This window comes from Pelmatolapia mariae, linkage group LG4 (assembly GCF_036321145.2).
Source record: "Pelmatolapia mariae isolate MD_Pm_ZW linkage group LG4, Pm_UMD_F_2, whole genome shotgun sequence".
NCBI lineage: Eukaryota > Metazoa > Chordata > Actinopteri > Cichliformes > Cichlidae > Pelmatolapia > Pelmatolapia mariae.
The window spans coordinates 31,160,428-31,232,516 of record NC_086230.1 but is presented as its reverse complement, the minus strand read 5'-3'; the positions used below and the strand labels follow the sequence as shown (position 1 = coordinate 31,232,516).

General features: G+C 40.5%; 2 protein-coding genes and 2 pseudogenes across 2 annotated transcripts in view; all 4 read right to left on the bottom strand.

Annotated features, from left to right (window-relative positions):
* The window catches only part of LOC134625606 (amine sulfotransferase-like), a 5,213-nt gene extending 1,872 nt beyond the window's left edge, over positions 1 to 3,341 (bottom strand). Inside the window, exons 1-2 of the mRNA XM_063470854.1 lie at positions 3,200 to 3,341; positions 2,907 to 3,106 (exon numbers count right to left, since the gene is read on the bottom strand). Of these exons, the coding sequence (XP_063326924.1) occupies positions 2,907 to 3,106; positions 3,200 to 3,341 (342 nt within the window). The remainder of the gene's footprint in view (positions 1 to 2,906; positions 3,107 to 3,199) is intronic.
* Positions 3,342 to 40,953: 37,612 nt separating this feature from the next.
* LOC134626792 (uncharacterized) lies at positions 40,954 to 55,107 on the bottom strand (annotated as a pseudogene).
* A 1,405-nt stretch (positions 55,108 to 56,512) lies between these two features.
* On the bottom strand, positions 56,513 to 70,061 carry LOC134625605 (amine sulfotransferase-like; annotated as a pseudogene).
* Positions 70,062 to 71,298: 1,237 nt separating this feature from the next.
* The window catches only part of LOC134625604 (amine sulfotransferase-like), an 8,977-nt gene continuing 8,186 nt past the window's right edge, over positions 71,299 to 72,089 (bottom strand). The window contains exons 4-6 of the mRNA XM_063470853.1: positions 71,764 to 71,858; positions 71,489 to 71,660; positions 71,299 to 71,408 (exon numbers count right to left, since the gene is read on the bottom strand). Coding sequence (XP_063326923.1) covers positions 71,299 to 71,408; positions 71,489 to 71,660; positions 71,764 to 71,858 — 377 coding nt within the window. The remainder of the gene's footprint in view (positions 71,409 to 71,488; positions 71,661 to 71,763; positions 71,859 to 72,089) is intronic.

Here is a 72,089-nt window from a genome sequence, read left to right as displayed (position 1 = left end):
TGGCGCCCCGGGCGAACACGCCCTCTGGCGCCCCCCCCCCCCCCCCCCCCCCCCACACACACACACACACACACACACGCACACACACATATATGACCCTATATATGAAGAGAGAGAGAGTATGCATAGTATGCAAACGGCTACTAAACAGACATCATAATTCGTCATACAATGAGAACAGGACAAATCAACAATTCACACTGACTAATTAATATTATATTATTGTATATATTGTTTGGAGTTTAGTCTCTTACTGTTACTATTTTTACCATTTCTTCTTGGAGGAACTGTAACCCACATAATTCCCTTAGGGATTAAGAAAGTATTCTGATTCTTAATGTTTTAGGATACATGACCTTCCATTATCCAATGACACATCTGCTTACCTGTATCTTTTGCTCGTTTCTCCTTGTAGGAGCCATAATTAAATATATTGAATTTTAATGATCACTGGGTTTTCATTTGTTTGGTTGCTATGGTGATGTGTAACGGGAGTCACGTGGGTGCTAGCGGTGACATTAAGAGGGCGTTGTCAGTCTGTCTTTCACTGGTTTGATTTTGACAGAGAGGAGGGCTGGGTAGCCGTAGTTTTTGTTGACCGCAGCACAACGAGTTTCCCCTTGTTGCATTAAAGCCTGTGATGTTTTAAGAGTTTGAATCGCGAGCCGATCACATTGCTCTGTAAACTTTTCAAGCACTTTAATAAACAAGCAAGCAATTCCACCTCTCGCATTATTGCGTACAGTTGACAGCGCGTCAGGCATATAGGCAGGCTCAGTCCCCGGCCTCTAGCGACTGTGGAAGTCGCTACACTCCTCCTCTTCTTTTCTCTTTTTTTTAAACTTTAAAAACGGGTTGTGTGTGAGACTTTAAATCAACAAAATATAAAATATACATTTTAAATTGTTATTGATCCCTTTACCCCTGGTCCTAAAGTGTATATTTATTTTCTTACTCTTCTTATATTTATTGTTTGTTTACTTGCACTGCTGTAACTGGAGCCTCGTCGTCTCGTCTCTCTATATACTGGACTGTATGTAGCGGAGATGACAATAAAGTTTACTTTGACTTCAGCAGCGAGCAGGCGCACCGAGGGCTCTCGCGCTCACTTTTCGCGTATAGAATTTCGAAAAAACATCGGTGCAAATTATAAGTCTGTATCACAATGTCTGCTGTTTTCGTGTTGTTGGTTTGTTTTTATTTTGTTTTATTTTGCAAGTTGGTTATTAGATGCTGCTCCAGCCACCCAGAGAATCCCCCGCCGCCCCGCCCTCTCCTCCCTGTGCCGCAAGCAGCAGGCGCACCTCGCAAACGGAGGGCGCCCTTACTCCCAGCAAATGGGCGATAGAAAACCGATCGGTGCCTATGCCATTCCCAATATGCGCTGGCATGATGTCGGGGCAGCATGAGTAAGAGCATTTTTTTTTTTGCCGATGCCCGTGATGTCGCCCCCCACCACGATGCCGCCCCGGGCAACCGCCCGTGTCGCCCGTATCTAAAACCGCTACTGTGTGTCAGTGACGTAAAAGACGGATTTAATGCGACATGACCATTCAAACAGCAGTCGCTTTCTAAAACATCAGATATGCATCGGATTCAGTACCACATATTAAAGTGACCTAGATCGGATTTGAAAATATCGGACTTGTGCTGTTCACACTGTCATACCATGATCAGATATGGGTCGCATAGGGTCAAAAAAGTCGGATTTGATGCGCTTTTGCCTGCAGTGTGAATGTAGCCTTACTCTGCAATGACCTCATCGTAAGAAAGGAAAAGGACAAAAAAATATACTGAAATAAAAACACAGAATTGCCAGTCTTGGCAGCCGAAGATCGATCTGCCGCCCGGCTCACGTAGCACCAGACCCCTACGGTGAATCCTGCGGGTGGTGGGCCTGCAGGAAGATGGGCCCATGTCCCTTTTTCGAGCTGTGCCCGGCTGGGCCCCATGGACTAAGGCCCGGCCACCAGACACTCACCCTCGGGCACCCTCCCCAGGGCTGGCTCCAGGGCGGGGCCCCGGTAACCCTATCCCGGGCAGGGTGAACTGCTCCCTCTATGGTTTTCATAGGGGTCTTCTGAATCGCTCTTTGTCTGGGCCCTCACCCAGGACCAATTTGCCATGGGAGACCCTACCAGGGGGCAAAAAACCCCCAGACAACATAGCCCCTGGGATCCCTGGGACACGCAAACCCCTCCACCACGATAAGGTAGTGATTCGCGGGCATGTCCCACCGGGAGGAGGTCCCGGGGTAGACCCAGGACACGCTGGAGAGATTATATCTCTCGGCTGACCTGGGAACACCTTGGTTTTCCCCCGGGCAAGCTGGAGGAGGTGGCTGGGGAGAGGGAGGTCTGGGCTTCTCTGCTTGGGCTGCTGCCCTCGCGACCTGGCCCCGGATAAGCGGAAGAAAACGGATGAATGGAAAAACACAGAATCATTTAAAATAAAACAAATGCTAGTGCTAGCTTTTTGGACCTGGAACCATGTGTTTGTGTAGAAGTCTATGATAAAAATGACCCTCAGATTCCTTGATTTATGATCCCATTACAAAATTTTGTTAGAGGCTCATTGTTTTAAGTCTCACTTGCTTGGGGCACCCTATACACTGGCAAATAAACAACATTTGTTTTGAAGAAAATTAAAGATCAACCACTCTATTTTCATTTGCTAGGATTTGCTGGTTTGTAAAAGCTACCAAGTGTTAAAGTGCAAGTCCCAAAAAACTGGACTTCAGTGACCAATAGGTAACATCACAAAAAATTTAATTAATCTTAGAAAGTACAAATCTAATTTAATTTGCTTTATTTTCGCAACAATAAGCAATAAAATAATTTTAACTTTCTCAAACTTTAACACTGCCTCTTTTTTCAAGAAGAATTGAGCTTCTATAAAATACTGACTTTTGCCTTCTTCTCTTTCACTCCTGGAGGCATGATGTGTTCAGGGAGATGCGAGGCGAAGAGTCGTGGAGAGGGAAGAAGAGTGTATTCAGCTGTCTTGTACTCCAGCCACGGCATCCTCTCCATGTTGTTTGAATATTTAGTCTGATTCCCATGCAGTTCATGGATGGAAATGATGATCTGCTGAGCCCATACAGTGCCTGATGTGGGGAAAGACATTAGAGTTGATCAGTGGATCAGTCTGGCCAGCACAAAACAGCAAATATAAATAATCCAAGAAATTTTTCACCAACCTGACTTTGGATAAGTGACAAGGAAGACATCGCTGTCTTTTATTTCAAAATTCTCAAGAGAGTCTATGTACTCTGGAGTTGTAAGACCGACCACAAAGTTGTAGTTTTTATGCTTGAAAACACGGTCACGGATCTGCTCCATACTGGTTCTACATAAGACAGATAAAAAAGATAAATATGAACGAAAAATCTGAGAGTCACATAGTGGAGAGGTTTGTTTGTCCCAGGGATTCCTGGGGCTACATTGTTGGGGTTTTTTTTGACCCCTGATAGGCTTTCCCATGGCAAATTGATGCTGGGTGAGCAGTGTTGGGGAGTAAGGGAATACATGGGTGTTAAAAGATTTTATGTTTTTACATCTTTTATTCTTGTTTTCTTATCTTTAGTCTACAAGTATATCATAAAGTGTTCATATGTTTTCACTTCACTCACCGTGTTTCTCCATATTATGAGAAGAAACACTTGCACCCCCACATTTCCCGTTTCCTGCTTCCCACAACTGTCGACCAAGTTTGAGAAGAGGCAGCTGATGTTTTGTTCACAGGAAGGCAAACCAGACACACGCAAACAAAATACCCTTACATGGAAACAAGGAATGGGATATACAGGAAATGTGATGTATTTACATACGCGATGTGTCCTATAAATAAAGAGCTATCGCCTGCACTCGGGGTGAGTCTCGTCAGAGTCCTCACCCGTGCACATTGCTGTTATTATATTTTAAACTGTCTGAGTGTCTTTATTCAGCCTGAAGAATGTCTTGTCATTACACAAACTCCTGACATTTAATTGGTCCTTCGAGCCGGATTTAGGACATCGAATTATAACTAATTTTATGCTCCAACAGAGTGACCTCGTCGTTTCCTGAGTTCGTGGAGAGCCCGCGCTGAAGTCTGTCTACAGCCTCTTTCCTATGAAGGAGAAAAGACCAACTACGTGAATTCGGGGTTGGCCAGCGTTCTTAGTAAGAGGTCCACGATCCTGGGGAACGAGGAGGAATCTCTGACCGGCACTTTATCGTCATAACCAGGTGAATATTAACACTCAAAGACACGTCGCGTATAATCGTCTTGTTAGATTGACACTTTTCGAAAGGAAAGCCTCGTCATGTAGAGACTGGAAGGCGGTAAAGAGACTCGCTTGTAAGACGAAACTGGAAGTCACAGGGTGACTCGTTTCGCAGCCGTAAGACGAAACTGGTAGTCCACAGGAGACTCGTTTCGCAATAATAAAAGCTGGTAGTCCATAGGGACTCGCTTATAAGACAGAACTAGTAGTCCAGAGGTGACTCGTTCCGCAACAATAAAAGCTGGTAGTCCATAAAATTTACTCTGGGAGTAAATGGGGAAAAAGTGTCAATTAAAATAGGATTGTATTGCCGCACATGTGAATTATTGATTGCTATTGTAATAGGAAGTGAATGCCATTTAAAGGGACGCTAGGACCCTGCACCATTTCCATTGTTTTCCTGTGTTGATTGAAGTACTGGTGACGAAGGGAAAAGGTTGCGCTTCATCGCATAAAATTAAGGCCGCCCTTGACACTAGGACAAGGGTAGAAGGCTGCCTTAATAACCACCCCTAAGTCTCATACCAGAGAAGGTCACGCAGTTCTGTGTGTAAGATTAATAACACATTGAGGTAAAAAAAATAAATAAATAAATAAATAAATACTAAAATGTAAGATTACCAACCAAAAATAAAAAATGGGGAATAAATCAACAAAACCAGAATTGACAGCAGATGAACAATGGTTAGAAAAGAAATGTCCCGGCGCTGGACAAATAAGTGTAAGCCGCTGGAGGAATCCTGATAAATTAAAATGTCTAACCTGGGAAGGGAAATGTAGTCCCATACCAGTACAACAATTAGGTAAATGTTTACAAGAAGAAATAGAAAAACGTAAGGGTAAAAAGAGAAACCAATGTATCTCTGAGTACATGAACCTTTTCGTACCATGGCAGGAGGAGAGTAAGAGACGTGAAGAAAATAGAAATAAAAAACAATCCAAACAACAGAATAAAGACCAAAAACAGGTGCCTACAACACACACAGCATATGTCCAACCTCCCCCTTACCAGTCACCTAGTCAAGCTTCCGCCCCCGCACCACCATTACTACCATCACATAACCCAAAAAAAATCCGTTTCTACAACCATCGGGCCGTATGGGCCAGCCATCCTCGCATTAAACACCCACCCCACACCAAAAGAACAGGAAGACATAGGGAAAGACCCGTCAGGCAGGGATATGGGAGGCATTGTGGACCCTCCAGGCCCTTACGATGGGGGCATTTTCCCACTGATAGCTGTACCAAACCCCAGGTACGGGCGACCCACAGGCCCGCCCGGAGACAATGGTGTGACACCCACTGACAGGGACAGAGTCATACACGCCTATCATCCCTGGAGTGCAGAGGATAGGAAGAATGTGTTAAAAGACGTTCCTCCTTTATCAGAGGGTTACCAGCCTTGGGCTGACGCTGTGACCCTAATAAGAACCAATTGGAGGCTGGATGGCAGAGAAATGCTCCAGGTTCTACAGGACCTGTTAGGCCTCCAGTTTGCCAGAGTACGAGGCACCTACACAGGTATGACTCAGGATGGCACCAGTGCAATACCAGCCCAGTCAAATACTCTCAGAGATGTAATAGACGGAGTCATGGAAAGGGTCCGCACCCAGCTTGCCCCAAAACCAAATTACGGGAAAATCGGTGAGACAAAACAAAAACCCCAGGAGTCGCCAGGCGATTATTTAGACCGCCTGCGCCCAATATTTAGACAAAATTCAGGTCTAGATCACGCAGACGACCTAAACTCCGCCTACCAACAACAACTTAAAAATGCCTTCCTAAATGGCCTACTTCCTAAAGTGAGAACTATGGTAGACAAACAGTGGATCACACAAGGTACAGGTAGCCTAGTGGAAGACTCAGACAACAGAGCATGGATAGACACAATAGGAGTGCCCAGAGGAATACCGAGTGAATACAAAGCCCAAAGCGAAGTAGCCGCAGGTTTTGCCTCCCTAATTCCAATTATTCAAGTAAACAAAAATGTAGCTTGGATAAATTATGTTTATTACAACCAACAACGTCACCTGAACCTGACCAACCAAGCTTTAAAACTTCTGGGAGAAAAACTGTCTGCCACTTCACTCATGACAGTCCAAAATAGAATGGCTTTACACATGCTCTTAGCTGAACGCGGAGGTGTCTGTGCAATGTTTGGAGACATGTGTTGTACATTTATCCCTAATAATACAGCCCCAGGAGGTTTATTTGAAGAAACTATGAAAATGTTACAAGCTTTACAAGTTGAACTGAAGGAAAATGCAGGGACGTGGTCAGGACTTGATGATTTTTTCGGGAACATGTTTGGAGGATGGTCAGAGACCATCAAAGCTGTGGTAACTGTCTTATGCAGTATTTTAATAATGTTAGCTATTATAGTTTGCTGTATAGTACCATGTTTCAAGGTTTTGATTAAGAAAGTTGCCAAAGACACTGCAACTGGAGTCTTCCTAGCTCAGGCTTACAGCCCACTGGCGACTGAAGAAGCTGAAGACAGTCTGTGACAATTTCTTGTACTTAACTATGAGGTAGCAATTGAAAATGTGCAAACAAGTGATTGCCTACTGAAGCTTATAAAGTATAAGTGAAAAATATTAACAACAGGAGGGAATGTTAAAAGATTTTATGTTTTTACATCTTTTATTCTTGTTTTCTTATCTTTAGTCTACAAGTATATCATAAAGTGTTCATATGTTTTCACTTCACTCACTGTGTTTCTCCATATTATGAGAAGAAACACTTGCACCCCCACATTTCCCGTTTCCTGCTTCCCACAACTGTCGACCAAGTTTGAGAAGAGGCAGCTGATGTTTTGTTCACAGGAAGGCAAACCAGACACACGCAAACAAAATACCCTTACATGGAAACAAGGAATGGGATATACAGGAAATGTGATGTATTTACATACGCGATGTGTCCTATAAATAAAGAGCTATCGCCTGCACTCGGGGTGAGTCTCGTCAGAGTCCTCACCCGTGCACGTTGCTGTTATTATATTCTAAACTGTCTGAGTGTCTTTATTCAGCCTGAAGAATGTCTTGTCATTACACAAACTCCTGACAATGGGGAATATTCTGATTTTGATTGCTGGAAACCCAGACAAAACATGCAATAAGAGGCTCTAATGTAAGCGTCCTGTTAATGTTGGTGGCGTCAGTTACACAATGGACCCAGAGCCAGAATAACAGGGCCAGCAGTGAACGGGCAGGAATGGTTTTCTTACTTGGAAATTAAAACACCACTTCATAAAAAGAATGGGATGGGCGAAACCTCAGTATCTTCGATGTATTATTGCTGTGTGATTTTTATTATAATTACTGAATGCTACTCACCACCAAGCTAACATTGTTAGCTGACGTTAGCTGACGTTAGTTCATAGACTGCAGACTGTTAGGCCATTTCTAAATACTCAAGTATGCCAGTCCTCGTGTTCTCGCTAGTCCAGACTTCATAAGTTTACACGGGAGTCCTCCCGAGAACGCAGTGCGATCGTTCTACAGCAGTGTACTTGATGACATCACAGCTCCGGAGTTTTTACTGCCATCCTTTCTTAATTTAACTGTGATTAATATTTGCAATGGAAATTACACGTGACATAAAAAATTACACATGATGTAGTAGATTTCTTTAAGAAAAAAAAAGATAATTTAAAAAAAGAAGGACTTTGGCAAAATTTGCTTTTACGTATCATCTGTTTCATAATGTCTAATGAGCTTCATTCAGTTGAGCACAATCCCTCCATGACAGAAACACAAGCTTAACCTCTCTGAATAAACATAGTGCACATGTACGCCTGAATGCAAATTAGAATATAACCTGATAATTTTTGATCAGATTATCTCCACATAGTAACATACTGTTTTTAGACTTGATGGATAGCATTAGCAACCTGCTAGCTGCGAATAATCATGTGCAGTTCCACATGATTATTAACAGACAAAAAGAAAACATATTACTGATACAGAAATAGTTTTCTATATGAGATCACTGCAAAAAGTGCAGCCTTGCCTAATGTGTCCACCATACTGTTACTCATTTTATATTAAGACTTTGAAAAAATCTAGTTAGTATTGGTATGGCGAGTGGCCTTCAGTAATAGTAAAAAAAAATCACACAGCAATACTACATTCATGTAGTTGTAAAAAACATAACGATATATTAAGTAATCCAAAGTATTCAGAATACGTTACTCTCATTGAGTAATGTAACGGAATACGTTACAAAATACATTTTGGGGCATGTATTCTGTAATGTGTAGTGGAATACATTTTAAAAGTAACCATCCCAACACTGTGGGTGAGGAACCAGACAAAGAGCAATAATATACCTCAATAACTGTTTTTGACTGTTTGTTGCACACTGCTGATTCATACACCCTTTTAATTTTGCATTTTCTACATTTTAATTTTATACTTAATTTTGAATTTTAGTTTATTTTTGTATTTTTAGTGATCGGGAATTGCACAGCAATAAGCATTTTACTGCATGTTGTACTGTGTATGATTGTGTATGTGACAAATAAAATTTGAATTTGAATGTGAGCTGTCATACGAGCCATTCAGTCCTTATTCGATCCTTATACAACCATTGCAAGAGCTTCACTGTGTTACATGCCATGATACGCAGCCCTGTGTTTTTTCTGTTGCTCTTATCTTTCAGGTGTCAAGCCTCCACCTATTGGCCAGTTCAAAGTAAAATGGCACGTGTCTATTGGCATGCGGTGGCAGACCTTTTTGTCAAGCAGCTAGGCAGGCCTTTTGTTTTGTTTATTTTTTTATTTAGACTTTAGGGAGGCTGTTGGCCTCTTTTCATTTTGTAAATTTTTTTGATTTGGCTCAACTGCCTGGTCCTCCTCCCCTGCCTTTTTTCTTTTTTCAAGTTTTTTATTGTCAAGGCATGGTAAATGATGAATAAATCCTGCCTGACTATTAACCTCGCTGTTGTCCCTCTCGTTCATTAATTTAGGTTGTGCGGTGTTGCCCCCACCATGGTGGTGAGGGGGGAGGTAACAACTGGCAATAAGTCAGACTTGTTCCGGTGGCTGTTTGACTCTGCCACAGCTGCGTTTTGTCACTGACTATTTTCATAATTTTTATGGGAAGAATTTCTAGGCGTATGTAGCATATGTGAGCTTCTCAGCTAATAGGTTTCCTAAGCTGTAAGTTGTAATTTGAGAATGACCGAACTGCTGTGTTTTGGTCTGTTTGATATCTGACTTGTTCAGTGTGAAAATAATTGCTGCGGTATTTTGTTAACGGCAAGCACTGTGTTCTTTTATCAGGAGAGCTGGCCTAGCAGATGCACAACACATATAGCTCATGGTTCTGTTTCTATATATTGCAGATGTTGCAGTGGTTTAGGTATATCGAGGTCTTGTTCACAAGTGAGTGGAGAAGAGGAGTGGGAGATCAACAGACAGATTGGTGCTGGGGCTGCAGGGATACAGACACTGTACTGGTCAGCTGTGGTGAAGATAAATATACCAACCGATCAACATTCCTACCCTCACCCTATAGTCACAAGCTTTGGGTAGTGACCAAAAGAATGAGAATACTGAGTCAAATGGCATAAATGAGCTTTTTCCAAAGGGTGGCTGGCCCCTCCCTTAGAGATATGGTGAGGAGTTCAACCATCCAGGAGGGGCTCAGAGTAAAGCCACTGCTCCACATCGAAAGGAGACAGTTAAGGTGGTTCGGGGAGCCTCCTGGGTGAGGTGTTCTAAGCATCTTCCACTGGGTGGAGGCCTTGGGGCAGACCCAGGACACACTGGAGAAATTATATCTCTTGGCTAGCCTGGGAATGCCACGGTGCTCCCCCAGACTAGCTGGAGGAAGTGGTGGAGGAGAGGGAGGTCGAGGATTCTGCTGCTGCTTGCCCTGGCGACCTGGCCCAGACTAGAACTGCCAGTAGATGTTGTTGGAGTAAAGATGGACAAAATGCAGACAGCAAATCCTGATCCAGCTTTAGGATTCTGTATTTAAAAACAAATCTTATCAGAATTGTTGCTTGAAAATTTGAGTACTGCATCCAGAATGAAACCTGTATTTAAGACTCAATGCTATTGAGCCAACCAGAAAGCGAGTGCCAAAAACAACCTGAGTGCACATTTGCACTGTTTGAATGTGACTTTCAAATTAAGAAATGTGTTAAAATGTGTTACACTAAACGCAAGCAGCACAGAAGAAAAGGTTGATCCAATCAAAAATATATTATTGTGAATGTATTATTGTAAATGACAGACACTGAACAACTGGTTTTATAGTTGTTCAATATGGGAATAGTTCAGAGAAGTAGAATTTCTCTCTCACGCATCCTATGAAGGACTTCATACCAAGGAAGGAAACTCTACTTGAAATAGAATAATTAGCTATGGCACAGACAGAACTGATTAGATTAAGTCAGCAAACTGTAGTATAAGGAGGAAATCATAAACCTGAAAAGAAATTTAACTGGTAAGAAAATCATTCAACAGTCCTGCCAAAGCATTCTCATATTGCTGACCTGATCTCAAAGTATATTCACCAAAAAGTCTTGATGCATGCTCAGCCCTTCAGGTAAGGAAATCCCTAAAAAGTTGATTCTCTTCATCTGGACGCAGCATTTTCAAATTTGCATAATGATTGAAACTTCAGTCACTATGCAAATGTGCTGTTCAACAAGTGGAAACCTGCAGTCAGCTTAGACTGAGAAATCACTTGGATGTAGTGACAAAACATTTCCCCCACCAGGAAAAGTTACGTATAGATAAAAAGTCAACTTTTTTGAGATATTTACCAAGAAGTTGGACACTGGCAAAGGCAGTGCACTCACATTTTCAAGCAATACACCCGCTCCAAAATCTTCTCCTATAAATGCTATTAAATAAACACTCATAATTGCAATTATCATAGTCACATTAGGAGCAATGTTAGACTGTTTTTTAGAGCTAAGTGTAATTTACATTAAATTGTAATTAATATGAATAACTGAAATAATTTACTCCAAGTCCTCCTTGGCCATGCCTCTACAGTTTATCTGAAATGGTAAAACACTTACTCCCATTCTCTGAACCAAATTCTCAGTGTCCTAAGCTTCTTTAATAAATCCCTCTGTTTGCAAAACATTGAACAGTTTTAACCATGTTAAACACAATTTAGTAACTCAGAGTAAATCATTAAAACCACTATGACTCACTAAAGCACATGTGTGCAGTGACAGCCAGGTTGAGTCAAAGGTTGAAACCAATAGAGTATAGAAACAGTCTGATAATATATGTAAACAAATTCTCAAGACAGAATACTACAAAAAGAGAAATTCACAAAACACATTTTTACTGAACCTGCAATACTTTTAGAACCAGTTTAACAGTAGAAAGGTAAGTATTGTATTACCTGGGTGTTTACAGCAAGACCAATAGAGTGAATGTCCCGTACACCTCTTATTACTGACATGCGCATGCTCTGAGCCTCCACAGTCTTCCACAACATTGCCACAACATCATTTGCTGAAAAGATAACATGGAGAGTCCAAAGTGCTGTTTTCTCTCTGATATTGTTAGACCTTCATTCAGAGAGTCACAGATCTCCATCTCTGGCCCTGATGAACTGGGAGACTTTACACTCAGCCTACTTCTACAGCCACCTCTAGATTACTTGATTCTACTTCATAATTACTTCATTAATTATTTGGAATTAAATATGGTACACTGATTGCAGAGGGAGGGGGCAAGATTTGAACTAGCTCAAGAAACTGTGTCAAATCTGCTCAATTAAAAACAGTTCGTTGATGGAAAGACAATGCATTGGCATCTCTGCCCAGTCTGAAAGGCAGCCATGCTGACATTGAATAAATGTCACAACCTGGCTTATGACAAAAATGGGAAAGAACACCAAACAATCCTTTACAAGTGTTTATTTTAAAGAAAACAACAACAACAAAAACATCTAACAACAGTCTGGTGTATGAAGTCAGTAAAATCATTAATGTCAATGTGAATGAGTGACAAAGTTGAGTGTTAAATTAAACAAAGCAAAGCAAACACAAATAAATCTGACCCTGGAGGACAAGCATGCCAAAGCTGTAAGGTGAGGTAAACCCATTCCCCCTTGCTGTGCAACACTCAGGCCTTTATATAGGGGTAAAGGTGCAGCTCAGGTGTTCTGAGTAAAGTAAAGACAGCAGACAGAAACCTATGCTTTCTTGCAGCCAAAATCAGCCATGGCAGACCCTCTTCCCAGTCTCTACTAAACTCTATGCAATAGGTACACAAAAGAGACTTTAGCATTTGGTGAAACCTTTCCAGAGCACCCTGGCTTTGTGCATGGTATCTTGATGACCGATTATGGTTTATGTGCAGGGTTTTCAAAACTTCGGCGAACATGTGAGATCAAAAATTTGAACTCTGATCACTCACACCGACATAAACTGAGTTAGAGCTGTCACCACTGCCTTGCTCGTCATTGACCTCAGTGGATATCCAGCAGGAATTTTGGTACTTTGACACATCACTGTAAGAAGATACTTATTTCCAGATTTTGAGGGCAGCAAAGGGCCCACACAGTATAGAACAAGATGTTCAAAAGGTTCCGTTATCACAAGAATAGGTTGTAATGGTGCTAGCTTAATGGTTTGATGAGCTTATGCAAAGGAACAGGGAGGGTGGTCAAACCCCTCCCACTACTGAGGAGGCAGTCACCTGTGTCAGACTCCTGCGAGAAGGGCAGCACACTATATAGGTTCACTATAAAGGAGTCACAGGCTGTGTCCCAATTCAGGGTCTGCACGCTTGAAGTACGCACACTACGCGTACTACAGACGGTGCGTACTATAAGTACGGGAAGTGCGGAAGTGAGAGGCTTGTGAAATGGGACGGTCTAGCCTTCGTCGTGCTGTTCAGGTTGCCTAGCAACCATGATACTAACCGCGAGAAACGTGTCATACAGCAGTGTGTGACAGAAATGAAGGAGAAAAAATGTTCTGTTGTTCCTTCATTTTTGTCATGACATCACTTTGATTAGTTGAGTATCTGACGCTGAGACCACGGGACTGTAAAACATGATAGTTTGGCTTCATTTCTGTACTGAACAGTCATTTCAATATTAGTTAGTAAATAACAATCAGCTAATGTTGTTCATGAGACTAAAATCATCTCACTGTGGTAATGTAAATATAATATGGCCAATATTATATGTATTGTCAGATTATTATGGTATATATATATATATACACACATTACAGGATATATTACAGCAGTGAGCTTGAACTCTGGGTCAAAGATTAAAGTTGCAGTTATTTATATTTTCGATCACCTTAAATCTTCACTCAAAGACAAGTATCTTTGACAGTGTATATATAGATGTATTATACATAAGAGACAAATATTGTTCGTCTAATATGTTGGCATTATTACATTTGGCTCAATGCTTACATATATGTGTAAAGAGAAAATGTACGAGCTGTGAAAACTGTTGCTGATAGAATGAAGAGTAGACTGATATATTAAATATTCCTTTATTGGGTGAGAAAATCAGACCATGTCATAACTGCTTTAAGTCATACAGAATAGATATCAGAGCCTTAAACAGGCTGACTTCTGCTAAATGGGTCAAACTGGGCAGAAAGTAAACAAACACATAACATCCTTATAGAATATGATGTAACACTATAGATCAACTTACCTCAGACTATATCATAACAATATGATGCAACAAACACAGCAGTACTACTAATCCAAAACACTCACAGCTTCATAGAACTGAAACAAACATTTATTTTTAGGTCCATTCTGCTGCTGATACATACTTTAGGTTTGTGAATATTAAACTTGTTTCTGCCTTTCATAGTGTGTAACTTGAAGGCCCTGAGTACTTTCTCCCACACTGAAAACACTGGAATGATAACATTATTTGAACATTACCTAATAAGACTGATTCAGGACAGACAATTAGTTATTTTAAACTTTCCTAGCAGTCCTTCACAAACAGAGAACAATCTGTCTATTCTCTCCATCTGTCAGCTGCTGCTGGCTCTTCCTCCTCCTCTTCCTCACACACTGCTGAGTTTGTCCTGGTGGATCATCAGGGGTGCAAAGCCTCACAGATGATGTGCAGCAGTGGGTCCCTCAGTCTGTCCTCACTCTGGACACTTGCAGTTGTCACACATGGAAATCAAATGTGTGATAAGCTGCAGGATTCAAACAAAAGTGTAACTTATAAATACATGTTCATACTTTTATTCCACAATCAGAGAGAAAGAAACAGAGAGAGAGTGCAGGACAGACAGACAGGTGACAGTCTCAGGTGTATACACTGCTACAAAACAGCACAAGAGAAGGAGGATTTAGTGTTTGTGTTATTACGAGTGCTAAACAAGAAGAGTTCCCAGATGGTACAGTGGACACATGTGTGACTCCTGTGATTAAAGCATCTTTCTTTCAGCTTAACGAGTGAACCGTCAGCTCGTTCAAACACACGTTAAAGTCCGTTTGGCTCGACACCACCGAACAGAGGCAGCAATATAACATAGCTAAGATTAACAGTGCAGTGAATCCTGCTTGTGCCGTGATATTCAGGACTGCAAACCGAGCAGCATTCACTGACTTTCAGCTTGTTGTGCTTGTGGATATATGATTGACTTTAATTATCCATAAATCATCACATTCTCTGTAAGATTACGGTCGACCATATATATATATAGAAGTAAAGGCTTTAAAACCAAGTTTACGCTGAAAGTGCAAACATCACTACTGTCACATAACTTTGCCGACATGTGGCCAACAGTAATGTTTTAATGTTCTTCATTATTAAACATTCGCACATAAATAAGTGACATCATATTCAGTACTTACTCTTGACAGTTCACTCTTCGGCCGCTCTGCTTCTGCCGTATTTTGCGGCAAAATTATCCACACCCACCGCTGCGCTATGAATTGTGGGATATATGGGACCACGAAGCGTGCACCGGACCAAGCTTGATATTTGGGGAAATCGACGGCGCATTTGCAGTATGCATTTGAAGTACACTTTGAATTGGGACAGCCGTCGTCGCGTGGCGGTGACGTATTCGCACTTGAAATGCGTACTTCAAGCGTGCATACCCTGAATTGGGACACAGCCACAGTCTCCTGAATCACTCAGAATTTTAACTGGGACTTTATCCCCACTTCCCACCAAGAAAACAAAAACATCACTAATAAGAGGACTATAGCATCCCAAGCAGCAGGAATTAACAAAACATCATCAGGCATTTTGCACGTGTAGCTCATGTAACAAGTGCAGAGGCTGCAGCCGGTTTAATATAAGATGTAATTATTGTGGTTTTGGCCTGCAACCTTGGAAATTCTGTCTTCCAGTGACCTTTCATGACAGTAATTGCAGGCATTGGTTTTATCAGACTTTTATCAAGCTTAGAATCAAATTTAAATGAACGAACCTTACCTGACCTTGAGTGATTACCCAAAACAACCGAACCAGAACCTCTCCTCACACTGTCTACTGTCTTTACTTTGCACGCTGGGATATTACTCTTATGGAAGAATGCAAACTCATCTGCCAGTGTTCCAGATTAACTGGTGCCACAGATTAACTGGTGACGGTCAAACAGATGTGTAGTAGACTTTCTTTTCAGGAGCCGCTACCAACAAACCAGGAAATAAACAGTTAATATTGCATCTGTGACATTTGTCAGGTTAATTTAAACACACTCCGTCAGTCCTATTGCTCCTGACCAAGTTGTGTCAACTAGCGCCAGCTGTGGCCAAGTGCCATAGCCTACAGCCAAATTAACTTCTGACTTGCATCTGCACCTGGCTCTATCACCATGTTTTAATTCCCGTTTCATGCGAAATAAATTTGTAACTTTTAATGTTTTAGGTTCTTGCATCTTGCAAATAAGCCTTTAATCTAAATTAAATGGTATGAGTATTTATTTTTGGCCTACATCAGTAAGAAATGCCAAATTATATACATAAAGTTCTAGAAATCACTGCTCCTAATGTTCATGATTATTTAAAAAATATTTTTTCCATAACAAAGAATTATGTCAAAAACAGATATTGTGCATTAATATTTGACTAGTGTTGTAACATTACATCCTATTAGCATAGTCTGCTGTTTCTTTTCTTTGGAAATAAACAATTGGGGTCAAAAAAGATTATACAGATCGACACAGCTGGAGAGAGCTGGTAGTTATATACAGTATCTGTAACTTATACCCACATAGCAAGCAGGTCTGGCCCGGATCTGGCATCAAGCTGGCGCTTCTGACTGACTGGTGTCATGGTAGAGTTTATGTCAACCAGATGTGGGCCAGGTCTGGCAATGATGGCACTATTTATGTTCCTATTTTCCTATTTTAGTTAAAAGACCCAAATGCCATGTTGCAATACTATACTGCTATAGTAGCCAACGTTTCAAATGCAGATTTGACAGGTTTGTGAGTGCACGCTTTATCCAAAACCTAGTGTCGATTTACTCATGCTTACCACCGGGTGGCTGTAGCTCAGTAGGTAGAGCATTCAGCGACTGCACGCTTAGTAGTGCCCGTTTGTAGATCGGTTACGCGATGAAGGGTGTCCCAATTCGGAATGTACTACAAATGCGGTTGACAAGTACGCAGTTCGCTTCCCCAGATTTGAAGGGTGGGTCCAGTGTAGGCTTTGTGTATGGGGTCAAATTGTGGTCATAAATATTTTGTACTTGTAAATCAGGATTTGTATGTGTAAAAAGAATTTGTGTGTGTGTAAAAAAGATTTGTATGTGTAAAAAAGATTTGTGTGTGCGTAAAAAAGATTTGTATGTGTAAAAAAGATTTGTGTGTGCGTAAAAAAGATTTGTGTGTGGACTTAGCCAAAAACCCCCTGCAAGTTACACGTACGAATTTTGACCCTATTTTTCTTCCTTTCATCTGATTGGTCAATGTCATGTCAATCACAAATGTAACAATCCAATCAGAGAACAGATGGGTTTGGCTGTCGGAGGGACGCTTTTTTTGAACTGCAGGTCTTTGAAGGGAATAAATGCCCTTTTACATGCCAACCCAGCGTTTTCCTTCATCACCACGAAGGAAAACAGTCTGTGGTCTGAGTTTGGTGATTTTTGTGTCACAGGTCTATGTGCTTAATACAGGGACTTCCACAGCCTTTTCAACAGCGCTGTGGACCGCGGGGGGCGGGCAGTGTTTTGGAAATGACAGTCTTCATTACAAAGCTTTCTTCCTTATGAATTAGCATACATGTTTTTATTGAACATTTGAAGAACTAGCAAAAAAAAAAAAAAAAAAAAAACTCTTGTAGAGGACATAAAGTCAGAGATAGAAACGACAAGGAGCAGGTGCATCTAGTACAGGTAGAGCTGCTGCAAAAACCCACAGAGCCCAGCAGCCAGCGCAACAAATTCTGGATCCTTTGCTTTTAGTTAGCAGTTAGCATTAGCAGCACATCCTGTGTCCGATGTGAAAGGACTTTTATGCTGCGCACTGTGACTCACAGCAATGGTCCCGGGTCAGCCCTGACTTTGTGTTAAACTAATCCTAAAGTAATGATGGTATTTCTAACCACTGAGGCTAAGTCCACACACAAATCTTTTTTACACATACAAATCTTTTTTACGCACACACAAATCTTTTTTACACATACAAATCTTTTTTACACATACAAATCTTTTTTACGCACACAAATCTTTTTTACGCACACACAAATCTTTTTTACGCACACACAAATCTTTTTTACACATACAAATCTTTTTTACACATACAAATCTTTTTTACGCACACAAATCTTTTTTACGCACACACAAATCTTTTTTACGCACACACAAATCTTTTTTACGCACACACAAATCTTTTTTACACATACAAATCTTTTTTACGCACACACAAATCCTGATTTACAAGTACAAAACTGATTTACAAGTACAAAATATTTATGACCACATTTTGAGCCCATATGGGTCCAGTGTAGGCTTTGTGTATGGGGTCAAATTGTGGTCATAAATATTTTGTACTTGTAAATCAGGATTCGTATGTGTAAAAAGAATTTGTGTGTGTGTAAAAAAGATTTGTGTGTGGAGTTAGCCAAAAAATATGTGTGAAACTCTGCACTCAAGTTTCAAGTTACAAGTAGGAATTTTGACCCTATTTTTCTTCCTTTCATCTGATTGGCCAATGTCATGTCAATCACAAATTTAACAATCCAATCAGAGAACAGATGTGTTTGGCTGTCGGAGGGACGCTTTTTTGAACTGCGAACATTTTTCTTGTAAAACAAAGGGGGGCCTAGCAAAAAAAGTTTGGGAACCACTGGGTTAAAGGATGTGTTTGTGCATGTGCACGTGTGCACGCGGGGGGGGGGGGGGGGGGGGCAACATTTTTCTTGTACAACAAAGGGGGCCTAGCAAAAGAAGTTTGGGAACCACTGGTATATTTATATATTTCCGAAATCACATTGTAGTGACGTATATAGAACACAGTAAATTATATAATGTAAACAACTACCTGAGAAACAGCAGATACAACAGATAAATTAATTATAGGCCATTACTTTTGTATCGGTTATTGCATTTATGGAGGGAGTGGTGTATGCTGGGTAATGGCACAGCTAGCGACTGGGTGACTTTATTCACCTGCTTCGGCTGTTATCAGTCCATACAAGGGGCGTTATTAGCAGAAATCAGTCCCATAGATATGGGCCATCTCCACCTGCTAGATTGTTCAGAAGGTTGTTATCATCCATCCAGATGGAGGATCAGTAACAGGACCGTGGGAAGACTCCAGAATCCACTCTGGCTGGAATCCGGTGGATGCAGCAGTGTTTACAGGTAAGGCCATTTAAACGGACAGCATTTATAGAATGACTATTAAAAGTCAGCAAGTGTCAATAATGTTAATGTGGTTATGTTAGTAATACAACAAGTGCTAATATAACAGCTTTAAGATGCATTTGTAGATATTTGTAGATATTATTATTAAGCCTGGCTCCTTTAATCCTGCATGACAAACCTCAGGTTGCAGGTTATTATTACTCTTTCCTGCTGGCACACCTGTCACACCTGAGAGTCAGCTAGAAACTTACAGTGACGTGGACATCATGCAAAGACTGCCAGACTCTGACTCAGGTTAACACTAAACTTTAAACAGTACCTCTGTGTCTCTGTGTGTGCTGAACATTTAGGATTTCATTCAGGCTGCATTGAGTGTGGGACTTTTCTCTGTTAAAAGCAGGTTGAAGATGGCTCAGAAACATTTGAAGATTAAAATTCTCTACTCAGATGTATTTTTGTTTCTAATTTATGTTTGTTGTTGTTTAACACAGATTTCCGAAGAGCAAAGATGAGCACTGTTGCTTAATCCTTAATAGTTTAAACCAGGACTGGACTGGAAATCCAAAATCCAGATTCTTCTTCCACAGAAGTTTCATTTGTCAGTGTGGATCTGCTGAGTCACCTGAAGAACTCATTTCATTCATTCTCCACATGATGTTGATTTACAGAAATGTTTCACAGGAACTGATTCCTCCCAAAGGGTGAACTAGTGTCTTTCCATAGATTATCACTGTATGAATGTACTTCTTAAATGAAGGCAAGTGTTTGTCCTGTTTTTTTCCTCAGGTACAGTACGTGATATTAAGGGCAGGCGGTCATCACTGGGGGAAGACAAGAAGCAGACGTACTTCCAAGAGGGAGCTGCAGTGAGGACACAGCCTGGTCACTGAGGTCAGAGCTCAGAATCTGAAACAGTGCAGGTTTATATTCTAGGGGTTATAAAAAAAATCTAAATATATTTTTAAAGAAACCTTTAAATAATATTTTAAATCATAATCATAATTATGATTATGATTATAAATATCAGACATTTAAGTGGATTTTCTGTTACACGTATTGTTTTTCCCCTGCGATAAACTCGCAGCCTGTCCTGCCTTTGTCCTGTATCAGCTGGGATAGGCTTCATCCTCCTGCAACCCCAAATTGGATACATTCCAATTATGTAATCTGATCATTTACAAACTCAAGGTATCTAATCAATATTTTTTTTAATAATTATAAAATGGGAAAGCAGAAATAAGTGACATAAATGTAAATGTGTTAGCTGACATAGAGGACAGCTACATGTAGTCTGAAAAACCTTTGTTGTGAAGTTTGCAGGTATATCAGCACGAGACATTCTTACATAGAAGAGACTGTTAAAGTCTCTAACTCAGTGAAGCATTATTGGTCCAGTCTGTTTGGATAAATATAGTAAGCTGATGTATGTCCATTTATTGACACATTTTCTTAAGTGCTTATCCAGTTCAGGATCACAGTGGAGCTGCAGCTGGATATGTTCAGTAAATAAACCTTACAAAAGTTAACAATAAACCTGCATCTCTGTACGTTGTTGTCCACAGGATGAGAAACTCAAACTGGAAGACTGTGGAACATGTTAATAAATGTTTGTGTTTATGCCTGTGTCTTTCACAGGAGGCACTGAAAGGTTTCCCTAATAGTTCCCGGTGAATCAAAGCAGAACCATAAAGGTTGCTGGACTGCATCATGGCCTTACCCCTGAGCAGTCATCCTGTTAAAGGAGGAACCAGTTGCAACCAAGCTGTTTTCAAAGTAGCTGAGCAGATCTCATCTGAAGTAAGCGATTAACTGTTTGTTCATCTCTTCTGCCACTTAAAGGACATTTAAGGATGTCTTTTGAGTGTCCAGTTGAATTAATTCTACTGGCTCTCATGGTCATTTGTGATTATTGACATATTTTTCATGTTCATCAACCATTTAGTAAATTCTATCTATTTAGTAATATCTGTCAGCTATAAAATATAATATAAATATAAAAAATATCTAAATATCTCCTGCCCTTTATATTTTAATGATGTATGACCAGATGTCTGTTATCCTATTAGATAAGCATTCCTGACATATCAATGAGATGCTGTACAGTACAATCCTACTGACACAGCAGAGGGATAACGACGGCTATTCAACATCGTTACACGACACATTCGAGCTGCATGATGCAGACAAAGTGACTAAATCATCTTTTTTGTGGTTTATTGTCTTCAAACCAGCAGACAAAGCCGATGGCAGAAGATGTTTGGAGAAGAACTTCAGGCCGTGTACTGAAAAGGTATTTTTTTCTTGTTATCAAAAGACATTTGGAGTGACGGCTTCTACAACTGGTTGTGCTGAAATAAAGCTTACAGTCTAAGAAGTCACAGTGTTGATATTCAGCACAAAGAGAAAAGCTCACTTGTTTGAATTTATTTACAATCATAGTTTTATAAATTCTGACTGTAAACAGCTTTTACAGCTTTGATATTGTTTGACACTCGATATCAGGTGATGGTATTTAATTTAAAGGTTTCTATGTCCCAATGAGCCATTTACACTGACCAGTGTTTCACTTTAACTGTAACACATGCATTATTTAGTTCCAACATTTCTAAGAGAAATAACTGAATGTAAAAATGGCAGCACTCAGGCCAGGTTTAATTGATAGAGATATATGCATGCATTATGAAATTTATGTATCCCAGATCATTTTTATTCATCTAGTCCTGGCAGACCCACCCCTTCCTCCCAAGTTAACTGCAACCCAAAAGAACTAGTGGGGGTATTTACACACTCACAACCAGTGTGGGGTAAAAAGAGCCATCAAAAACCTATCAGCCTGCACAGCTACAGATGTGCTAAAAGCTATAAGAGTTAGAAGCTCTGCTTATGGAGAAACTTTCTAAGCCTAACAGGGGACAGGTACTCCTGCCCAAATAGCATGATATAACCCCACATACAGCACAGCCATAAAGTGAACCAAGTCATTTAGTTAAAGACAGCATGGGACCAAATGCATGTAACCAGCCTGCACCAACCCGACATTTCTTCCTCCTGAATTAAATGAATGAATGGATGAAAGTTAAATGACTACAAACCTAAAGCCACTAGTTCCCACACTGGAGTTCCCTGACACTGTGTGTTAACTGTAGCTTGTATCAACAGTTGTAACAGGCTAAGCTACCTGTGACACTGCATTGAATTATTGTTTCTGTCTTAATGATTTCAGCTGACTGGTTTCAGCTCAGATGTTCTGCTTTTTCCTTTCAGTAGATTAAAGCAGCTCGTGCTATTTCTGCTTCCATTTTGATGGCAAGAAGAAGAAGAATGCTTGAGCAAAGTGGCGTTCATGGTCTCAGTGAACAGTCATGGTCACACACTGCATGTGGTTTTAAAAGCAACATGTCTGTTCACCACAACAATCGAGATGTGTAATATTAGTACATGCTACGGTTTGTTCTTGAACATCAATTCTGTTTTCTACTTTGACCACTTAGACCAAAAAAGTGTTGTTTTCAGATTCTTTCTTTTTAAATCTATAAAGCACCTGTTCATTTTTTATTAAAATTAGTTTCACATAAATGTTAGTGTTTCCTTTATGGTCTTTTAATGCTTACACTACACTGTACACATCTACATTAGAGACATTTTTGTTACCTATTTATGAGACTGGGCTGCTTGACTACAATTTGGAAGTGGGTGCAAAATCACACGGATCATGCTTATTGTTTGTTTTCAATATCATAAACTGAACACAAGAGGTATCTGACTAAGCAAAGATTAATCTGATCCCATTTCTGTTTCAACATTTCACTGAAGTTTGCTCAACTGTAACTGTCAGGATATATATTTATTCCAGCTCTCATAGGGCAAAGGAATGACTCAGACTTGTCAAATGTTCTTTGATTAGATACATAATATGAAATTCACAATTTTCTTACAAATAAAACTATAATGACAAACCTGAACAGCTGTGCTTATTTCTGAGACATGATTTTGTGTTCACATTTAGACAGTGTGCATTTGTATGCTGAAACTGTAATGGTGAACCTGAGGTGATGGTCAACAGAAAGTGAATATATATCAATATAAAACAATATTGAAGTAATGTCTTTATCCTCTGCATCGTGTGGACGCTGTGCACACAATCACCTTATTTACTGTAGTAAACATGCACCGCTAGCTCACGTGACTGACTGTCTCCATGCTTACATCGTATATATTATTAGCTTCCAAAGATACCGCCATAGCTTTCTGCAGCTGTAACACTTTCACGCTTTGCAAATCATTTCACGTTTTTGATAGTCATGAAGACAGAATATGTTTTTAAAGACATGCTAGGCTCTTGCTATGGTGGTTGCCGTGGACTAGGGTGGACCGCGCGTCCAATTCCTGTTATTAGCTGTCCGCCGTAGGAAGGCTGCGTTCCATTTAGAAGTAGCGACAGTCTGCCGTAACTCGAACTCAAACCCCGCTTTGTTCTGTAATTAAAGGCATTTTATAGCCGTTCATGACACGCACGCACACACACACATAAAGCACTTTGCCTCACCATGAGAATGCAACTTTACTAAAACCTTTAAAGTATCTGATATAGGATACACTGTTCCAAAAAATAGTAATGTCAAAGTATCTTACTGTATATTTTACAGTTTTGTACTGTCTTTCTAGAATATCATTAAATTTACATAAGTAGACTGTGATTTTACATGTCAAAGGTAAAATAACATAACATCACTGTAAATGTAGTAAAACACAATTTACTTGTGTTTTAAATATATTTTTTTGTACATATGCATATTTAGATTGTAAAAATACATTCAGAAATGTATCATAATTTCACAAATATTTGTCTGTTATGTGAGAGAATGATCTGTTAAATTCAAATGTAACACTATGGAAAAATATATAAAATGATCGAAAATTAATGAGAATAATCAATAATTAAAGGAGTATTTGAATTATAATTTTGCTGAAAATTTCATGTCATCTAGGTCTGATTCAATAATTCAGAGGTAACAAGTGAAAATATAATTAATAGGAATAAAAACTAAAAAAAAACATATAAAACATTGCACGGCCATGCTGTGCTAATTATATATTTTAAAAAATAAATGTAGAGGTAGGAATTGCAATTAATATAAATCTCAAAGTATTCACAACATTCCTGAACAGAAATAGGCCTCTGCACCTGGGGTGAGGGTGTGGCCATGAAAAGAATGTGACATGCCATTGGATGTTGGGACACATAATAACATGACGCTAAGCATCGGCCAATGAATGTGAACTAACAACGACAAGGTCGCGGGTATGGCTGCACTGTAGGAAAAAATTCTAATATAAAAGTATTTTACTGTGCATTTTACAGTTTTGTTCTGTTCTTCTAGCATATCATTAAAGTTACGTAAATAGACTGTGACTTCACATTTCAAATGTCAATTAACATTAAATCACTGTAATGTAATAAAACATAATTTTCATGATTATTAAATGTATCTGTCTGTACATATGCATATTTAGATTGTTAAAATACATTCACAAATGTATCATGATTTCACAAATATCTGTCCGTTATTTGAAAGATTGAACTGTTGAATTCAAATGTAATGCTATGGAAAAGTATATAACATGATTCCTATGAGCTTGTGTTACATCACATAAGTATTATTATCATTGCTAGTTAGGGCGATCATGGCTCAAGAGTTGGCAGTTCGCCTTGTGATCAGAAGGTTGCCGGTTCGAGTCCCGGCTTGGACACTCTCGGTCGTTGTGTCCCTGGTCAAGACTCTTCACCTACTGGTGATGGCCAGAGGGGCTGATAGTGCGATATGGCAGCCTCGCCTCTGTCGGTCTTTCCCAGGACATGCAATCCATTGTTATTTAAACCAACTGTTAACTGTATATTTCTGTACATATTGCCACATTCATTGACCTTGTTTATAGGTAATTTCATTGTTTGATCACGTTAAAATGTTCCTAATTTAATGTCTAAAAGCACTTGGAAAAGGCAGAATCCCATGTAAAATTAGCGCAACAAACTCTATTTTCATTACTGAAAATAACTGTATTTTTATGAGAAAGTTATTTTCTGTTATTTTACGGTAGTATATTGGCGCCCCAGCTGCCGGAATATTACCATTTTTTTAGGATTTGTTTTTTTTAACAGTGCATAGTCCATCGCAAGAATCGTTGCATCTCCGCCATTATGACATTTTCTGTTCCCAAATCAGATCGAATCCTAGCAGGTGTTCCCATCCTCTTTTCAACTTCTGCTATGAAATAGCCAGAAATGACTTTTGGATCATTGTTTGTTGAATAGGCATGAAGCAAAATAACTCTCAAAAAGCCATCAATAGCTCCATTTATACAGATTCCAAAAGGCTTCTGTTTGTCATAGGAGTTAACATGCCACATGAAATTTGGTCCAGGATTTACATACGTGCGTCGCATTAGGCGATTTCTGCGTCGTTGCTCAACACCGTAAAGGTCAAGATATTTCAGTAAATGTCTCACAGTACTCTGCGTGACAACATAACCTGCCTGAATGCAGTTCAGGTGGTGTAGTTTATATCCATGGAGCCTGGAGTGTCCCTCCAGTTGATCAATAAGAAATCCTGCCACCTCAATTGGGTCGGACTCATTCTTTCTCCTGTACAGTCCCATGCGTTTTAGATTTCTTCGAAGTGTTCGCATGCTTATCACAATACTGTCCAAACTGCTCAATAACAGCAAAATCTCCCCATGCCTCAATCCAAGCATGAAATAGAACTTAATTAATTCCAATAAACGAGCCATTTTCTCGCACTCTGATCTGCACTGTCACCCACTTCACTATGTTTTACGGCAATATATCATGCTTGAACAATAAAAGATATGTTATAACGTGAAAACTTTATTGTTCAAACAATATAATTATCACATTCGTACAATATAATATTTATATTGTACGAACGTGATAATTATATTGTACGAACGTGATAATTATGTATATTGTAATAACGTGATATTATGTTGTTCAAACGTGAAAAGTATATTGTACAAAAATGAAAAGTATCTTGTTAGAACAATAAACTTTTCACGTTATAATGTGATATACTTCTATTTTTCTTTTGCCTGGGTGGCAGCTCTATGCTTCCGTACATACAAAACTGATTTACAAGTACAAAATATTTATGACCACAATTTGAACCCATATTCGTGGTCCCATATATCCCAGGATTCCAAACGCGGGGGTGGGTGTGGATGTTCTTTGGGGGGAAAAATATACGCCGTTCAATAGTTGACCTTAATCTTACAGAGAATGTGATGATTTTATGGATAATTAAAGTCAGTCATATATCCACAAACACAACAAGCTGAAAGTCAGTGATGCTGCTCGGTGTGCAGTCCTGAATATCACGGCACAAGCAGGATTCACTGCACTGTTAATGTTAGCTATGTTATATTGCTGCCTCTGTTCGGTGGTGTCGAGCCAAACGGACTTTAACGTGTGTTTGAACGAGCTGACGGTTCACTCGTTAAGCTGAAAGAAAGATGCTTTAATCACAGGAGTCACACATGTGTCCACTGTACCATCTGGGACTCTTCTTGTTTAGCACTCGTAATAACACAAACACTAAATCCTCCTTCTCTTGTGCTGTTTTGTAGCAGTGTATACACCTGAGACTGTCACCTGTCTGTCTGTCCTGCACTCTCTCTCTGTTTCTTTCTCTCTGATTGTGGAATAAAAGTATGAACATGTATTTATAAGTTACACTTGTGTTTGAATCCTGCAGCTTATCACACATTTGATTTCCATGTGTGACAACTGCAAGTGTCCAGAGTGAGGACAGACTGAGGGACCCACTGCTGCACATCATCTGTGAGGCTTTGCAACCCTGATGATCCACAAAGACAAACTCAGCAGTGTGTGAGGAAGAGGAGGAGGAAGAGCCAGCAGCAGCTGACAGATGGAGAGAATAGACAGACTGTTCCCTGTTTGTGAAGGACTGCTAGGAAAGTTTAAAATAACTAATTGTCTGTCCTGAATCAGTCTTATTAGGTGATGTTAAAATAATTTGATCATCCCAGTGTTTTCAGTGTGGGAGAAAGTACTCAGGGCCTTCAAGTTACACACTATGAAAAGAAGTAACAAGTTTAATATTCAGAAACCTAAAGTATGTATCAGCAGCAGAATGGAGCTAAAATAAATGTTTGTTTCAGTTCTATGAAGCTGTGAGTATTTTGGATTAGTAGTACTGCTGTGTTTGTTGCATCATATTGCTGTAATTGTTTATATGCTTTATATATTTTGAGGTAAGTTCATCTATAGTGTTACATGATATTCTATAAGGATGTTATGTGTTTGTAGACTTTCTGCCCAGTTTGATCCATTTAGCAGAAGTCAGCCTGTTTAAGGCTCTGATATCTATTCTGTATGACTTAAAACAATTATGACATGACAATAAAGGAATGTTTAATATATCAGTCTACTCTTCATTCTATCAGAAACAGTTATCACAGCTCGTACATTTTCTTTTTACATATATATGTAAGCACTGAGCCAAATTTAGTAATGCCAACATATTAAAAGAACAATATTTGTCTCTTATATATAATACATCTGTATATACACTGTCAAAGATATTTGTCTTTGAGTGAAGATTTAAGGTGATAGGAAATTTAAATAACTGCAACTTGAATCTTTACTGAAGCTCAGTATTTGACAGAGTGTTTAAGCTCATTGCTGTAATATATCATAATAATCTAATAATAAATATAATATTGCCCATATTATATTTACGTTACCAAAGTGGGATGACTTTAGTCTCATGAACAACATAAGCCAATTGTTATTTACTAACTAATCTTAAAACGACTGTTCAGTACAGAAATGAAGCCTAACAACCATGTTTTTACAGTCCCTCAACAAATCAAAGTGATCTCATAAAAAAAATAAACGAACAAAAAAACATTTTTTTCTCCTTCATTTCTGTCAAACAAAGCTGTATGAAACATTTCTTGCGGTTAGTATCATGGTTGCTAGGCAACCTGAGCAGCGCAATGAAAGCCAAACCGTCCCATTTCACAAGCCTCTCACTTCTCGCACTTCGTAGTACCCGCCCCACGTAGTCCGCGGAGTGCGCGTACTACGAAGCGTGCGGTCGCTGGATTGGGACACAGCTTATAAATGTAGTTAGTAAGCACTCAGTCTAGAGAAAGTGTGTGATTGGGTGAATGTGGCATGTTGTATAGAGTACTTTGCGTAATCCAAGAGAGTAGAAAAGCGCTATATAAGAATCAGTCCATTCACTGCGAACAGAGTTTCGTCATGTTACTTTTGCATTATTATGTTCTGGCACATGTTGTTATTACATGGCTTGATGAAGGTATACATTAGACTGACATCTGGGCCAGCACAGGGCCAGCAGTGTGTCTGCAACTGGCCCGTGGCTGCACACAACTTAAAATGGTAAATGGCCTGCATTTGTATAGCGCTTTAACCCATTCACACACTGGTGATGGCAAGCTACATTGTAGCCACAGCTGCCCTGGGGTGCACTGACAGAGGCGAGGCTGCTGGACACTGGCACCACCGGGCCCTCTGACCACCACCAGTAGGCAAACTGTAGCCAAGGATATTTGGCATGCAGCCTGGAGGAGCCTGGGATCAAACCACTGACCTTCTGGTTAGTGGCTGACCTGCTCTGCCACCTGAGCTACAGCCACCCCAACTTACACATGACGGCCCTTTGGCGTCCCAGATCAGGTTTGCCAGAGGTAATCCACACATGGGCCAGCACAGGACCACCAGTGTGTCTGCAACTGGCCTTTTGCTGGCCCATGTGAGCCACCTCTGTCAAACCTGATCTGGGCCACCAAAGGTCGTCATTCTTTGCGGTATGTGGGCCATGTGTAAGCACATTGTGTGGGCCAGATCGGGTCCATACCAATTTTGCTTTGTGGGTATATTAACGTGGTTAATTTAACAAACATTTGTGGGTGATGTAGCAGCTGGAGCAGTCTGCGACAAACATCTTAAACAACAGGACGTTACATCCTGTGGTGTCTTTGTATGCAAGGCAGCTATAATGGTCATGGTGTATTGTACTTGAATAAACACAGATTCTAATAATAGAAAATGGCAGGTTGCAGAACAAATTCTGTAGGGGACAAGAGTACAGTCTTAGAATGAAGTAATCTAGAGGTGGCTGTAGAAGTAGGCTGAGTGTAAAGTCTCCCAGTTCATCAGGGCCAGAGATGGAGATCTGTGACTCTCTGAATGAAGGTCTAACAATATCAGAGAGAAAGCAGCACTCTGAACTCTCCATGTTATCTTTTCAGCAAATGATGCTGTGGCAATGTTGTGGAAGATTGTGGAGGCTCAGAGCATGCACATGTCAATAATCAGTAAAAATGTGTTTTGTGAATTTCCCTTTTTGTAGTATTCTGTCTTTAGAATTTGTTTACATGTATTTTCAGACTGTTTCTATGCTTTGTTGGTTTCAATCTTTGACTCAACCTGGCTGTCACTGTGCACATGTGCTTTAATGAGTCATAGTGATTTTAATGATTTACTCTGAGTTACTAAATTGTGTCAAATTTGGCAAAAACAAAGTAGAATAAAATAGAATAAAATATACAATAAGATAAAAATAGAATACAAATGCTATATACAACTGAGTAAAAATACAACGATGCCGGAAGAGATTATTGCACTTAGTGTTATTGCACATTTGTGGATGTGTGTTTATGATCAGTTAAAGTCTTTGTTGTGGAGTCTGACAGCAGTGGGGAGGAAAGACCTGCGAAATCTCTCCGTCCCACACCGTGGGTGCCGCAGTCTCCCACTGAAGGAGCTGCTCAGTGCTGTCACAGTCTCATGCATGGGGTGGGAGATGCTGTCCAACAGGGATGACAGCTTAGCCACCATTCTCCTGTCACTCACCACCTCCACTGGGTCCAGGGGCATCCTAGAACAGAGCTGGCCCTGCGGATCAGCCTGTTCAGTCTCTTCCTGTCCCCAGAAGAGATGCTGCCGCCCCAGCAGACCACACCATAAAAGATGGCTGAGGCCACCACAGAGTCATAGAAGGTCTTCAGGAGTGGGCCCTCCACTCCAAACGACCTGAGTCTCCGCAGCAGGTACAGTCTGCTCTGCCCTTTCCTGTAGAGGGCGTCTGAGTTATGAGTCCAGTCCAGTTTATTGTTCAGATGAACACCAAGGTACCTGTAGCTGTCCACAGTCTCAATGTCCATACCTTGGATGTTCAGTGGTTGCAGTGGAGGATGTTTGTGCCTGCGGAAGTCTACCACCAGCTCCTTGGTTTTACTGGCATTGATCTGGAGGTAGTTCAGCTGGCACCAGTCCACAAAGTCCTGAGTCAGTCCTCTGTACTCCTTGTCGTCCCCATCAGTGATGAGGCCGACTATTGCAGAGTCATCAGAGAACTTCTGCAGGAAGCACTGGGTGGAGTTGTGGGAGAAGTCTGCAGTGTAGATGGTGAAGAGGAACGGAGCCAGAACCGTTCCCTGTGGGGCCCCCGTACTGCAGACGACCCTGTCCGACACACAGCCCTGAGTCCTCACATACTGTGGTCGGTCGGTGAGGTAGTCCAAAATCCAGGTAGTGAGGTGATGGTCCACTCCAGAGTTCTCCAGCTTGTCCTTCAGAACCGAGGGAAGAATAGTGTTGAAGGCACTGGAGAAATCAAAGAACATGATTCTCACAGTGCTTCCAGCGGTCTCCAGGTGAGCGAGGGAGCGATGTAGGAGGTGAATGACGGCATCATCCGCTCCAATGCCAGGCTGGTAGGCAAACTGAAGTGGGTCCAGTGATGAGCTCACAAGGCGCCGAAGCTGAGCCAGGACCAGCCGCTCCAGGGTCTTCATCAGGTGGGATGTCAGAGCCACCGGCCTGTAGCTGTTGAGGTCCTTGGGGCGTGAAGTCTTTGGCACTGGTACAACACAGGAGGTTTTCCAGAGCTGTGGGACTCTTCCCAGCCTCAGGCTCAGGTTGAAGAGGTGCTCCATCACACCACACAGTTGGTCCGCGCAGGACCTGACGACCCTCGAGCTGATGCCATCTGGACCCGCTGCCTTCTTGGCTTTAATCCTCCTCAGTTCCCTCCTAACCTGGGTGGTTGAGAGAGACAGGCTGGAGCCTTGTGTTGAGTGTGTATTGGATGCTGTTGTTGGGGGTGGGGAGGAGTGAGCAGGGTGAATAGAGGAGGTGTGAAGTGTCTGAGGTATCAGAGGTGGAACAGCAGCAGTGGGGGTGGGTGAGTCTGCAGCCGATGTTGGAGACTACCTCATGGCTGAATCAAATCTGTTGAAGAAATGATTCAGTTCATTTGCCCACCTCACATCCCTCCCAGGCAGAGAGTTCTGATGTTTGTGGCCTGAGATGGTTCTGAGGCCTCTCCAGACTTCACCAACGTTATTTTGCTGAAGCTGGTTCTCCATCTTCTGCCTGTAGCTATCCTTCCCATTCCTTATCAGTCCCCTCAACTCTCTCTGCACCCTTTTCAACTCCTCTTTGTCTTTGGATTTGAAGGCCCTCCTCTTCTGCTTGAGGACAGCTTTAATTTCTGGGGTAATCCAAGGTTTGTTGTTGGAGAAACACCGTACAGTCCTGGTAGGTACGGTGTTATCCACACAGAAATTAATATAGTCAGTAATGCATGTGGTAAGGCTGTCGATGTCCTCTCCGTGGTCGTCACAGATCACCTCCCACACAGTCGACTCAAAACAATCCTTAAGAGCCTCCTCGCTCTCCTCCGACCATCTCTGCACTGTGCGGGTGGCTGGTGGCTCCCTGCGCACTAAGGGCTCATACACAGGGACAAGGTGCACCAGGTTGTGATCAGATCTGCCCAGGGGAGGGAGAGGTGATGAACTGTATGCCTCTTCAGCACTGGCATACAGTAAGTCCAGTGTTTTATTGTCTCTGGTTGGGCATGTCACATACTGGGTGAAGGTGGGCAGTGTGGAGTCCAGTGAGGCATGATTGAAGTCCCCTGATATTATGAGGAGGGCTCTCGGAGATTGTGTTTGCAGTCTGCTGACCACTGAGTGGAGAGTGTCACAGGCTGCATCCGCATTGGCCGAGGGGGGGACATACGCTGTTATCGCGATAACATGCGAGAATTCCCGGGGCAGGTAGTACGGACGCATGCTAACGGCTAACAGCTCAATGTCTCTGCTGCAGAGTTGTTCTTTCACAGTGATGTGCCCAGGGTTACACCATCTGTCATTCACAAACACCGCCAGTCCCCCTCCTTTCCTCTTACCGCTGTCTCTTGTCCTGTCCGCTCGCAGCAGCTGGAATCCCGGTAGTGTCACGCTCGTGTCCGGAGTTAGCGGTGTTAGCCACGACTCCGTTAGCATCATGATGCTACATTGCCGGTACTCCCTCTGTGACCAGGTTAGCGACGTGAGCTCATCCATCTTATTGGGCAAAGATCTTACATTTCCAATAATTACAGAAGGAAGAGATGGTCGATAACGTCTCCTTCTCGGGCGACGGCGCTCCTTCCCAGCACGACACCCCCGTCTTTTCCTCCTCAGCTCGCTGGGAATGTCGGGTCTGTCCGCCGGCAGTACCGCTGCGGGATGCAGCGCTAACAGCTGATCCTTACTGTAAACAAAGGATCCCTGCTCTGGGTCCCCAGACACGGGTGAAAAAAGTAGAAAAAAACTAAGAAAAACGACCAGAACTAGCACAAAACGGTAGAACATGGTTGCAGAGTCTAATTACTAATACGTTAGTTATAAAAAATTACGAGAAGAAAAAGATAAGAAAGAAAGAAACTCAGAATGAACAGAGCTGCTGTAACAGGCTGCCGCACACGGGGGGGGGGGCGCCGGAAGTAAACCAGTAGTAAATTTGGTTCAGAGAATAGGAATAAGTGTTTTACCATTTCAGATAAATTTTAAGCAGAGGCATGGCCAAGGAGGATTTGGAGTAAATTATTTCACTCAATCATATAAACATATACATGTTTGCAGGATGGCATTTACTGTAGATTGTACTTAACACTCGAAAAAAAACTAAGAGTCTAATATTGCTCCTGGCGTGGCTGTAATAATTAGTATTATTAGTGTTTATTTATTAGTATTTTTAGGAGAAGAATGTTCAGTGCCTTTTTGGAGTGCGTGGATGGGTTGAAAATGTGAGTGTGGCACTAAAGCTTTGGCTCTATCCACCGAGTCTTCACAGAGTTCTAGAAATTAATACTAAAACTATTAATTACTGCTATTAATACTAAATTACTACCATTGTGCAAAATATGTAGGAGAAACATTTTGACAATAGTTATAACAGCTTACTTGGCTTCTTGTAACAGGCATGGCTTGTTTATGTCCCTGTCTGCTTGTTTTGTTTGCACACTAATGCTCTTCACTGCACCTTTGGAGTCCTGGGGTGTTCTTATGACTCATCACATAAGCCAGGAATTTCGGGGAGAAGAAATTCTTGTCATCCATGTACTGCACCTACTCCACTGTCGTGCATACCGGTCAACCTTATTAAAGCTTCCTACAGGAATGGGGGGCCATGGGTGGGTAACCACAGATGGTTGGGTGTTAATGTCTCAAAATAATTGTGTATCATATCTTTCTGTATCTTTATCTGGTTTTGATGCACAAATCTGTATCCAGACTGTTATTTCAATATGCAGAACTCTGTAATAAGACAACTAAAGAGTACACAATACTGTTGGACTAATCCTTGTCCATGTATGTATTTTGTTTATTTGCTACAAAAAAATATCCTACAAATGTGTCACTTCACAGCATTAAAATTTATAAGTGGTTAAACTTACCTGATCTCATCAACTATATGTTATTGAATATACATTATATGTCATCTTAAGACAAATCCACATCTAGGTCTGGAGCCACTTTGCTCTGGAGATATTTTTAAGCATCTTACATTTTTCATGTGAATTTTGAGCATGACTGATGTTCAGGTCAAGTGAGTTAACTCGGTCTTTGATCTCTGTCATACTGATCATTTCTTCCTTTCTCACAGGCTTCCATTTAGAGAACCTCTCAGAGAGTCCTCTCACTGTGTGGATATAGATGATGGTGTCTGTAGTGTAAGAGCTTAAGGCATTGAGTAGCTCCTTTCTGTAAGAGAACACACCATGAGTCTGTAGGTGAAGGTCTGTTAGCCTCTGTTAGGGACACAAACAAGAGCATATGCAAGCAAATGGAAATAATGTACTCCGCTCCTATCATTCTTTGTTTTGTTTTGGGTTTTTCGTTTTTGTTTTTTTACATATGATAAAAGTTTCCAAAAGTGGATTCTGTTCATCTGGACGTAGCGTTTTGTGGGAGAAACGTTTCGTAACTCATCCAAGTGACTTCTTCATCTCAGCTGACTGCAGGTTTCCCCAATCTTATAAACAGTACATTTGCATAATGACTGAAACCAGCCCACTGAAGGAACAATGGGCTGGGGGGGGGTCAGTTCCTTAATCTTAATTATGCAAATTCTCATGACCATTGATCAACAACCACTGACCAAAACCCACTGATCAAAGACCATTGTCCAAATGAACAGAATCAACTTTTGGAGATTTACTTACCTGGATGATTGAGCATGCATCGAGATATGATAAAAGTTATTTAAAATTTGATCTGATTTTTGTTTTTGTTCGCTCTGATACTGGGTTTTTCGGGATTTCCTCTAAACTATGGTTTCTCTTAAAATACCATATGCCAATGTATGACTGCATATTTAGGACCAATGATGGATTGTTGAAGTTTCTTTTTAACTTAACCCTGTCATGTATGAATTATGACAACCTCTATCAGGATTTTTTTCTTAAGTATTTTTATTCATCTTTAGGCATGAAAAGAAATAAAAAATGTGGAGTGGCACATCAGTGTCCAATGTACTGGTTTATGTGCAAGTATACCATCAACACTGACACAAATACAGGAAAATAGCCTTTGAATAGCTGTCCACTGTAGTGACCACTATGCGTGAAAGGGTTAACATGTCTGTGTACTTTTACAAATTTAAATGTAAGTATATCTGTGTATTTAAGCATTTTGCTATTTCTACTCCACAATATTTGGATGTAAATATTGTTCTTTGTGTTCTATAATCTTGTTTTTAAATAGAGTAACTTTTAAAGTCCGTTTAAATTTAAATTATGGTGATTATTATATACACATTGATGAATAGATATTGCAATGTATATGATTCTGAAAAAGATAATTTTGTATAGTTCTCTCATTTATTATTATACATTTGTAATAGGCTGGGCATTTGTGTGACAGTAAAACAAAAAACCTATTGCTGCCTATGACTAAAATATGTAAAACAAAAAAACAGGAAAAGCCTAAACACATCTATTATAATGCCTATACTTCAGTCTTTGCTGTATTCAGACTGGACAATCGCAAATGGAATAAATACTCTTTACCTTTTTCCCAACATCCTGTTTGTTGTCCTTCCCTGAAACACAGTCTGCGTCTGTTTTTAGCAATAGAAATGGTCATTACATTCTAATTTATTATGATGTTGTAATGACTGAGGACCTTTGATTTGTAAAACCCCTCAGATAAGTTTAGGAAGATTTCTTTCTTTTTTTTTCACCTAACACACCAAACCAAATCTTAACATAAACCATGCCCACTCCTGTCACGTTTTCAAAGTGTGGCTGCTCTGCAAGGTACTCTTAGCAGCACATGTCAAATATTTTGTGCAGGTTACAGAAACAACAAGTCAATAATGATATTGATAAACATTTTCTACCTGCTGGCTTTGATTTTACCTTTACCTTTTGGATTTTCACAATATGATAGTCACATAAGATGTGTTGGTGGCTCTGCAGCTGCCCCACAAGATGAGGAAGATGTGCATGGATTGTTTATTGTTCTCTCATTCAAGTACATGCAACTGCTCTTTGAACGGCCAGTCTTTACACATGAAAGTACCCGGCAACTGTCTTTTCTGAGATCCTGTCACTGGTTTTCAAAATAACAAGATAATGCTGCTGACTCTTGCTGTTGTATGCATTAAAACCAGGTTTACAGGTTACGCCTGTGTCTTTACAACATTTTGCTACTGGAAATTCTCCATAATATTATTACTTAATTGGATGTGCCCTTTGTGGCATCTCTTGTCCCCTGTCACCATAGTCTGCAAAATAAACCAAATATTTTTTTTGTTATTTTATTTATGTATTATTACAAAGGTTAGAGACCAATAGAGGTTTGTGTCAACTTTGCTCATCTTGTCTTTACAATGTTGTGGAATATTTAACAATAACCTGCAACACACCCAGTGAGCTTGATTTAACGTGGGTTTAATAAACACATTGCAATGTGGAGAGAGCATCCAGTGAAACACTAGGACCATCTCTGAATTGTGGCCCTTGCATCTTATATACAGAGACACAGACGAAGAACATTCCACAACTCTCACATCTTGGCCCCTCTCATGGGGGGGCTATACCTTCTCCCTCACAGAGAGAATTATGACCTTGTTGGAGCTTGGCCGTCACCTAAGGATTTACATCCCTGATAAGGAGTCCCACTATCTGTTCAATGTCTCCCATTACAATGGCCTCACTGTGTTAACATTCCACATGCATGCAAACTGGTGACAGGAGTGCTCTTACAGTGAGAAAGTGATATTACTATAATGTGATATGATTAAATATGTGATTAATACACGAGAAAAGAAATCTGCCTCCACAACCACAAAGTCAGTTCTTCAGTTGTGAAGCTGCCATAGGTCACTGCATTGTATAGCTGTTAGTGTGAGTTTAACATTTACAGAAAAAGATCAGTAAGCCAGTGATGAGGTGTATGCTTGGTTGAGTGAGCGGAAAGGCTTGAGTCCATCAACCAAGGAGCTTACTTACCATGCAGCGTGAAAAGGTGACGTCGGTGCCTTATCTAAACTGGGCCACAATCAGCCCTGTTGACAAACAGCTGTCAAGAATTCCTCTGCTTCCTCTGAGTCACATGACCCAACAAAAACAGATGTTTTTACACCCTGAACTCCTCAAGGCTCTTGATATTATAAGGTAAACAACAGCAATACAGATAAAACCACAACAATTAATCATTTCTCAATCAATAATCATTTTTAAAAATGTGTTTTAAAAGAGACTTGAAGGAAGTCATAGATTTGGCGAGCCTGATCTCCTCAGGCAGGTCAATCCAAAGTTGAGGGGTCCTGGCAATAGACGGCCACTTTTAAATGTAAAAGTGAACTTTAAATGGGCCCAACTGAGCATGAAAACTAGCTCATATGAGGTCAACATGTCTGCTGAGTGTGCCAGTTGCTGACAGCTTCCTGGCACATTTTAGTTGGCGATAAATATACTTTATTAAATGTACTCATTTATTGTGAAATATAAAGTAGAAAAATAAAAAAAATCAATCGGCCATAATTCCACTTAGAAAAAGAGAATGGAAAAACCACCCAGACTTCCCCACACACACTTTGGTTGATTTCATATGAATGACCAAAGCGTTCTTCTACATTAGCATTTGTTGTGTTTTGTGTTGATGTTGACTTTCCTCTTTCTTCGCTCTGCTTAGTTCCTTAACTGTGCACTACAAGGTGACCAGATGTTGCAGACCTTAGAAACCTATTGGGTTTGTATGCAGTAAACATCTCAGGCCATTTTATGGTTCATAAGCAAGTAGTTATAATTTAAATTCAATTCTGCATCTTTTACATATATTCTGGGAAAATTACACTGTACAATATGTAGGACCAGTTGTTGATCTCAATAAAAATATTGTTGCATGTCTGTAAAACTTTTGTGTTTTTTGTAGAAGTGATATGATGCAGGAGGTAACTTAACAATAGAAGGAAATGATGCAAATACCAAAGTTAGTGCGTAAAACTATTACTACTGAACCTCCAATGGCTCTGATGCATCCATGGGAGTGTGTGTGATATGAAGGCAGAGAAAGTAAAATATCTCACACAGCTGGAGTTTCACACCAGTGGTATCTGTAATATGGAACCACATGATTTCCTAAATCTGTTGTCTCCATGTTTAGCCAAAATTCTAAAGATAATATTCAGTGATTGGTCTCCCAAGTTCCCCCATTGTATGTCTTTTTATTACAATTATCAGGTATTGTCAGGTTAAAAATGGATACAAATTAGGATTCAAATTTAAATTAGGAGTAAAAATCATTCAAACTGATGCACTGGTTAAAGTTATGAAATACCAGAGTTGATTTTAAAAATTTATGACTCCAGAGGGACAAACACAAAAATGTTACACCTTTTACTGGTCACACACCAGTATTCTCTGTCTAATGTTAAATGGATATAAAAAGTCTCTATGGTTGAATTGTGACTTTGTGACTTAAAAAACAAAGCCGTGAAAATGTTTTCAGTCACATCAGTCTGTACTGCCCTCTGCTGCTCACGGGAGGAAACACAGCCTACAGTTTCAGCCTCTCAGAGCTGCAGCCCTGTGAGTCTTCACTGCCCTGAAGATGAAACACTGCCGGTCTCACACTGGAATCAGGGGACTGGTGCAGGAAGCAAGTTCAACAAAATGCTAGTCTAAATGTAAATTCTGAGTTTTCAGCTCTTCACCAACAATAAAAAAATATATCCCAACTGCCGTAGGGCGAGAGGCACCCTGTTCAGGTGGCCTTTTGTCCTAGGACTAACACAGACAGCCACTGGCACACCTATGGGGACAAGATGTAATCTCCACTCAGGACAGATGGCGGATTAGGACCCAGAATCGTAGTGCTGTGAGGAAACAGTGTTAGACACCACAACACTGTGCTCCCCAGTTTGGACAACGTTTTTTCTTTTTTAAAAATGTGTATTGCTTTTTGCCTTTAATACAGTTGGTTGTCTCGGTTTGTTGCCCAATGTCATTTTTGGAAACATGTTTGTGTTGTCAGCTTGTGTCATTTTTCACTTATGAATTGATTCGTCAGCCAGATTTCATTAGATGTCATCCAGATGTTATCCTGGTTTAATGTTTAATGAGGTTCTTTTAAAGTGCAGAACTACTCCCTTCAACCACAAACTACATTTTTGTTTCACAAAGACTTCACTGACGTGCTTAAACTCATTTAATTCTTCCCACTGATAATCACTGTTAGTTATTTTCAGCATGGATGTAATTCCACCTCTGACCACAATGTGAAGCTGTTGCACGTAAACGCTCACATACATAAGCATGTATTTGAATCTGTAAATATCCAAACGCTGAATCAGTGACATTATCCCATATTGTTCTGTGGATAAGATGGCACCAGCCAAGAGCAGCAACAATGTTGTTAAACCAGCTGTGATCAGAGCGGTGCTAAGAGCTCGAGGTTTAAGACAGTTACACAACAAATAAGGTTCCTGATCTAAAATGCTTAAGGTGTCTGTAAAGAATGAGAAGCAGGAGCAGGAAACTCACCAGTGTGTTCTCTAGATGCAGGGCAGTGAAGTAAAGGATTATTATATTTACCGTTTCCTTATTTTCTCAGATAAGTCACTGAAGATTAAAAACACAGACAAGAGATTCAGATTCAGTTGTCAAAACAACTTTGTCCACTTTTTTTGTTACAAACAAAATGTGTCTTAATTTGAGAAAAATGTAATTCAATTGATAAAGATGATCCATGTTTATATCCATATTAACATGTATGTTTTATATATATGTTGTCTTTTTACTATGCACTTGTACAAGAATAAACTACAACAAATTAAGAACACAACACACCTCTTTAAATAAAACAAATTTATATGTTAAAATTAAAATTAATCACAGAATAAATGAGGGAGACTGATAGCTTCAAAGTTAGAGAGAGAAGGGGCGACTATCCACAGGCAGGGGTGGCAAAAGTACAGATATTCTTTACTTAAACAGAAGTACAGATATTTGTGCTAAAATACTTTACTACTCCAAAAAATGCATCTGTACTTTGAGTAAAATTGAAAAAGTAAAGGGTATATTAATGTAATAATAAAATAATATTAGTACAATCAAAAGCTTTTTCTCTCTTTTTTTTTCCTTCACAACTACATCTAAACTAAATCTTCTACATCTTCACCAAAAACACCAAGTAACAAGTCTTTTTTTCTTTTTTTTTCTTTTTTTTTTCTTTTTTGAAAAAGTAAGGATTAGAAAGAACAGATATTTTTGTTAAAATGTAGTAAGTATATTGTAAGGTAAGTAATGGAGAGAAAACCTCAAGAATCAGACAACCTCCTATATGTGAGCACTTGACATCAGAGGGAAGAAAAAACTCACTTTTAACAGGAAGAAACCTCCAGCAGAGCTAGGCTCAGAGAGAGTCACTAACAGCATGGCTTCTTCACCTTTTCCTCCTACATATTCCTGCTCAGTATGTCAGATGTTTAGCTAATCCTCAGCCTCTTTAAGAAATAACAATTTTGTAATACATGTAGGCTGTTTATAGCTTTGAAGCCAGGCTAAAAGCTAGGCTAAACTAGCAAATCCCTAAAGATGCAGGTGATTCGACAGTTTTGGATAAAGTATTTGAAGATTAGACTATGAAATAAGTCATTATTTAAAGGTTTGTAGTTAAAAGGGCTACACTGAGCAAGCTACACAAACCATCAGAGAGCTTTAAAAAAAAAACACTGGTTCCAGCTTTTGAAAAAAAAAAAACCTCACCACAACTCTAAGCACTGTGATTCAATTAATATGATTCAGTCTCTTATTATCAGATGAATTAAGAACATAATGCTAAAAAAAAGAAGAAGAATTGAGCCAATAACTGTTTATATGGTAAAACATAATGAATTATGAAATTTGATTTTTTTTTCCACTTTGATCTCACTTCCCTCGTTCATTAATTGTAGCAAACAATAAGGAATTTCATTAGTACATACAATGCAGTATAATCTCTGTACGCAGAGATTATACTTTCTGTTTCTATGGAGATTTATCTTCTTGTCTCAGGATAAAATGGACTTTCCAGGATGCCTTTGTTTTTCTCTGATTTTCGAAGACCTTCCTTCAGAGAGTCACAAATCTTCTGCCATGAGTTGATCTCTGAGCTCCAAAGTGCAACTCTGGCTCTGATGACCTGGGAAACTTTTGCCTCACAGCCTTTTGCCAGACTGGTGCCGTCTCTGTAGATGAAGAAAATATCCATGCCAAAGAAGAGAGCATTGAGAGCGATGAACCCAGCCCTTGATGTCTTTGAGAGAGCAAGAGATCCTTTGAGAGCTGCCTCACCAATATCTGGGATATCTGAGGCTAACCTGCTTGCATTACGTAATGCTTTTCCTTCCTGAGCCAAAACTTTACCAGCACTCGGAAACATTTTAGCAGCAGAGGTAGCATCAGTAACTAAATCAAAAGTACCCTTTCCAACAGTCCAAACTTTAGATGCAATCCTGCTTACTCCCACAGCCATCTCTAGCTTACTTGTTTCTATTCCACACACTGTGTGATTGGTCACGTTTTGCAGACAATCTTGAAGACTCTGTACATCTTCCATGAAGTTCTTGAAAACTTCACCAGCTTTTGTTTGATGCTTATGATTAACTTTCATCTCTGCTCCAGTGGTCACAATGCTGTTAAGACCACTGGTGATTCCCAGCCCAACACCAGTCATTGTCAAAGCTAGAGATGTTCCTGCTGTTACAGGAATTAACGCCAAACCAACAATGGACAGCACACCACCAATCGCCCCTGCTGAACTGCCTGCCACACTGGAGATCTTTGAACCCTTACTCATCTTGTCTAGCTGAACAGCACACTGCTCCAGCTCATCTAGGAACTCCTACATCCTGGGCTGTTGTTCTTCGAACATACTGATGAAATCCTCAGGCTCAGAACAAGTTGTTAAAATCTCCCAATTCTTTGATCCTTGGGCTGAAGGAAGAACAACACTCGGTGTATAACTGTTCAATCAAAAATGATTTTAATCCATACAATTCTTATTATTTCACACAAACACAATGCGCAATACATCCAGGATGGGAGATGTGTATGAAGAGGGTCACAGCACACTGTAAAATATAACTTGTTGTTTCAACTTAAAAATATGAGGTAAAGGGCTGCCTTAAAATTTTAAGTTAAGTCAAGAAATAGAGTTTGTTCTTATAACACAACCAATTGTTATCTTAATGAAAAATCACATGTTGTCTAAACTTTCATCTTAGTTTAGTTGACTGAGATTTATTAGTCAGTTCAACTCCTTTAATTGTCATTTTTACTTGGGAAAACCCTTTCAGCTAAATTAAAATAATCTATTGTTTAAACTCTTGTCCTAGTTCAGTTGACTTGGGTTTTTTAGTTAATTCAAATACTTTAGTAGTTCTTTTAACTTAGGAATCTATTTTAGCTTAACTAACATAATCTGTTAGCTAAGTTGATTTAAGTTTATTAATTAACTGAGCTCCTTAAGGTAGCTGAGTGAACTTGTAAATCAGTTTCATTTTAATTATCAGAGTTGATTGACTGGATGTAAAGAAAAATGTGTATTAAACATCTTAAGTTTTGTTTTTTGTTTTTTTTTTGGCTTTCTAACATCCATTTCAGCAAAACTACCTGTTAGGTTTATCTTAGATCTCAGGTTTAAATATCTACATTCCTTTAAATTAATTTTCTGTTGTTTACAGAAAAAAAATAAAACCCCACAGATTCCATTAAAGTCTATCTGATCATTTCATACAGAAAGTTTGTTTTAAGAACATGACAAGACAATTACTCATGAGCACCCAACATTCACCATTTATTGTGCCATCTTAGTCATCTGAGAAACAGAAAAATCAGTGACGTAGCTCATCAGGCTCACAATCCATCAAAACTCAAAGGCTGCTCCCTGTGAAACAATAAATTTGAACTTGGTCTTGAGCCCAGTTTGGGTGAAGATGAAATTCTGACCAATACTCTAGGAGCAGTAGTGATTCTTGTGAAGTAACAACATAAAGTCTGCATTAATGTAATGTATCAACGGGACACTTGCTATTTTAGAAAAGTTATTCTTTACATTTACAAAATTTTTAAACTTCATTGTGCTCAGTCACACCTGTTAGCATAAAACTTGAAATATTAAAATAGTACAAAACCTTTGATAAGTGACAGTAAAGATCAGTTTATAATAACTAAGACATCAAACTCTTGTATTTGTCTTCGTTTACAATTGCAACAAATTCCACAGAACCAATATCTCTGAAAATGACTGCTGCATGCTTCTGAAACATTTGATAATATGGATATTTCAGAAACATTAGTTTGAGTCTGCTCAATTGCAAAACAAAGGAAAAACTAGTGACTTGCATGAGACAAGCATCTGCAAAGTCCAGCATTATATTGTTGTTCACATAAGTTTCTTAAACCATGAACAAATGAGTAATTGTCTAATCTGGAATGTAAAGTGTAGTCATTTAGTGACATACAAAAGTGAGAATGAGAACTTGCAAGAATAAAAAAACAAACAGTAAAATAAAAACTGTCCTTAACACTAAGGATCATACAATTACAGTTCTGCATGGCTTTCTGCAAGAGTCTGTTTCTTAGACCATGCACTAGTGAGATGCACTGCCTTCCACCAATGTTCATTAGGATGTTCTGAATGACTTCAAAGATGTCCTTAAGTTCCTTTGGATAGTGTATGTTGAGGGCAAAAAGAAGGCCCATCAGCATGGAAATGGCACTTGAGACATCCCTCAGATTAGACAGGATTACTGCTGCCTCAAGGACAACCAACACATCGATGTCTTCTTCTTTCACCATCGCAATGCCAACTTTCATCCTCTTAGAAAACGTGTCTTCAATACCTGTCGGCTATAAAAGGGTTCAAAGACAAAAAAAAAAAAAAAATTACACAATTACAATTACACAATATCCCGTGTGCTTAACAATTCATGTCTTTCCAAAGAAGAGCCATACTGATGCTTTGGATGATGGTGATTGGCTTTGGGTAACACTTATTAGTTGTTAAAGTTTTTTCAGAATGAGATATGCACCCCCATGTTACAAATCCATTTCTTGCTTTAAACAAAGACCATGTTCATAAATAACTGAGCATGTCTTCAATTGCAGAATTCAAACAAAATTTTCAATTTAAATGGTAAATGGCCTGTATTTGTATAGTGCTTTACTAGTCCCCTAAGGACTCCAAAGTGCTTTACACATTCAGTCATTCACACACATGGGTGGATGACTGAATCGTGACTCAAGAGTTGACAGTTCGTCTTATAATTGGAAGGTTGCCGGTTCGAGCCCTGGCTCCGACAGTTTCAGTCGTTGTGTCCTTGGGCAAGACACTTCACCTGTTGCCTACTGGTGGTGGTCAGAGGGCCCGGTGGTGCCAGTGTCCGGCAGCCTCGCCTCTGTCAGTGCGCCCCAGGGTGGCTGTGGCTACAATGTAGCTTGCCATCACCAGTGTGTGAATTTAAATCTACTTATGCTAAATATTGGCTGTGCTCTAAACCAAATCTGGCTGAGAATACATGAAATGTGCAAACTGCAGCTACACTACAGGATCAGATTATGGCTCCATAGACAATGCTTCTTCAATCAGTTTATTGATTAAAGTTTATTTTTTCCCCCTATATTAACAGCATGAAAAAAGAGCATATAGACATGGCTGAACAGGTTGCATAATTGGCACTGAATATCAACATCCACCTTTACCCAGCTGCCCAATGACTCTCGGCCAGTAACCTTTAATTGCTTACCCAGTCTACACAGTCTCTTTTCCAGGGTCCAGGACATTTCACCAAAGTATTGCCCCCCACAGCTGTAGCAGCCACTGCAGCCCCTTAAATATCCTAATATCTCTGCCATTACAATATACAATGTGAGAAATCAAACGTAAAGCTGAAGTGAACAGCACAGCAGCGAAATGTCAAAGACCCTGGTGAAGACATGAATAAACACAAGACACTAATAATATCAATGCTAGCTTGCCAGTTAGTTTCTCTGAAACCCAGACCAAATCCAGTGTCAAAGATCTTGTAATAATACATTTGGTGAGGAAAAAGTACACATGTACTTTTTAATTTAAAATCCACTGTGGTGCTGTCATTATTAAATTTACTAAAAGAAACAATGCTAACCTTCACAGTCTTGAAAGTGTGTGAGGGATCTTCCTTTAGAAAATGAGGTCCTCTGTCCTCTTCCTTTGTGTAGGGCTCTGGTCAAAGAAGTCAAAAAGAAAACAAAAACACTTTTTAAACAGTGTTTATGAAGCATGTAGACAGCTCCAAATTCACAGCTTTTTGATGCATAATTCCATCAATATATGATTATCATTGGAGATTTTGAATCAGGCTTATCAGGACATTCAAGTAGAATATGATATCCAACCTACCACCAATATACATAGATTCTGTAAAAGTTACCACACTAAATGTCCAGTTGTGAAATATGATGACAGACTTTACTTATCAGCTTTCTTTCAATGAGTTCATCAGTTGAACTGGATAACCTAAAACTTAAACAAAGGATTAGATTTCGCAGTTGAACACTTACATCATCTCCGAAGCATCTTATGAGCCTAGTTAGCCTTTCTATGCCGCTCTTGATTTTGTACAGCTCCACGAACCTCTCCATAATGGTCAAGCACAGCAAAAAGGAACCCTTTCAGGTCAACAGATGTAAGACGGGCAAATTCTGCTTCAACCTGAGCAATAAAAGAAGAGGGGTGGAGAGTACAGGCAGAATTAAAAAAAGATTCTTTGAGACCCAAATTTAAGCAAACAGTCATCTGAGGCCCATTAGAGAAAACACAAACACACAAAAGCAAACAAACAAAAAGATGCACTTTACCTGCCGTTCAGCAAACAAGGAAGTTCAGAGAACAATAAGCTCTGTCTTGAAATCTTTTAAAGTAGAATGATTGTGAAAATGACTTATGTGATGTAAAACTTTAGTAAACGTGCGATTAAAAGAACACTGAGTAAAAGGACAAGTAACAATTTCCTTATTCCTCAGATGTTTACCTTGATGAGCAATACTGTTTTAGTCCAACTGCCTCATTAAAGTTACACAACAGGCTTTTTACATTAAAGCCAGCAAGTCCATTACATACTCCCTTTTTAGATCTGAAATACTGTGCAGATTCTGTGTATATGTAGTGGACAGCAATTTACCCCAAAGAGCGCAAAGTTTGCAAGTCCACCTCATTTAAATGACAAAGTCAAATGTGATCATCTAGACCTGTGAAAATAAATTAATGACAAACTTGCAGTTATGGATGTTATTACAACCACAAGAACCTAAACAGTCTGCTCCATTGCTTTTGTTAATGAATCATTTGTTGGTAACACGTCTGAATATTTAGTTTATGCCACCTGCATGTGATCATCAATAGTGCCATATTACTTCTTAAGAAGTACCCTGACACTACAATCTTTATATCATTTGTTCTACAGAGCTATTAAATTACAATATAATCTGAGGTGTTTCCAGTATGACAAAATGCACAAATTGTAACTTACCATTTGACTCCACTGACAAAAATAAATCCCCAGCATCAAGTTTAGCTTCACAGACCTAAAATAAGTAAAATAAAAATATATGTTATAATTATATTGTTTTCGCCATTTATTCATGTTTGCTAATTTTCTGACATATAAACAATGTTAGTTTTGTTACAATACAGAGAATGCAGTTTAATTAAAAGGTAAATTATGCAAAAAAAAAAAAACTTCTGCAGTATACCATGCCAAAAATCAGTGTCTCTGATGCCAATTATTTTATCACTACAGCTCGTTTAGTATGGAAACTCACACAATCTAGTCATACTGATCACAAGAGTTCAAAAATAAGTCAAAATAGTGAGCTGTTGTTAAGCATAAAGCATTTCAGGGTAACAAATAACTGCACAATATAATTAAAGCAAAAAATAAGCACACTGGAGGACTATCTGATAAAAACTAATATAATGCTGGTTTGTAGACCATATTTTGTCTCAGTCCTCAGTGCACTCTTGCAGCTTAGCATGCAGCAGTTAATAACACCTTAAGTGATTACATAGGGATAAACAGATGACAACAAGCATCCGAGTCCTGCCAAAAAGTTCTTTTTGAACCCAGCCAGTTATTGGAAATATTGCCAAAATGAACTTCCACCAAAATACAACAGCCTGTGAACTTGAAAGAAATTTACAAGTACAGAGACAATATGAAATAAGCTTTATTAATTAGCTGAGTTAGCTTGCTAATATCGCAACAGGGTGAGTGCACAACCTTAAAGCTAGCGGCACAATACTTGTGATTTGCTCAGCGCCACATTAAACCCATAAAAAAGGCCATATGTCAGTTTATTAGGTCAAGTTTGGTCATGACACACAAGCTGGACCTTGTCGGCTAAAGTTACATTAGCTAAAGCAAACATTTCGGTAAAAGAGAAAAACACACGTCATGCCATAAATTCAAAACATGTTCCAACTTTTGTAGCTCTCTTTCCTTATAGTTATAACCAATGTTACTCACCTTGAAAGCATATTCCAAAGAAGACGATTAGAAAACGTCCAAGTAAAGTGAGCATGTCGTTCACCGCCAATTCCCCATGATGCACCTCGGTAGCAGTCACGTGAGGCAGTTTTGAATCCTGCTGTGCTCAACTTACCCGCATTGTCAAGTTCACATAAGTTTCTGATTTAGCTGGACATGAGTTTTCAAGTTAGCTTTTTTTGGTGTAATTGGGACGTTTTTAACTTGTAATTCTATGTTATAACAACAACTTCAGTCATCTATCGTCAAACTGATATAGAATAATATGTTGAAATAACAAACATCTAGAATTACATTTTACAGTGCAGATCTCAAAATGTTGGACCGTTAATCAAACTCCTATAGCCTCTGGTGGCCCCCACCTAGTCATAAAAGCCTGAACATCCACATACTTTCTATATCTCAGTGAGCCTGAGTTATGACCTTGGCTTCCTGTGCAGTATGTTCTGTTCTTTTCTAATCAGACAAATAAGGCCATGATTCTCTGAAAACAGTATTTCTTATGAATCAGCAGTATAATGCATGGCTCCCTGTTTTTCTGCTTCCAACAAAGGTGGGGGAGAAGCTGTCGTGCATTATGCTCTGTTCTCTCTACAATCAGAAAAGCAAGGCCCTGATTCCCTGCACACAGTATCCTCTTTATAACTTAGCAGTATGGAATGTCATAAAACAGTGTAACTCATTCACAGTAAATCAGCAGTATAATGTAATACAAATCAGTCTAATAAATGTAATAGTTATCCCCTTCTTCTAAGTCAGGAGAATAATGCAAACTAAAACTACATAATAATTTCACAATCTTTAATTAGGGGTATAACGTGGCATAAGATAGTATAATAATCTCACAATTCCTCACCGGCCTTTTCCTTGAACATGAACACCATTCGGAAGTTTGGGTTCATCCTGAAAATTCCAAAATTAAAGTTAGACTAAAACCTTATTTTAGTAAATGATTGAAACAATGAGATGTGAAAAGAAGGCACTACTGGCTCAAATCCGAGCAAGTGCACTAAAAGAGGCTGGAGCAACTAAAAGGCCTGAAGAATCACGCCTTCACTGAGAGTGTGTAGTTTCTGGAACATTTTGTTTGTTGGAAAATTAACATTGACAGCTGCTTCTTATGCTTTCCAGCATGGTGAACGTTGTATATAAGAATTGTTTTATATTAACATTTTACTAATTAGAACAAAACATTAACAAGTCCATTTACTACTGAGAAAACTGACCAACACACACAAAAAAAAAGGCTGCCTCACAAACTCCTAATTTTAAAATAAGTCTATAAAAAGACCGTTCTTTGCTGACCCATTCATTCACAATAGTTCCTTTAAATCTCTCACATGACCATAAATACCATCATAAATGCCTCACTTTATAGATATGGAATTTCAGATATTAATCTGACAGATACAGATTTGTGAGTGATGCTGTATACTGATAGATTTACCTGATTTCTTCAAGCAGATAAATATGATGAAGCATACTTTGTATGCCAGCCTCAGACAAATCCACATTCAAGTCTACCACGGCTTTTGTGCTCTTCAGCCAGATATCATTTACGGCACTGTGGAAGAAACAGTTACACTTCTTATGTGTTCTTGCTTCAAAACAAAATGTGCTCTTTATTAGATGTTACCTTTCCTCCAGCTTCTCATGGATTTTCTGGGAGGTCACTATGTATCTGTCCAGCTGATATGCCAGCACATCAACATTCTCAAGTTTGGGGAGGAAGAAGACTTTTGAATCTCTTTTAAACTCCAGCAGCAGAGGGCAGATTTGTTGTGAGGCACTGATGACAGACTGAATATGTTCAAGGTTGATCCCTTCAGGCAGGTGTAACTCCTGGTTCTCTCTAAATACCTGCAGTGAGGTGACTGCCAGCTTCTCCATTGCATCCAAGAAAGGCTCGAGTTTCTCCTGGCCTCTCAAAACGTACTCCAACACTTCAGTCAGCTCCTTCTCCAGCTTTTCCCGCCTGCTATCAGCACTTACTTTGTTCTTCATGAATTTCAGGAAGGTCTTGCATTTTTCCTCTGAATTGTAAACATGTGTGATTTTCAGGTCTAGTGTGTCAATGCCATCTTTGATATCCATCAAGGTGTCTAACTCAGTCTCTGTCCACAGCAGCCATTTAGAGAACCTCTCACAGAATCCTGTCACTGTGTGGATGTAGGTCAGGGTATCTGTGATGTAGTGGCATAAGGCTGTCTGTAGCTCCTTTCTATAAGACAAAACAATATTGTCTGTATGTTGATTTATCTAGGCTGATATGGAATAAAAAAAAAAAAACGTACTTAAATCTTTTTACATATTATTCTTCATTCTTATTCTCTTTTCCATAAAAAACTGAAAAAGACAAAAATATTTTCTGACTTTCCATCAAATATAATTACCCGAGCAGCTTCTACTTATGTTTTTGCAGTATATAATATGGCCAGCTGTAGCATAGATAGTTTTCACTCTACCTTTTCTCCGCCATCCTTTGCCTTCACGTGATACACTGTCTTCTTCTGGTTTATTTTGTTTGCCAGGGGAAAAAAGGGTAGGATTTAAAAATGTTTTAATTTAAGCAGAGATATCAGTTAGTATGGTTGAGGAGCTTTGTTTTAAAACCTTCATTCAGGTAAGTTTGGTTGGTTTTGCTTTCACTCCTGATATATAAATACTACAGAGAAACCACACCCTTTTCTTCTTATATGAATCAGCTTGTGAAATCTACATCACATGTGAAAGAGGAACACTGAACCTGATACGCTGTTTGTATTGGATAACTGGTTCTACAGCCTGAGCTATGGCAGGCTGCAACAAAATAAGCTCCTTTTATAATGTGTTTGGTTCTCTAACAGCTCAAAACATACTTTGGAGATGTGCACTTTGAATTTTCATGCACAGTAACTCTTTTTTTGAATATAACATGTTGAATTAGGTCACGCGATCTTTAAGTGTTTTATTCTGCATTTAAATAATAATATGTAGAATCAGTTCTTACAGGTCTGTTGGATTTATGAGGGCCTTCCTCATTTTCTTCAGCTCTATAAGCATGTAACAATGATATCAATTGTTTATGAAAGTGTTTAAGTGCACCTTAGTGCACTTAAACACCTTAAGTGCACCTTAAGTGTTTGGTATCAAGAGGGTGTGTTATGCACCACGTACATTTATTTAAAATCTTGGACAAACAACTTGGATGTAGCCTGAAAATGTATCAGTCAATATTTTTCTTTTGTTGAGAAAAAACGAGTTAGGAGCAAAGACTTTCTTCTGAGAAAATATGTAGGGCACATACCATATTTAGCTCACAGGAAGTTTATCTCGTTTGATCACATAACTATGAAAAAACAATGCATGACTAGAGCAGTAGTGCTTTGCACAGAAAATTGTGTTACTGACAATGACTACTTAGAATATATAGGGCACATATCATTAAGGAATTTGTCACTCAGTCTATAGGTCGGTGCATTAGGCTTAGACTAAAATATTAAAACAAATGTCTTCTGTCATGTTGTGCTGTGTGGCAGGCAGGATGTAGGACCCAAATCCAGGACTCGGAAACTGAATGATAAACTAAAGGTGGCAGCTTTATCGCTGGAGAAAGACCTTAAAATGAAATGCAGGAAAGCAAAACTAGAAACGCAAACACGAAACTCAAACTAAAAACTGGGAAACAGAGAACCTGAACATTACCATAAACTTGGAGGAAAAAACATACAAATTAACATGATGGCACAGGGGAAGCAAAACAAGATACGTGGAACATGGAAGCATGAGACCTTCACAATAAAACAGGAAACTAAGGAACAAGACACAGGAGTGGAGAAGAGGCAGACGAGAGGGAGCAAGGGAACACAAAGGAGCATGAGGGAGAGAGAGAGGAGACGAAAGAGAGACACATGGGATAAACACAAGGAGGGGAAAACGAGACACAACACACATAAGCACAAAGACAGATACACAGAGGGAGCCACAGGGGGGCAAAGACATGAGGGGAGCCTAAGCCTGCTTTAAATTTCTCAATAACTTTATCCCTGACCTGTCTGGTGTGTTCTTTGGACTTCATGGTGTTGTTGCTCCCAATATTCTCTTAGACAACTTCTGAGGCCGTCACAGAGCAGCTGTATTTGTACTGACATTAGATTACACACAGGTGCACTCTATTTAGTCATTAGCACTCATCAGGCAATGTCTATGGGCAACTGACTGCACTCAGACCAAAGGGGGCTGAATAATTACGCACACCCCACTTTGCAGTTATTTATTTGTAAAAAATGTTTGGAATCATGTATGATTTTCGTTCCACTCCTCACGTGTACACCACTTTGTATTGGTCTTTCACGTGAAATTCCAATAAAACTGATTCATGTTTGTGGCTCTAATGTGACAAAATGTGGAAAAGTTCAAGGGGGCCGAATACTTTTGCAAGCCACTGTAGAATAAACTCAGAATACCACTAAGAACAATAAACCATAACACAACAGGTCATAAAAACACAAGAAACACAAAGTGCTGGGTCAAAAGGACCCAGAACCATGACAACTTCAGTCTTCATATGTAATGCAGTACTGTCAGTTTACTGATAGATTACTCTATAACTGAAACTTGGGTTTCACTCTGATCAGATGAAAACTTAATTTGTTATTATCGCTTTATAAATGGATAAAACGGCAAGTATAAAATTCCCTTTGTTTTTGTTTAATGCCAGCAGGTATGGTGCGCCGTTTGTAAAGTGAAGCATGCTGAAATTAACGGAAACATTTTTCCACATTTAGCTTAAAACCTTACAAAAACAGGTTTTTTCGAGTCATTTTTTTTTAACCACATTTAGTAAAATATTTAAAACGTTAAATCTAAATGTTAAATGTTAAATCTAAATGTTTAATGCTAAATCTAAATATTATATCTAAATCTAAATGTTAAATCTAAACACTATATTTAAACCAGTTCAGCCGGGGATGTGCCAAGATCCTCCTTAACTGCAGAGCGCAGCCCCAACAAAACCCACCGGAGGCGGTCAACCCAGTTGCCATCCTTTAAGCATGAAGCCGGCCTTAAGCGACCTGTGGAACCGCTCACACGTCCTGTTAGCTTGTGGGTTGTATGCAGTGGAGCGGTGGACCCTGACCCCCAGTCAAGGGGCGCCTTAGTGTGTTTATGGACCTTCGCACGCTGGCATGGAATGCACATTCCTTCACAGTTTTGCAAAGCGCTGGCTAAACAAACTTGGAGCTGACCAGTTTAACAGAGGCCCGGACCCCGGGATGAGATCGAGCATGTATTGAGGCAAAAACCCAACGACGCCATGAAAAGGGAACCACCGGGTGTGGGTGGCCGGTGGAAACGTCACGGATAAGGGGAGGACTGCCATCCTGCACGGGTCTGTCCTCCAGCATGAGGCCTGTCCGCACAGATTTAAGTGCAAGGATGTCTGGGTCACCACTGTGATCAGTAGCCATGGCGGAGTAGTCTATGCGCATAAACCAGCGCGTGGGACAAACAGTCAGCCATGTGGTTGGACTTACCAGCCACATGCTGAATGTCCGTAGTAAACTCAGAAATGGCTGCCAAATGGCGCTGCTTGTGCGCACTCCATGGGTCAGAAACTTTGGACATCGCAAACATCAAGGGTATGTGGTCCACATGTGCGGTAAAGTTACGACCCTCGAGAAAAAGACGAAAATGTATGATGAGTAGCTCCCTGTCAAAGGCGCTGTATTTGTGCTCATTGTCCTGCAGCGTGCGGCTGAAAAAGGCAAGCGTTTGCCAGGCACCTTAGATTTACTGTTCTAGCACAGGACCCACTGCTATGTTATGATGGGGATGGGTGGGCCAGTAGGGCAACATTAGCTAATGTATACTTGGCATCGGAAAATGCCCAAATGTGTTCCAGAAGCCGGTCAACAGAGTCATTGGCCTTTTGATGCTTCAACGTGCTGTACAGTGGCTGCAGCAGGCGCACCGCTCTGGGGAGAAAGTGGTTGTAAAAATTCACCATCCTCAAAAATTCCTGCAGTCCTACAGATGTCGGACGCGGAAAATCTGAAGCAGCCGGTACTTTGTCTGGCAAGAGAACCGCACCCTCAGCGGAAATACGGTGCCCCAGGAAATCGAGAACCGGCAACCCAAACTTGCATTTAGACAGGTTAATGATCAGGCCATGTGCAGCCAAGTGCTGAAATACCTGACGCAGATGGGACGTGTGCTGCCTCTCTGAGTTGCTGGCCACCAGTATATGATCGAGATATACAAAAACGAAGGGCAGCTCGCGTAAGACCGAGTCCATCAAACGCTGGAAGGTTTGTGCAGCACCTTCCAGGCCAAAAAGCATGAGCAAAAACTCGGAAAAGGCTGAACGGAGTAATTACAGCGGTTTTGGGGACATCCTCAGCACGCACAGGAACCTGGTGATACCCTCGTACGAAATCAATCTTAGAAAAAATCGAGGTCCCTGCAAGATGGCCGGAAAGATCCTGGATGTGGGGAATAGGATAAGGATTGTTCTCTTTGACATTATTTAGCCCTCTGAGTTATAGTAGTTAGTTATAGTAGTATTTTTAAATGGTTGTACTGTGGCGGAAGACCAGGTGGCTCCACTCACACCCACGGTTAGGGGAAGTGAGGGGGTGAAGGCTTTGGCGCTTCCTATGTTCAGTTGTGTAAAGCAGTGATTAAAGTTGGAGTGGAATACTGAGATCTCTCATGCCGTCCTTAGATACATCCACATTGGTGACCCCTGAGGCGAACATGCAAAGGTTCGCAGACAAAGCCAGCTCCAGAAGTCAGTCGTATGTGTACCTTAATCAAGCCATGTAATAACATAATAGTGCAAAAGTAACATGACAAAACTCTGTTCTGTCAGTGAATGGACTGATTCTTATGTAGCACTTTTCTACTCTCCCGGTTACTCAAAGTACTCTATACAACATGCCACATTAACTCAATCACACACTTTCGCTAAACTGACAGCTTCTTAACTACATTCATGCTCTTGACATGCAGACTGGAGAAGTCAGGTATCGAGCCACTAACCTTTCAATCAGTAGGAGACCTGCTCTACCTATCGAGCTACAGCCACACAGTGGCAAGCATGACTAAACCCTCGCTAGGTTTTGGATAAAGTGTACACTCACAAACCTGTCAAACCTGCATTTGAAACGTTGGCTACCATAGCAGTATAGTATTGCAACATGGCATTTGGGAAAAAAGGAACATAAATAGTGTCATCATTGCCAGACCTGGCCCACATCTGGTTGACATACACCCTGCCATGACACCAGTCAGTCAAGTGCCAGCTTGATGCCAGATCCGGGGAAGACCTGTTTTCTATGAGCCTGGACCACATAAACCAACCATAATCGGGCCAGATATGGCATGCCATCACATAAACAGTGCCATCTATGCCAGCCCTGGCCCATATCTAGACGACATACCACTTACCATGCCAGAAGTCATCCAGCAGTGCCAGCTTGACACCAGATCTCGGCCAGATCTTTCTGCTACGTGGGTATATCACTAAACCTGTTCTTTCTTCAGGCGGCTTGAGCGTCTATACAGCTCTTACCTTTCCCTTCTTGTCCTTCAGTCCTAGAGGCATGAGAACCTGGGAGAAATGTGATGCGAAGAGCCATGGAGAGCGCTGATGAGTGTATGCACCCCCTGTGAACTCCAGCCATGGCATCTTCTGCGAGTTGGTAGAATATTCATTCAGATGCCCGTTCAACTCATAGATAGAAGTGATTGATCTGCTGAGCCCGTACGGTGCCTTTTGAGGCCTTTTGAGTGTATGGGATATTATATCTAACCACTGGATTAGTCTGGACAGAATTAAACTGCAAAATAATGGGATGCTACAGAGATTTCTCACTGACCTGACTTTGTAAAAGACGCAAGTAAGACATTGCTGTTTGTTATTTTAAAACTCTGAAGGGAGTCTATGTACAGTGGCCAGAAAGTTGTAGTTCTTATACCTGCACTGATCTGCTCCATCTTAGTTCTGAATCACACAGATAGATGAGGGGAAGAGACACAGTTTATGCTGTTCTTCACCCCATGTGACAATATTCAATAGCTTCCTTAAGAGGTACTATAGTTAATGTTGAAGTGAAGTGTTAATTTGTGCTTTACTTTGTTACTAACAACTTTTTTACTTTTACTAAAAAATTTGTGTATTTGACTTATGCTGTGTCCCGATTACTACATAATAATGATGTTCCTGGAAGATTGGTGTGAAAAACGAAGGCTATTCAGATTTAAAACCACAAATGGAGTGATATTAAAAAACTCTCGAAACCTGACAAACTTGTGTTTGAAACATGCAATTTTATTCTATATGAACATGAATAATGTGGAGTTCAATCCATCTTTGGATCAGCTTACTTGTGTGAGAAGAGTTTCTCACAGATAAACTACCTAAATTCCAAATGTTACTCTTGCCTCCCAGATGAGAGCATTCACTCTTGTATGAAAATCAAAGTTACATTTTAACTTTAACCAAAAGTCAGACTGTCTTCAATGCAAAAGTACATTTATTTCAAGAAATTTATTATATTTGAAGGTCAAGGCATACTTTCTAAAGCAATGTGATTAAAAAACACAATTAACAGTTAATGACTATTCAGAAATTATGAGAATCCAAAGCACCGTGTACTGACTGATAAACATTTTATTAATGACCGCTGTTGATTTCTGGAATCATGACATGAATCCATCTTGGGCAAACAAACATTAATCTTTTGTTGTGTTTTTCTTAATTTAAATAGCAGAGAAACACATTTTTATGGTTTTCAGATTAATGAAATTGTTGTGAGATTTGTTTATGTTATCCTAGTGAGGATACCATGGGGGCGGCCACTAGAGGTCGCTGGAACACTGTATGTGTATATGTTTTTCAGAAAATTGATGTAGCCACGTACACTGCTGCTACGGTTCAATAAAAGCAGTTTGTGCTGAAGAAACCCTGTGTCTCATTACCTCATATCATGACAGAAATCAATGCTTTTAAAACTCCTGGAAGACACTGAAGAGCTGCTCTGCTTATTCCCAGATGAACCTCAAAGGCAAATCACCAAGTTTCTCCTGAAGGAGTTGATCCACTCTTTCACTCTGTGCAACAGTCAGTGTGTTCTTCCAGTCTCCAATCTGACCTGTAATGAAGACAAAAACACAAAACCTAATACCCTGATGTCACATTTTTCTGCACAGCAGCTGCAGGTCTGTTATGTTACCTTTGCGCAGGAATATTCCACTGAACTTCTCTGGCGGAAGATGCTCATAATTTGCTTTCGAGTCATTCTTCATGTTCTCAAACTTAGCTTTTTCCACAACTTGACTGATGGCGGCTTCAGTCAGGTTTATCCCTAAGAAGTTGCAGATCTTCTTCACTGATCCTTTCAGGTCCTGAAAGAAAAGCAGGAATGTAACAGAAAAAGAACCTTAAACTCTGCCAGATATTTTACTTGAGTTTCCTTAGGAACAACAAAAGTGTGAAGAAACAGCTTACCAAAATCATTTCCTCGTAGGTCAGGAAGAGGATGTTGTACTGCTCTCTGTTTGAATACCACTCCCTGACGTGATCAAACCAGGATGACGATGAAACTGTATAGTTGCATAATGCATCCAGTTATTTGGCATTGTCATTTAATTGAGTTCACATACAACCCACATGTCACAAGAAGAGCTCAAGTGTAAGCTCTGTAGTTACCTACAGCATGACTGCAGGCATGATCAGTCCACCATGCTAATCATGCAGTGGTAGTGTCCCTCCGAATGTAGTACAGATTTTGTCAATGTGCTCAATCCACACATGACACACACACACCCATACACAAAACTGGTGTTGGTGCTAAATACTAGCACAGCACCACAAAATCACTGGGTACTAAAGTGGAACCACTGTTGCTACACACTGAAACCTTCAGGTCACTGAAACATAAGTCTTTCAAGTATGTAGAGCTGCAAGAGCTGTGAGATGAATCACATGACAGAAAAGACAAAATGTTTAGCAACAGATTTTTTTTATACATTTTAAACTGTACCTTTTAAAACATGGACTGCATGGGCATAGAGTGCACATGACCTTCCTGCTGGTGCATGCCAAGAAAAGCAGGTGTTTTGACGCATTTGTCATATTAACTCAGTAAATATTAACTCAGAATAAACACCCTGTCTCATAGTCCACTGAATCTGAATTGTCCAGGATTTGGAACTTAAACTTTAAGGAATCAGTAATTTTTCTCCAAAAAATTATAGAACAAAGGTAACACTTTACATAGTACATTTTTCAAAGCACAGGAGCCATTAGCCATTTTTATATTTTGCTTGTTTTACATTATTGTATTTTGCACAACTCTGTTGCTTGTGAAGCTCGCACACAAGAATTTCACTCACATGTACTGTACCAGTGTACCTGCACATGTGATGTGACAATAAAAGTGATTTGATTTTGATTTTGAGCGGGAGGAGTGGCAGCCATTTGTTCATCTCTAGCTTATCAAGTGTTACTCTGAGCCTTGCACACTCTAATAAAAAAAAACTGTTGTTCTCCACGGAACCAGACAAGGTGTACTTTCAGTGGCAGGGGAACAATATGAGAACAGCACCACCAAGGCTGGAGACAGAACAATACTGGAAGAGTATATGGGAGAAGGACGCAACCCATAACAGCAATGCTCAGTGGCTAGTGGATCTGAGGGCAGACCATAGCGACCTCCCTGAACAGGGTCCAGTAATCATCACAGTGGCAGATATCCAAGAAAGGGTCTCCAGTATGAAGAGTTGGACAACACCAGGCCCTGATATGGTTCACGCCTACTGGCTGAAAAAGCTGACTGCACTCCACAAGCGTCTGGCAGCACAAATGAACCAGCTGCTAGTTGACGAGAGACACCCAGAATGGCTAACCGAAGGCCGGACAGTCCTGATCCTCAAGGACCCCCAGAAGGGGCCGGTCCCCTCCAACTACCGACCAATAACCTGCCTCAGCACCAGGTGGAAGCTCCTGTCAGGCATCATAGCGGCTAAGATGAACAGGCACAGAAAGGTATGGGCAAGAATACCAGAGGCGCAAAACACCAGCTACTGGTAGACCGAGCAGTCAGCCGAGACTGCAAGACCAGACTGACCAACCTGTGCACAGCCTGGATTGACTCAATGCCCCACACCTGGATCCTGGAATGCCTAGAATTGTACAAGATCAACAGGACCCTGAGAGCCTTCATCAGGAACTCAATGGAGATGTGGCGTACAACACTAGAGGCCAACTCCAAGCCCATAGCACAAGTCACCATCAAGTGCGGGATCTACCAAGGAGATGCTCTGTCCCCACTGCTATTCTGCATAGGCCTGAACCCCCTCAGTGCGATCATTAACAAGACTGGCTACGGATACAGACTACGGAATGGAGCGGTTGTCAGCCACCTCCTGTACATGGATGACATCAAGCTGTATGCCAAGAGTGAACAAGACATCGATTCACTGATCCACACCACCAGGATATACAGCAATGACATCGGAATGTCGTTCGGACTGGAGAAGTGTAGTCGGATGGTAACAAAGAGAGGGAAGGTAGTCAGAACTGAGGGGATCGCGCTACCAGAAGGCAACATTGCAGACATAGAGGACAGTTACAAGTACCTGGGGATCCCACAGGCAAATGGAAACCAGGAAGAGGCCGCCAGGAAAGCTGCAACCACCAAGTACCTGCAGAGGGTCAGGCAAGTCCTGAGGAGTCAGCTGAACGGTAAGAACAAGATCCGGGCCATCAACACCTACGCCCTGCCCGTGATCAGGTACCCTGCTGGGGTAATAGGCTGGCCAAAGGAGGAGATAGAAGCCACTGACATAAAGACAAGAAAGCTCCTTACCATGCATGGAGGGTTTCACCCCAAGTCCAGCACCCTGAGGCTGTACGCTAAGCGGAAGGAAGGAGGTCGGGGACTGGTGAGTGTCAGCACCACAGTCCAGGATGAGACAACGAACATCCACGAATACATCACGAAGATGGCCCCAACTGACAGCGTGCTCAGTGAATACCTCAGGCAGCAGAAACCCAAGAAAGAGGAGGAAGGCGAGGAACCATCATGGAAGGACAGGCCCCTGCACGGTATGTACCACCGGCAGATAGAGGAGGTGGCTGATACCCAGAAATCCTACCAGTGGCTGGACAAAGCTGGACTGAAAGACAGCACGGAGGCACTAATCATGGCAGCACAGGAACAAGCACTGAGCACAAGATCCATAGAGGCTGGGGTCTATCACACCAGGCAAGACCCCAGGTGCAGGCTGTGTAAAGATGCCCCATGTGTTTGTGTAGAAGTCTATGATAAAAATGACCCTCAGATTCCTTGATTTATGACCCCATTACAAGATTTTGATATAGGATCGTTGTTTTAAGTCTTATCGAACAAAAAACAACATTTGTTTTGAAAAGAATTGAAGATTAACCACTCTATTTTCATTTGCTAGGATTTGCTGGTTTCTAAAAGCTACTCTTATAACACATACATATGTTATGAGAGTAGCTTTTAGAAGGGCCTTGGGGGTGGGCACGTTATACAGCATCCAGAGGATGGTCTGTGTATTCAAACCCACCTCTGGCGCTGGTGCCCTACCCTCAATTTTAAATGCATATAGACACTGAGGGTTTTCGGGAGGAGCCGTGCTGCTCTCTGGCAGGAAGCACCATGCCCTCCTGTGTTTTAAATGCACTTTAGAACAGCACGCAGCAACACTACATATGAGCGGGCGGAGGGAGGTTTGGGGTCTTCACTCACCCCCGTTCTCTTAACCGTCGGGGCTGGGGGACTGGGAGGAGGTGCTGGCCGTTGGATTGGGGTCTGGGATGTGGGGCCTCCCTGCTACTGCAGATAAGGAGGCGGTCTGCTTTCCTCCACCCCAGAGAGAAGGGTTACATCTCCTGGGTCCGGGTACGGTTTGCCCCTCTGGGGGCGGGGGTACCTGGACCTAGGATATAGAGTATGTTTGGGGAGTGTGAATGTGTGTACAGTGCCTATTTGTGTCTGTCTCCACGTCAGTTGAGTGCCGAGTATTTGTTTGTGTATATGGGGGTGGGAATGCATGTTTGTGTCTGCGTGCGCTTGTTTGTCTGTGTCTATATGTCAGCTTGGGTCTTAGACTTCACCTCTCTGGGAACATCTCAGGCTCTCCGAGGTATGGAGACCTATCTCCCCTCACCACACTCCCTGCCAGTGGCTGATGCCCTCAGATGTTGGTGTGTTGGTGGTTCTTGGTGTCTGGGGCTGGGCGCTCATGTATGTACCGGCTCACTCCTGGTGGCCGCTTGGCGGGGCCTGGCGCCTGTGGCCCGGCTGGGCCCCTTCCGGCAGGGGGGTACCCTCAGGCCCCTGGCCTCTGGGCCTGAGGCCCGGTCCTCTCTGGCACAGCTGGCTGCCGGCGGAGCTCACGGGCACGTCACTGCAACCCCCCCTGGCTTCTGCTCTGCGGCTGCTGAGTGACCCCTCATCTGGGGCTCTCCTCAGCTCTTTCTGGAATAGTGGCGCGGCTGCCCCTCTGTTGGTCTTCCTTGGTCTCTTGTGTTCTGAGGGCCTCTGGATGTCTGGAGTCTCGATCTCCTCCATACCTGCTTCATGCCCTGGAGGACGGGGCTATGGCCCCCCACACCCTCTAGCAGATCATTAAATGAAGGAACCTTTTAAATACAAGCGCGCTAATGCTCACAGGTGTACACACGGGTGTTCACACACACAAACTACACCCTTTTTGGCTCCTACCTCAAAGCACACTGTGCGCTGTCGATCTTATGTGCTGCACAATAATGTTTAATATTTAGTATTTACTGTTATATTCCCATAGATCATCGTGATGTTGTTTATTATATTGTTCTTTTTTTTTCTTCTGCTTGTTTTCTCTTTTTTCTTTCTCAACAGGTGATTCAGGTGATTGATATATGTATTCTTTGTCTGCTTATTTTGTTGGTTTTTGTTGTTTGCCCTTTATCACCTTTCCTCTTCCCCGCTGTTTTTCTTTCCCTCTTTCTTTCTCCCCTTTCTTTTCCCCAGTCATGTCTGTCCCGTATTTAGCAAAGTGAAAATGAAATAAAATAAACAATAAAAGGTGAATCACATAGATCATTACGGCAAGGCTGGGATGGTCCATTTGGTAAAGTAAATCCGTTGGGCATCTTTCTTCGCCTTTAGACAATCATTCTGATGGCAAAAGAGCCAAACGGGACAGGCAAAAAAAAAAAAAAGAAAAGATGGCTGCCCCTCCCTGAGCCTGGTTCTGCCGGAGGTTTCTTCCTGTTAAAAGGGAGTTTTTCCTTCCCACTGTCGCCAAAGTGCTTGCTCATTGGGGGTCATATGATTGTTGGGTTTTTCTCTGTATGTGTTATTGTAGGGTCTACCTTACAATATAAAGTGCCTTGAGGCGACTGTTGTTGTGATTTGGCGCTATATACAATTGAATTGAGGTGAGTTGCGATTCTTTTCCACTGCACGACCGGCTGATGGTGCGGCTGCCCTCATTGGTCAGGCCTACAAATGCTAGTTGATCAACTAATTCATATTTTTCCCTTTGTGATTGGAAGTAAACATACAACAGATGCTTAAACTGTTTCAAATGGATTGTAATGCATGCTGCTTTTGTGCATACTGTTTGGTGCTCAAATCTGAATGTTTTCTAACTTTTAGACCATTTTGTTTTTTTCCCCTTTTTATTCAATAAGGAACATTATCACATTATCACATCCCTACTGGACCGGACAGCATGCTCAGTTATCAGAAAACAGATATAAACTCTGTAAAAATACAAGGAAACTGTTGGAGTGAAATTTATTTATTGCCCTTAGTGTTTTGCAGTCTTTTTAAAAAATTAATTCTAACATAAGTCTGTTTCTGGGATTAAGACGGTCTTTCTCTCTCCAGTGGCTCCCTGTGGCTTTGGCAGGAGACACAATGACTATAAAATGACCAATGGCCATAATTTTTTATTTATGATTGCTGTGATTCTTTTTGTACACATTTTTTGGAACATGCAAACACATGAACCTCTGCAGTCATGAGAAGTTACTCTTCTGAACGAGAAGCCTGGGCTCGGGTGAGCCTGAGTGTCCTGGAGGGACATCCCCTGCCGGATACACGATGGACGGGTGGCATAACTGGAGGGTCGTGTGCCTGGCGGGACTGTCGATCGAGGACATTGAAGATATCTACCTTTTCGGAACCATGATAACAGGGTTCTTGCTGATCGGAGCTGGCTTGGCCCTGGCTTATCGAAGATTAAAGAAAGCGGAATCGGCTGTTCAAAACCCCACAAGGCTGCCCGCTGTGATTGAAACAATGGGACGAGTCGTGAGTTCTCAAAATGGGCTCATTGAGCGCAGCACGTATAAGATCTTGGAGAAGCTTGAGGCTGCCGTGAACACTCAGACTAAGACCTCTGAGCGAAGATTGGATAACATCGTGATGCTCTCTGAGCGAAAATTGGATAACATCTTGGAGAAGCTCACGGCGGTTGTGAGTTCTCAGAATTTGCTCTTTGAGTGCAAGATTGATAACATTTCGGAGAAGCTCACAGCTCTCCAACGGGAGATTGAGAGACCAGTGTCGGACTGCTAGAACGGCTTTGAAAATTACATGAGTTGTTCGCACTAAAGGGAAAACCACAATCATTTCATGCGGCTACCATTTCGGCGCCAGCTGTGGTCTCAAGGCTGGAGCTGAACATAACAAATTCTCACTCTGATAATAGACTGTGTTTAGACTGTACCTTCCTATCCTACGCAAGGCCACCTGGGTCGGCTGGAAGACTGTTTACTTAGCCTGGCAGGGCGAAGGACACTCTATCAGCTAAGCTAACTCAGGACACACACATGCATACACATACACTGATACACACTCATCACCCCTCCCTTTCCAAACGCCTTCGATGCTTGTTCCCTCCCGGGGCAGATGGCGGTTCGACTGGACCTGCGCAGATATGCTGCAGGACCGGATGCGCTGTTTACACCGACTCTCTCTTACCCTTACCCGCCCCTGTTGCTTGTCTTGTGTTTCTGTGGTGTATTGACAGTCATATGCTTTTTGTGCCGGGGTGTTTTTTCTGTTCTCAAACTGTTCTCCCGTTAGGAGCCCAATCTGAGTGGAGTTTTTTTCTCCTCCTCTCACCTCATGTTGTGTATTTTCGTTGTCTTTTCCTATCAGCCTACCTCTCTGACATGTCTTCCCAATGTGATGTTTGTGTAAAGTTTGGTCAGAAGGTTCCTTTGTTAGTGCGCATGCGCCGTAGCGTGCTGCCTGCTGTAACCTATAATTTCCTTTGGGATCAATAAAGTATTCTAATTCTGATTCTGATAACTAAACAGAAAAAATAAAAACCAGCCTGTAACCTCAAAGTCTGGATTTTAAACATGTTAATAACTTATCTCAGCCATGCTTTTAAATGTCATAAATTACATAACTCATGAGGAAATGCGTTTGTATTCTTGAGGCTTGCACATTATTATGTTGTACATTCTTCTTCTTCTTTTTTTAATAAATACAAATTTGTTCTCCTGTATCTTTGGTTTTTGAGTGTTCAGTGTTCATATATCAGATTGTTCTTGCATTTATGTTAACCCTTTTTATTCTAATATAATCTGAAACAAGTGACTAAACCCATAAACTCAGTAACTTAATACCAGATACTATGATTTTTAAAATATCTTTTACAAGCCACTACAAAAAGCTGTGTGCTAAGTTATCAGCAACATGGTGATTAGTGCTATGTAACCAGAGCTGGACTGGGACAAAAAATCGGCCCGGGCATTTTGACTAGAGACCGGCCCACCAGGTATTATAGGAAAAGCCATAAAGCCTTTGAATGAAAACAAACGCTGTTGTCACAGTGATGTACACTGTCTTGTTGGTATATATGTATCAGTCTAATAAACTTAAACCTACACCATCCTCCCTATTCTGGTATTCTAAACAGTACCCGAAAGTAGACTGCTTGGTCAAGTTAACCTCCTGAACTATCTACAACACATGGTGAAAACCTGAAATTAAGACAGAGAAGACTAGAGGTGAGACATGATCATTACTGATTACTGATGACAGATTTAGATATATATTCATAAACCATTCATTTGCCACATCAATAAACAGCATGGCAGGGCAAAATATTTTTTCTAACATGGCAACCTTTAAAAAGTGAAAGGAGACAGAAAGACAGATGAGAAAGAATAAAACTTAATTGACTTTTTCATGGCATTTTACACACAGTACTGGTACAGTATCTAGAAAATGTGGGAAAATACTGGCATCATATACAGTACTTAGCTACTTCTGAAGAAATTATGATGGGACCCTGAAAAAAAATTACTATGTACAATAATGGATTTCTATACATTTTACATCAGATGAAAACGTTTGTTGTAAGAGTCAGATAATTATTTGTTAAAAGCGAAACATTTTAAATGAGAATAAGAAAGAAAAGTATTTCTTTGTGCCCCCCTTTCCCTGTCAATGCCCTACCTGGCCCCCCTGGCAAAACTTTGCTAGACCCGCCCCTGCACAGTTACCAGCTGTCAGCTACATAAAAAAAGGATCCTGGTGTTATCTGTCTCTCAGAAACAGTTCATAACTTCCCTTCAACTCATTCATGTCACCTAAAAGGTAAACCTTTTTCTCCATCACCAGTTCAGCTCTGATGATTCAGTAAGGACATCTCCTGGTTTCATCTTCATGTTTCCCTCTCACCAGATAACCAAACCGATATCATGACCAGCAGCTTTACAGCTGTGGCTCCAGCAAACATCAGCTGATACTAGAAATTAATATTAAATAAATTTAACAACAGCTGATCAAGCTTAAACGCGCTGCTGTTGTTTAGCGCGAAACTGGCAAAGTGAGCGATAAACAAACAAGAGAGAAAAGCCGATCAGCTGATCACTGATCAGTTTCATGATTGAAGTAGAAACAGGAGAGGGAGGGGGAGAGAATGAGAGAAGAAGAGGCAGCTGTGCAGCAAAGACACAGAATAACTCCAGCTTTGTGTCTTTTTCATTGTAGCTGAAGTCCGGGACAAACTGTTCCTTTTCACCACAATACGAAACGCGCAATATTTTCTCTGAATACGAGACGATTCCGTTTTTTACGGGACGGTTGGAAACTCTAATAACTAACCTATTACCTACCTAAAATAAGATAAAACAAGTTCAACATCAATAACATCATAGCACCCACCCAGCAGTATATAAACTCCGTCATGCTAGCCAGTACACGTACGAGTTATTGTAACTGACTGTAAAAAGTCAGCATAACGAAAATAAACTACACCTAAAGTTGGTTTATATCTGACCCAGATAGACTGCAGGTCATAACTTCTTACCTGAAGTTCAGTTCACCGCCTCGGGTCTCTGCTCCTCCTGTCTTTCCGTCATCCACCTGCCAGCATGTTGCATCTGCTGGCCTCCACCACTTGCTAATGTTACTGAATCTGTGGAAGCTCCGCAATAGCCACCACCAAACAACTGAGTTATTTTTACACATCTCCCAGCATCTGGCCAATCCACCACCTTTCAGTGTTTATACCGTTACGGGAAAAAAGAAGAAAAAAGAAACCCCCATCGGCCCATAAAAACGAAAAATCACCATCAGCCCACCGGGCAAATGCTCGGTATGCCCGATGGCCAGTCCAGCTATGTATGTAACTGACTAAGAAAAAAATCCATTTAATATAAGCTTGTTACAAATACTGCCTCTAACCCTTTAATGTCTTTCCTTAAAAATGAAACTCCAGTAAAACTCTGCTTTTCATCATCAAATTTATCTTTTATTTCACACAATTAAACACAAAAATTATGAGCAAATTTTTTTTTAACCACTTAAAGATCTTTGTCATACTATACCTCTAAACCTGCTTTTTCTTCAGGCTGGCTTCAATTTCTGTACAACTCTGACCTTTGCCTTTTTCTCCATCAATGCTGGGAGAGATGTGATGTGAAGAGCAGTGGAGGGGGCGATGAGTGTATGCACCCCCTGTGAACTCCAGCCATGGCATCTTCTGTGAGTTGGTAGAATATTGATTCAGATGCCCATCCACTCATAGATAGAAGTGATGATCTGCTGAGCCCGTACGGTGCCTTCTGATGGAAAATTTATGGGATATTATATGTAACCAGCAGATCAGTTCGGACAGAATAAAACTGAAAAATAATGGGATGCTACAGAGATTTCTCACTGACCTGACTTTGGATAAGACACGAGGAAGACATCGCTGTCTTTTATTGCAAGACTCTGAAGAGAGTACTCTGCAGTTGTGTGACTGGATAGAAAGTTGTAGTTCTTATACTGGCACAGACGGTCTGCTTCGTCTTTGTTCTGAATCACACAGATGGATAAGGGTAAGAGACACAGTTTATGTAGTTCTTCACCCAATGTGACATCATTCTGCAGAATCCAAAAACAACAAGTTAATTAGTTAATGTTAAACTAGTGTTAAGCAATTAAGTTTTACTTCTAGGAAAAACACTTCCAAGACTGTTTTGTGCACTGTAATGCTGCTGCTGGCACCTTGTTTAAATAGATTCACACTTCAAATTAGATAGTGTGTGATCAGTAACAGATACAATTTTGTAAGTCCTACCTGAACATGAGTCAATGTCTCTAGAAGAGTCAAAGATGCTTTAATCCATTTCCAAATAATAGCGTAGTTTTCACCTTCTCACCACTCTTATAGACCATTCCAGACTTGTGCAGGTCTGCTATTCTGTCCCTCCCATCCTTTACAGAGGTAGGAACATCGGGTTCTCAATGAATAAACTTGTGCAAATCCACAAAAAGCAGCAAACATCAAATCAGCAGCAGCACAGGTCAGCTGATCACAACCTGTACACAAAGAAAATCTACCAGAGCTCACAACAGAAATTATGGCAAGTTGTGATTCTTTTTCACTGAGCTATTGATCTTATAGTTCCTCCATGAGCTAAAATCTCATTTGGCATTTTCAATTAAAATCAAGTGTCTGTTGATTATATTTACCCCACTATCACTCAAGTACAAACAGCATGATAAAAGGTGGAGGAAGAAAAAAGTTTATGCTAGACAAACAAATAACTTTTTGCAGTTTTTATTATAGCAATAGATGTGGAACTACACTGTCCTCTTTGCAAGTGGTCCACTTCGGATGTTAGAAGCTAATTTGAAGCAAGTCAGTTAAATCTTATCAAAAGCAAAGAAAGAAGAAAAAAAAAAAGACGAACAAAACAGAACAAAGTCAGTTCTTCAGGAAATCTTTCACTTTAATTTTATTTGGATTAAATTGTGTTTGAGTTTTTAAAATTAAGATGTATTTAAACCTGAGATGGTACAAGAATAGCAGTGATTTAAAGGTTGAAAAGGAGAACGATTTCAAAAGATTACAAGCTGTTTTTGAGAGTTGGCTTTGTTTATTGTGTAACCAATCTTTGTTTGCTTAGGAAAGGCACGTACACTGCATACCCTTTGCGTAAGTGGGTAGATCGTCCTTTGATATTTTTATGGCCGGGGCCCATTGTCAATATAACCTGTCAATGATTACTATCTCTTCAACCCACAGACTTATCTTATCTTCTAATAGCTCAATCTGGAGCAAAGGTTTTATAATGTAAAGAGTCAAATAACTGAGGTACCACTGTTTTAATTTATAAAGTAACAAACAAATATGCAGTATGTGTCACGGACCCAGCTCTGGAGGACTCGGGTCCGTGAGCAGGATGGACCGTTATTATTATTATTATTATTATTATTATTATTATTATTATTATTATTATTATTATTGTTGTTGTTGTTGTTGTTGTTGTTATTTGGGGATGTGTGTTTTTCTGCACTATGCTGTGTTATTCTGTGTTCCACTCATTATATGTATAGGCAGGGTGTGGGTGTGTACATGTGTGGCTGGAGGATGGAGGACAGCCACATGCAGGCCTGATGGGTGTGGCCCTGCAGGAGGACTTGCCACACCTGAAGGTCCTGCCACACACCTGTTAGTGATCAGGGCTCGTTGGGGGAGCTACTTAGGAGAGTGTTGGAGCTCCCACCGGCGTGGGATCATTGCGTTGTCATCCCAAGTTAGTGTGTGTGAGTGTATGTCAGTTCGTGTATGCCGCGGGGGTTAGTGTTGACGGCCGTTTCTGTGGTTTTCCTGCAGGTGGAAGAGTGGACCAGAAAGGCAGCATGCACGGGGTGTGCGGAAAACACAACAGCGGGGAGCACGAGCACAGACATCGGAGGGGAGTACACACACGGGAGTCAAGGGAGCAACGGGGAGTTATTGTTTACAGCCTTCAATGTAAATAAAGTGCACTGTTTGCATCGCAGAACCCTGCGTTTTGGGTCCTCATTCCCCCATATCCCCACAGTCTGCTAGCCAGACCGTGACAGTATGTGAGATACCAAAAGTATTTTACTGAAACAGAATCTGGGAAAAGTATAAAGCAACTTGAATTCTTTTATATGGATGTGCTATTATCCACTGGATAATAACTGGGTAAGTATGTCAAACACAGTTCAGTTTGAAATAATCAATTTCAGTTCTTCCTGATCACATTGATATCTGTTATCATGTATCAGACCTGGACTCTTCTTGGTCATCATCATTAGGCAGATAGTGGAGATGAGGACACGTACCGTTTCCCGTCAGGTACCACTCAAAAAACTGATTGAAGCTCTCGGGAGTCTCAAGGTCTGTAAGGGCTTTGCTGAAGTGATAGGTTTGAGAGTTGTTTTATATAAATGTATAAACAATTTGTTTTCACTGGCTGTATATAAAAGCTAGATGTTGTCACCATAAGGTGACCCATTTGAAGCTTTAAGCTGCCACTATGTTTATTGTTTCCATTCAGGAGTGTTTATGTTTCAAAAAGCTGTGTGCTAAGTTATCAGCAACTTGATGATTAGTGCTATGTAACTGACTAAGAAAAAATCTGAATTTTCATATGAACTTGTTACAAATACAAAGCCTCTAATCCTTGAATGTCTTTCTTAACAATAAAACTTCAATAGAACTCTGGTTTTCATCAACAAATTGATCTTTTCTTTCATACAATTAAACACAAAAACTATGAGCAAATTATTTTTTAACCACTTAAAGAAATTTGTCATACTATATCTCAAAACCTGCTCTTTCTTCAGGCTGCTTGAGCATTTATACAGCTCTGACCTTTGCGTTCTTGTCCATCAGTCCTGGAAGCATTAGAGCCTGAGACAGATGTGATGTGAAGAGCCGTGGAGAGGGGTGATGAGTGTATGCACCCCCTGTGAACTCTTCTGAGAGTTTATAGAATATTGATTCACATGCCCATCCAACTCACAGAAGTGATGATCTGCTGAGCCCATATGGTGCCTTTTGAGGGAAGATTTATGGGATATTATATGTAACCCACTGATCAGTCTGGACAGAATAAAACTGCAAAATAATGGGATGCTACAGAGATTTCTCACTGACCTGACTTTGGATAAGACACGAGGAACACATTGCTGTCTCTTATTTCAAAACTCTGAAGAGAATCTATGTGCTCGGCAGTTGTGCAACTGGCCAGGAAGTTGTAGTTCTTATACCGGCACAGACGGTTACTGAGCTGCTCCATCTTAGTTCCGAATCACACAGACAGATAAGGGGAAGAGACAGTTTATGCTGTTCTTCACCCCATGTGAATGAATGAATGTGAATGTACATATTCTGTACGTTCTTTTAGAGGTACTATAGTTAATGTTAAACTAAAGTGTTAAACATTTATGTTTTACTTTTACTACAAAATGTGTACGTTTGACCTATGCTGTGACCCGACTACTGCATTATAATGCTGCTGCTGGAAGATTGGCTTGACGATATAGAAGGCTGTTCTCATTTAAAACCACAAATGGAGTGACATTAAAAGACTCTCAAAACCTGACATACATGTGTTTGAAACATGAAATTTTATTCCAGACAGCTATATAAAGATGAATAATGTGGAGTTCGGTCCATCTTTGGATCAGTTTACTTGTGTGAGAAGAGTTTCTCACAGATAAATCGAAATGTCACTCTTGGATCACGGATCAGAGCGTTGTTGTGTGAAAATCAAATTTACATTTTGCAGCCCTGATGCTGAGAAAATCTTCAGTAATGTACAGAAAAAGAAGTCACATTAAAGAAATAAGATTGTTATTTTTTAATAGACTATTATCTTACACTAAAGCATGTGTTAACAAGCTGTATTTCACATATTAATTAAATGATATTCAGTGGATGCCATTTACAGGTCTGAGGTTTGATTCTGTATCAGATTAAATAAAGGAAGAATGTCATGCTGAACCACACTTTAACCAAAATAACACTGCAATTGCACCATTTTCTTTTGTAATGTTTTGTTTGTTACCAAAGTAGGATCCTTTTAATTCTTCTACACAAATGAATACGATAATTCTGTCTTGGCTGCTGACTCATGGGAGGAGAAATCACTTGTAGGTTAATCAAAGGTGACTGTCTTCATGGCAAAAGTACATTTATTTCAAGAAATTTCTTCTATTTGAAGGTCAGGACATACTGTCAAAGGTGATGTGATTTAAAAAAAAACAATTAACAGTTAACGACTACTCAGAAATTATGAGAATCCAAAGCACCGTGTGCTGGTTTCAGGCATGTCAGATATGTTGACTGATTTAAATTTTACTCTTGATTCCTGGAATCATGATCTGCATAACATGAATCAATCTTGGGTAAACAAACATTAATCATTTGTTGTTGTTGTTTTTTGTTTTTTTTTAAATAGCAGAAAAACCCATTTTAAGGCTTTCAGATCAATGCTTTTAAAACTCCTGGGAGACCCTGAAGAGCTGCTCTGCTTATTCCCAGATGAACCTCAAAGGCAAATCACCAAGTTTCTCCTGAAGGAGTTGATCCACTCTTTCACTCTGTGCAACAGTCAGTGTGTTCTTCCAGTCTCCAATCTGACCTGTAATGAAGACAAAAGCACAAAACCTGATACCCTGATATTACATTTTCTGCACAGCAGCTGCAGGTCTGTTATGTTACCTTTGCGCAGGAATTTTCCACTGAACTTCTCTGGTGAAAAGTGCTCATAATTTGCTTTTGAGTCATTCTTCATGTTCTGAAATGTAGCTTTTTCCACAACTTGACTGATGGCGGCTTCAGTCAGGTTTATCCCTAAGAAGTTGCAGATCTTCTTCACTGATCCTTTCAGGTCCTGAAAGAAAAGCAGGACCGCAACAGAAAAAGAACCTTAAACTCTGTCAGATATTTTATTTGAGTTTCCTTTGGAACAACAAAAATGCGAAGAAACATCTTACCAAAATCATTTCCTCGTAGGTCAGGAAGAGGATGTTGTACTGCTCTCTGTTTGAATACCACTCCCTGACGTGATCAAACCAGGATGACGATGAAACTGTATAGTTGCATAATGCATCCAGTTATTTGGCATTGTCATTTAATTTAGTTCACATACAACCCACATGTCACAAGAAGAGCTCAAGTGTAAGCTCTGTAGTTACCTACAGCATGACTGCAGGCATGATCAACCCACCCATTTGGTTCAGATAGATCGAAGTCTATTACTAATCATGCAGTGGTAGTGTGCCTCTGAATGTAGTACAGATTTTGTCAGTGTGCTCAATCT